This window comes from Nelumbo lutea, chromosome 2 (assembly GCF_056320005.1).
Source record: "Nelumbo lutea isolate HS-2025 chromosome 2, American lotus-T2T, whole genome shotgun sequence".
Taxonomy (NCBI): domain Eukaryota; kingdom Viridiplantae; phylum Streptophyta; class Magnoliopsida; order Proteales; family Nelumbonaceae; genus Nelumbo; species Nelumbo lutea.
The window spans coordinates 2802278-2874366 of NC_142685.1; the positions used below are offsets into that span (position 1 = coordinate 2802278).

Below are 72089 nucleotides of genomic sequence, written 5' to 3' on the forward strand. Positions count from 1 at the left end.
ATTTGGGTAACGAGAAAAAGATTCTTGTGCTTGTCCTTTATTTTCTTTTGCATTTACATGGAAGATAGTCAGTTGTATTAGGTATTCGTGTTGGTTTCTTTTTATTTTTTATTTTTAATAATTCCCACTTCTCCTCGTACTTGTGTGCATTGTCTCTACATCATATATCATATGCTGTATGCTGCTGGGCTACTACTGGTCCCTTCTGAGTTCTCTGTCTCATAATATGGGAAGAAACCCCCCTTGTTATTGATGTTTTGATGATGCTTTCTACCCTCTAGTCTAGATTTCTGGTTCCTAGTCCTAGATGTCAGGTGTCCTTCCAATGGAGAGACTCCACCATACTCATATACACCATTCAAGGGTTGCTCATAAATGTAAGATCTCGCTCCTTAATTTCTTGTCCACCAACTCGATCTTAACCCTCCACCCCACCACTTTTTTCCTGTGTCTAGCGTCTAGCCTACTGGGGTCCGAGAATAAATAGTTTTTCATTTTCTCTCCTCTCTCTAAAGTCTAAAGCCCGTGGAGGGTGACCACCTTGAAATTTTAATATATAAGATCAAGGGACTGAGGGAGGGCAATAGGGTACAGCCCAGCCCGCCTTGCCCCAAGCCCACAATAGAAGAATCTCACCCTTAATAACTCAAGCCCACCACCCACTACAATTAAAAACAAAAGACAACCTAATTCTTATTTTTGTGATCAATGCTGGCTTTGGGAAGAGCATCAGCAGTTCTATTGGTCTGTGTCTTCAACCTTCCGCTAAACCTCTTTCAGATAGTAACAAGTAAACCAAAGGAGGTGCGTAGATATGCCATTCATGATGTCCATCAGAAGACTCTTATATTATCACATTCAATGACCACGTTCGATCTATTCTAGCTATCTCTCTCAACGCATAGATTTCAGCTGCGAAGGAGGTACAGATGCCGTCCGTAGAAATTTGAGAATCTAGCCAATATTCTCAAAACACTTTTAAGCCCCACAGCACAAAACTTAAAATTCCAGCTTTACGAACACAAAACCTGAAGCTTGTCCAAACACAACGTTAGTTCTAGAAGTTGAAATTGAAGTATGAGAAAAAAGCCTTGACTTATAACAACTACCATCATATGGGGCTAGTCCCCAGTAAGGGTGTCATTGGACTGATTTTGGGTTGGATCCATTCAAATCAAAATTAATTTGGACGAATTGAACGAACCAATAAGACATATTGAATCGGACCAGTCCAGACTTAATGACTCGAATTACTTATTTGATTGGATCAGATTTCACCAATATCATGGATAGAAAATAAGACTCCCCAGCGTCTGGTTCATCCAAATACCTACACGTGCACAAGTGGTCGATTTTATACAGAATAACAACTAGGTGGAGGTGATCATTACCAGTAGCCCAGTCCAGCAGGCCCGCAAATCCCGGTATACCCAGGATACCCGGCCCATGCGTAGGCAAACAATTCAGGCCCGGTATGTCGGATGGGCCAGGCCCACGGTTACATTAAGTCTCTTATACCCAGTGTCAGGCCTTGCCCATGATCACATCCATGTTGTCAGCTACTCAGCTTCCAGAGAATAGAATCAATAGTTAAAGAAAGACGATATTAGATTGGAAATCGGAATGATGTGATCGGCGGGGTAATATTCTAAGGATCAGCCCCAATGATGGGATGGGTTGATGGCCTTTTGACCAGCTTACCGACATTGGCTTTCATGTGGATCCTGAAATGGAAAAAAAAAAAATCCACAGATTTCGTAATTTCATCTAAGGGAGGAAGCCCGATCCGCAAGTTGTCAAATTTCGTCAATTTGGTGCCAAAATTGATAACGATCGAGTGAAATATGAAAAATTGGCTGAAGAGGCCTGAAATCCAGACTGATTTTAGAAGCTGTTGTTAAACGGCGTAGATTTTCATGTAGGGCAAAACTTAATTCATTAATTTCTTGCCTGAATTCTGCATTCCAAACACAGCCTTTAAGAATCTGCAGGTAACCCAGACAAGCATTTCGAGGTTTTCTAGTGCGTGGACGTAACCTCTTAGGTGTCTGTGGATTAATTCTGGATTCTATGATCACTCTTCTCATCGTTCAAAGAAAGGGGGGGGGGGGGGGGGGGAGAAAAAGGATATAGAATTCACTCTGTAGTCCGTTCAACCTTGTTGTCGTTAAGTCTGGTCCTGAAACCAACGGATTCAGAAGCGACCTTAGCACTTTAGTCTCCTTGTATGATTGTCCAACTTGACAACTTCTAATTAGTCGTCTAACTATATGGTGAGTTGCGGAGAAAAAAGACAGTTGATACGAAGCAAGACTACCAGACAGTTAGAGAAGATGAGAGAAACGCTCACAAAATATGGGAGATTATACACAAAAGCGAGGAACCATGACTTTCTCAAGGTAGGAAATAATGGAACAAATATAAGAAACAATTAATCTGTGGGAAGTAGCAGGAATTAATGAATAGAAATAGAAAGGAACAAATTCATCAAACAAGGGATCCACTTGTCGTTAACGATGATGGTTCAATTTGGATCGCAGGTGGGGTGGGTGGGTGAATTGTGATGCATCTAGACTCTGACTCCCCCTGGTTTGTCCAGTCGTTCTCATTAAGTGGATGGTCCTACATTCACTTGTCTCTTACGTCTGCCTGTGTGTGTGTGTGTGCGTGATGGGTTGAAGAACTCTCCAAACTTTCTGCTTATGCTTATTTGCTTTTGTTTAATTATACTAATAAAAGTCTTTGTGATTAGGCGCATTCAAATGAAGGAAACTAGGAAAGTTCAACCCAAAATGTTGATTATCTAATTCCTGTGAAAGAGTGTCAAATTGCATCTTTGTCAAGTAAAAGAAAATGACCCTTCCGCTTTGGTCCACCATTAACCTTGTAGATATTTATGAAGACAGTTTTTCTATATGTATAGCAGCAGCAGAAGCAGCGATAAGCATTGCATCACCATTTGATTCACGGGACGGGATACATTGTGCTGGTCTTGCCGTCTTGACTTGACCAATACCTACATCATTAATTGTTAATAGATATTATTGGATGACTCAAAACACTTTGCAGCTTGACATTTCCTTCAACTCATTCTTTCAATAGAATTAGAAGCCGTGATCTTTAGATATTAATTCTTGTTTTGTTGCCAAATTTTCTAATATTCACAGTTGCTGGGAAGTTGAAGCAGTTCAAATCAGCACCCCACGGGATTGTTCCCACAACGTCCCACAGCACATCTTTGCCGTGTATTGGAAACATCTCCTACAGTCCCACTGATCATCGTTTCTGTTATTATCATCTAGGAGATCTTTCTAATACAGGGCAGGGATGTGCTGTGGGACATTGTAGGGGATAATACTGTGGGACTGATTTGATCTCCAATAAGAGCAGAGATGGTTTCCAATTCATTATGACATCACATCTCCACTGTATATTGGGAACATCTCTCGATGATGACATCATCACGACTGGTATTATCTTCAGAAGATGTTCTCAGTGCACAGTGGGAATGTGCTGTGGGGCAGCCCCTTCTGGGGCGGAGATGTGAACTCTCCAATTCCAGAGCTTTGGATTGAGGTATATGCAGGATGGGATTCAATTTCTATATATATGAGCGTGTATATATTCCATTTGTTGAAGTCTATTGCAATCATGGTTTTCGAACTGCCATTGACCCGGATGGTCGGACTGTTTGGCCCAGGAACCATCCAGGCAAGTTGTTCCGTTTTACCCCAAACCTGATTCCTGACAAAAAATCGTTGAATTAATCAATGATCCATTGACTCAGGCAGTCAAATTATCGACTCGCTCAACGGTTTTTGGCCATTTTTTTTTGGTTTTTTATCAGAACAGGCCATTCATTCGTTTGAACCCAAAAACCAGTAACCAGAATGAAGCTTCCATTTCTGGATCATTTTTTAAAACCATAATTGCAACAACCAACTACCAGAGGGAGGCTATTGCTGTTACTGTGACAGGCTGACAGCTACTACTACTACTACAACCAGAGTGTCCAACTGTCCATAGGCAAGACTTTGCCGTCAATATGCAGCTAGCTCTGCCACATTATAATGTAAACTATCTCATTCTCATCGTATGCTCTGGCTGTGTGTCTTCTAGATAGATATATAAGAAACTATTACCAAAGTATATACACTAGAGCTTTGTAACAAACAGCACTTGAGCAACGGAGTTTAGACTTTAGACCCATTAATATCGTTTATTCTGGAATAACAACAGTCCATTGGATCGGAGTATATCGAAGTTTAGATCCAAACCCAAACTCATCCCCGTGAATTAATTGGCAGTGAATTGAAGGTTTGAGAAAGAAACCCACCAAATCCGAAGCCCCATCTTCTCTCAATTCTCAAGCAAATCAATACGGTTGAGTGTTGACAGTGTTTGCACAGGCGACTTTAAGTGTTAAACCGGAAAATGAAAAAGTCTTTACCAGGAAAAAAAGGAAACCCTTGATTGATATACGTGGCAGCAATCTGTGAATCGCCCAAGTCACCATCTGGTCTGGTCGCAACTTTTCAACTCCCCGCAGTAGTTGCAGGCTCCACTGCCCAGCCCAGCCCACCACCACAAACCTTTTCCAAATGGGTCCGTCCATGGCTGTCTCCTCTGCCCCCATCAACTATCATCAACTAATCCAAAATGGACATAAGCTACATCGATCCTGGAATCTTGATTGTACATTTCCAGTCTTCTTGGCTCTACATGGTTTTAAATTACAAATGTACCCTTGTCGTACATAACAATAACATGGCACTATCTCAGCGACCAGTTTGGGGGTTGGGGTTGGGGAACAACTCCTAAAGTCCTAACCCAATTATTAATATCTTTAAATGCCAGCCCCAGGGCCAAGGGCCCAGGCCGGAAGGCCCCAAGTTAGAAAGAAGTTGAGAAGCCCTGCCGCCGTGGCCCATCCCTACCGTATAATTCTTTAGATACAAGAAAACAACAAGCCCCACCAAAAAACGGGACCTACACATTTGTCTTAATTTGGTGAGTTGGCCCTTCTCTCCACTGTTTCTCTTTTTAATCATATCACTTCTTCAAATGTCAGTCCAATATCTACTGCTACCACGTTCAATACTTGACCATATGTGATTGAGAGAGACATTTTCAATCTTTCATCGTCATTAAAACTCAATCAATAAAAGCTTAGGGAAGGGGCGTAAAAGACTTACCCCTCTAGAATTTATATAAGCAAAGCCAGATGAAGTGATTAACTATAAACCTCAATAATAAAATTAAAGAAACTATATCCATTTAAATTTCATTCCCCACGGGACTTAATTTAAAATTCATGATTTTACAAAAATCCTCTCAAGTGACCTTTCAAGGTGACTCCCAACTCGCTCCCAAGTGTATAAAATAAATGGGTTTAGCGTTTAGGTAAGACCATTTTATATACACAGAGAAATTTCTTTTGCTATTATCTCTCTCAATTTAAATTGCTGCTATTTCATAAAAAGTTTTCTTAAAGAATTTTTAACTTCATTGATTATAGTTTCTCACGAAAAGGAAGAAAAAAAAAACTTGTTTTATCTTGAAAACTGATTTACTTATAACCCAACAACAAATTCAATCTATTTCTATTTCTATTGACTGCAAATAAACATTCTTTCAACGATTTTCAACTTTGGTTGAATTTCTTACCCAAAGCTCTACTATATAACCCAACGGCGTACTCAATCTAATGAGTGGGGACAGATGATATTCTAAAGACGGAATCTTTAGATACACCCTCAAATTTCAGAGCTTCAAACTCCCAATCTCTCCATCTCTAACTAATTAAGTTTCAAATAAGGGTGTTCACGGGTCGGGTTGGATCGATTTATTGGGATTTTCCCAACCGATCCGACCTGGTCGGGTTACCTGAGGTGGAACCCGAAACCGACCCACTGATAGGCCAAACTGACCTGGTTGGTTTGAATCAGGTTGGATCGGTTTGGATCGATCTCGGTTTTGCTCCTATTCAATTGCCTAATGGGTTACCTATTTGGTGTAAAAGATTATAGAAAATTAGAAACTAGGATAGGTTGCCTATTCTAATTGTAATTGCCTAATGGACCTTCTAGTTCTAATAGAAGACTAGTTATAATTAAGTAGGAAACTACTCAAACTAAGAATTACCGAACTAGTAGAAGACTAGTTCAGTTTGAGTCGGGTTAGTTTCGGTTTTCACACAAGAAAACCAAAACCAATCTAATATATCGATTTATATATTTGCCCAACTCGAAACTGACAGCTTCTAATGAAAATCCAACCGACTCGAATTGGATCGGTCCAGGTTGATCGGTTTGATCGGATTGGGCATTCTTATGAACAGCCCTAGTTTCAAACATCACACGCCTGTTTCACTTCTATTCAGCAAATTGTTATGCCCTTTTAATAGCACCATTAATGCAATTAGCGTCTCTCGCTTATTGCCACGATCGCCTTACCTAGCTGGCACAGCAGCGGGGGATGACTGTGAGTGTCCCAAACAAGTTCCATGTCTCTTTCTCTTTTTCCCTCACTGAAGCACACACTTTCCACTCCAGGGTTGCTTAGAAGTTCTAATGATGTTCATATTGATTTGATCCTACTCTCGAAAGAAAATTCTTGGGAATTCAGTAGTATACCTTCTCGGGTGGAATGAACCACCAACTTTCGGTTTCTTTGTCTGACTTGGGAACGGAGTCACAGTCACAGACACATGGTGCGTACACTAATTTCTTTTCTTTTCAATGCTTTTATTTCTGAGTCTCTGGTTCTCTCTCTCTCTCTCTCTCTCACTTCATTTAAAAAAAAGCACACTTATTGACTGAGGGATACATAGGCTAGGCTACATGTTACCCCAATTACCTCAACATTCGTATGAGCATTATTCTGCGGGTATACATTGTACAAGAGTATCAGTATTAGAGACTCACGTGCACCTACTTCATCTGCAACAGTCTGTCTCAGAAATCAGGATATATATCCTGACATTATCAATTCTCCATCTCCTTTCCTTTACATGTATAAAAAAAGATGGAATAATTTTAAATTTTGTTTATAAATTTGAGGGAAACATCAGGATTATCCCAAAAATGGAAGTAATTATTTAGAGAAGTAATCACGACACAATTCATAGCTAGCAGCTACACAGGCTTTGCAGCTTTACTCTGTAACTTATTATATTTATATAAAAAAAATGATAATATTACATTACACCCACAGGCCACATCCCCCCTACTCAATAGATGGAGACAACAGAAGATAGGCAAGGCAAACACAAATGGCAAGACTTTCGGAAATAAAATTAAAAAAAAAGTGCGAAAAGCAAAGGAGTTGGCAACTTGGTTATGGTCTAGCAGCCATATGTATGAATCGGGGTGAACTGTTTTTCTTAGAAAACAAGAAGATAATTCTTTTCCTATTCAGGGAATAGACAACCCTCGAAAAGACTACTGCTTCTTCAATCTGAAGGAAACAACAAGGATTACAACATTAAGACCCACTAACCCAGACCTGTAAAAGACCTCTTGCTTTATTTAATTTTCATTCTCCTCCCTTTGCTTTTCCATTACCCAAAATCTACATAGTTAACTGAAATTTTTATATTTTCATATATACCCAAATGGATATTCCTGCACCAATTTGGTCAGTCCATCCATAATAACTGCCAGGAATCAAGGTTTGTCCACCCAATCGTTGCTATCAGCAGCAATCCTCCCTGAACCACGGCCACCCATCTTCCCAAATGAACCCACAGCTGACAAACCCTTGAAGCTGCTGCTGCCTTCACTGAAGTTTGATCTCCTCACCCTCCTCATCTTCGAAGAGTTGATCTCCTTGTCCGACTCGCTCTCCGTCTTGACCTTGGCAACCACCAGCTTGGCAATGCTGCTGCGGCAAAACGGGCAGACTGGGGCAGGCAAGCATGCGGTGGTGGGATTGGGTTTGTTATGGCAACAAAGAGCTAGAGTGCAATGTGCACACATCTGGTGGCCACAGTCTCTGACCTCGATTGTACACACTTGGTCAAAGCAGATACAGCACAATTCCGTGTCGCTGGCCTGCATGAGATTGATTGATTATTATTATTATTATTATTTTTCTGAGTGAATTTGATTGCAATATGCAAGTGCATCTGTTACTTGGGCTTCTATGGTTCAAAAGATGGGATGTTATGCAGAGAATATTTCTCCATGCCCTAAGCTTGAGGCAATTGAATAGCTAACTGGAGGGTACCTGAGGCTAAAGCCTAGATATCATTGACAGTCTAAGTTTCAGGTTGTCTAGACTCCTACTAGGCACTAGCCATGCATGAAGAACAAGTCTTGAAGAAAATTTTCCTGAAAAATAGTAAAATACAAATATGTAGAGTGCAAAACTTGTATTTTGTATGTATTTGCGCACTGTACATATTTGTATTTGTACTTCTCCCAAACTGAGCCTTAAAAAAAAAAAAACAAACAGAAGGAAAACGTAAAAATTACCTCAGACACATTGTCATCAACACTGATATCGGAATGCGAAGGTGATGAAAGAGAGCATGCCATTCCTTTCAAGATGTCTTTCTCCCTCTCCCTGTTTGCTTCCATTAGGGCCCTCTCTAACAGGACCTTTGCCTCTGGATTAAGTTCACTGATGAACTTCAAAGGTGATGGCCACACAAGAGGCTCTGCCGACGATGGGTTTAGCAGGGCAGCACAGGCTCTATGTTTGTGCTTTAGGGCAACCATGTATGGTATTCTTCTGCAGACACATCCAGGATTACAGTTCAGTTAAACTAGAACCCATGATTTCGTTCATCCGATAAGAAAGAGCATAAGTCTACATCATTCAAATAAGATTAAGGGCAGAAGTATTGGGAAATCTAGAAATTCCTGTTGTTTTTGCAGTCTAGTCCATGATTGTCATTTCGTATGCTCCTGCAGATACTTCTTGGACCAAACAGATCTAATTATAGATCACACAGGGGATGAAACGAAACTAATTATTTCACCAATGTTGAGCTAGAACTTAACTACAGTTATCCGGGGAATAATTTCAATTTCTAGATTGAACCTGATCAAACATCACCATTCAAACATTCACCATATCTTTAACATGAGTTACATATATGCTTACCCAGAAGAATCTCTTTGAAGCCGATCCGCTCCCCATGCAAGCAATTCACGGACACAATCCAAAGAGCCCCCACGAGCTGCCAAATGAAGCGGAGTGCTCCCTGGGAAGCTGCAATTAGGACTTGATCAATGCCACAGAAGCAACTATCATGGAAACCATGGAAAAGAGTGTACTTTGCAAGGGTTTATTTACCCATATCCACCCGTCGAAGAACATACAAGAGCTCCGCTGTCTAACAGGATATGGACACAATCAGGCCGTCTCTGTCGGGCTGCAAGGTGCAATGGCGTTGCTCCTTTACCATCTCTAACATTTACAAACCGCGTAAACCCCCTGTCATTCGAACCCAGCCACAAAATAATCAAACAAACGGAATGTAATGAACTTGCGATCATGACCCATCAAGCCTTGAAACAATTCTCTGCAGAAGACGCGAAAACAAAACCGGAAAAAAAATAAAATAAAAATACCCACCAAGAATCTGCAACAGAAGTCGATTGAGCAGCAGCTAGAATGGCTTGCAGGCAGTCGGAATGTCCATGGTACACAGCATAATGCAAGCAGGTTCTTCCGTGAAGAGAATCAAACATTAAAATCTAATAGATTTTAAAGAAAACCATATCAATTTCATCAATACAAGTTCAAGTTTTAACAGGAAAAAAAAAAAAGAGTAAATGGAGAAAAAAGAATGGAATTTTACATACATTCGCCCCTGCTTGAAGTAGCTTTTCCACGCAGGAGATCTTCCCATGCATTGCAGCTAACATAAGCGGAGTCTACACCGATAAGAATAAGAGGAGGTTAAGAAAAAACATAGCAAAAATGGGAAAGAAAAAAGGGGGAAGAAGAAAGAGAAAAGATGAAGCATTTCACGACCAAAAGAGAACAAAATCCCATCTAGCCACAGAATTATGAGAAAAAGGCTTACCTGTTTATGACGATTCAAGATATCTGGGTGAATAGATCGATCCAAAATCGAAGAAAGAACCTGCCCACCATTAACCGCCATCATAAATGGGAAAACAATCAGAAGCGCAGGCGAAGGAAAATGAAAATAACAAAACTCAAAGAAAATAAAGAGGAAAAAGTAAAGCAGAGCTAAAACCAACCTCGATCTGACCACTTGCAGCAGCTACATGGAGTGCAGAAAGCCTATCAAAAACAGTGGTTTGATGCAGGAGACTTGGGTCTCGCTCCAACAGAAGTTGAATTTTATCCAAGTCTCCAGCCTGAACGGCAGTGAAGAGCCCATGCTGTTGAGTAGCAATGCAACTGAGCCCCTGACCCATCCCCTCCCGCTCTGACTTGCTTCGATCACGCGATAGGCGGATTACCTTATCTTGCGCCACCTTCCCCTTACAGGTGGTGGCGTCGACCGACGGATCGTCGAAGGGAAAGGTTTAAGTAGTGGACGGAGGAGGGAGGGGGAGAAGGAGAGAGAGAGAGAGAGAGAGAGAAAGGGGTCTTGGCGTCTTGGAGTTTGGAGCTGCCCGTGAGGCGTTGGGGGCAACTGACCGCGAGAGCTGGGCAGCTGCTAGGACTGACCACTCAGGTCCATTAGTCAGATATTTTTTACGGACCATTAGATTCTTTTATATATATATATATAAGTTAATTGATGAAACTTGAGACTGGTTTTCTCGAGTCTTTTTATCCGAAGTCCGAGTTTCCACATGAACGCGCTTCTGCTGAAGAGTAAGAGGCTTTCATTCTCAAAATTAAATAAATAAAAAAAAGAAGGTCGTTTTTGGATCCATTCGGACTCGGTTCCCTCACCAAAAAAATCCGGTTGATAGATATATTATAAATGACATCTTTGAACAATAATATTTATCTTCTTTTGACTACTTTTTAATACTACTAGTTAAATGCCAATTAACATCCTCCACCTTGATGCCTTGATCCACTTTCCTGGTACACTTATGAGTAGTAACTAAGATGGGTTTTCTTTGTGGTCATGTATTCCAATTTCCAAAGTATAAATATTAATGTTGTTTGTGGCATGGTTTAGTTTATTTTTGGAAGTAGAAAAACGTGACACGGTTAAAAACAATTTACGAACGAGAGATAAAAACGTGTAAAGCCTTTAAGAAAGAATAAATATAAAAATGGAGGAGCTTTAGACCCATTATTTATGTCAAGCACCAGAAATTTGACTCTTTCCCATGCTTTGCCATATTCCATTAATTGTTTTATCCTTAAACTTAAAAAAAAAAATAATTGGTCTCTCCTCCATCTATTATTTTTTGTTTATTTATTTATTGATGGATTGAAGTTGAGGTTCAAATTAAGATCTCGAATCCAATAAGGGTGAGCTAACTTGGAACACGTGGCAAGGACTATTTTACTCTGAAAACTTGCTCCCTCGTGAGAGGAACAGGTAGGGGCCCTTTAGCGTTCCAAACATTGTGCCATTCTGGAGATTCCTGCAACCCCCCATCACCGTTCATCATAATATATGATAAAAGTTTATGTTTATCTCCTTAATTATTTATTTACATGTTTTTTTTTCTAAACATTCATTACTATATTAATAGCTACTTAAAGCTAGCCTTTAACGTGCAAGCCAGTGACCCACATGGATGGATTCCTGAACTCAACTCAATAATTCTATTTTTCCAAACTTTGTACAGTAAATCAGAGTTACTGACCACGAAAGTGATGTAGCATATATAATAAAAAGGGTGGAGTTCAAAGCCTAAGAAAAATTACAAGTAGATGCAAATTTATGAGCTAGGAGAAGAATCAATCAACAGTCAACATATATTAATTATGAATAAAACAAGGCGGTACATTACGTTGTGTATTCTTTTCTTTGTTGAAGGGCAAAAATAAATAACCCCGACTTGAGTCTTGATCGAGAGCTCGTAGATACAGTTGAATCAAGCTTACAGAAACGAATATTACAACATTTCATGTTAGGAGAAAACTGTATATAGATATGCATAGTTTGGTCATATATATTATATTATATAAAGATTAAAGATGTAAACTCATCCTGTTTTGGCAAAGAATAATAGGCAATAAGGGTGAAAGAAGCGCAGGGCAGAATAATTCTCTAGACCCAAACTACTCACTAACTTCACTTTTACCATTCTAGAGGGGAATTAAAGATGCTACGCAAGAATGTCCCCCAATAATCTACAACAAGTAAAGGAAACGTCCTATGATAAGGTTCCTACTTCCTACCCATGCACTTGCACTAACCTTTTCACAATTAAACTACGCACACTTTGCTTTTTCCCAAACACCATTGTTTTAATTTTCAGGTCTGCTTTATTTAATACTATTAATTCAAGCCTTTAATATGAAAATATATCCTCTAATCGAGTATATATGTATGAAATAATAAAAATAAGTTTGATTGATCAAAACGTTGGTTTAACATGCCATACAAATTTTGAAACGTATATATATATATATATATATAATTGGGGAATTAATTCCCTGTTTGCATGTATTGATTAGTTGCCAAGCGCGTTCGATGATAATGAATGAAATTAGACTTAGGGAGGCTTATATATTATTAAAAAAAATTAAGAATAATAAATATATAAAGAGTGAAAATTTAGAGAGAATGCTTTTTAACTTGCCAACAAGGTTCACAGAAAGTGCAGTGCAACATCTACTGCTCTACGGTCTACACACTTTTGCGTGTCTGATTACATAAAATATACTGGAATAAGGTCCATTTCACTTCAGGTTCAGGCGACTGATTAACAAGGTATAATCTGTTTTTATCCCTCTACTCCATCCGTACCCGACATGTGTACGGATAAGCTACTTTTCGTTTTACCCCCTGCATATGCTTTTCTTTTGACTGCCCCCTTTTGTTTTTTTTTTGTTTTACCTTGTACACATATAACCTCTTATTCATCCCGTCTTTATCTATTATCTTCTTTTCCTTCTCTACTTAGAATTAGCAGCATTTTGAAATTATCAGTAGTTATTACATTAGAGTTGGGCATCCTATATTGATTTGATTCGATGATTTGGGTTTTGTCTTAATTAGCTGATAAAACTTGCACTGGGGCCGGCCGGCCGGCCGTATGCACTCCCTTTTATCTTTAGATCAAGAAAATAGTCAAGGAAAGGACGCTTTTTCGCCAATTAGCCAAGTTGGTATTAATACTTTACGAGGAGACAAAGATGTCTGGTATGGTATGTTAATTAATAGGTTATTTATGTGCTACAGCTACTAATTCTGCCATGCTGCATCATCAGCTTTGTATGCACGGATGTGTATGTGATTATCCCCTCCTACCTTTTAAACGCTTTTGTAAGCGGATTCATAGGAATGAGAATCTCAAGTATAAACTTGATGATTTATGATTTAAGTGGACGTCGTCTGGAATATTTTCTTGTGGAAGCAAAAGTCCATCTTATTAATTAATTGTTTATCACCATATCATGGACAGAACTTACCACGTGGTATTAGCTAGGTCAGATAGAGAGCCACCTGGAACATTCAGTGTCCCACAAAACACCATGTCGTCGTTGGTTACCATGTGTAATATAACATTGTGTCTTTGTGTTTGATTTATTTATTAATAAATAAATAAATATATATATATATATATATATATATAAAGGATGCGTAGCGACTAGCGCGTCTCTCTTGTTTGTGTCAAGGGGTGTGAACAGAAAACCTGATCTCATAGCTTTTCTCAATGTTTGTGTCAGTAAGTGGAAAACTTGTCCCCAATTTAAAAATCGTATAGCATGGTAAACTGCTTTTTATCAGGAAAGGAGGGAGGGAGGGAGGTTACATCATGCATCGCTGAGAAATTGTTTGATATTGGAGAGTTGAGAGGACCCCATGACCTCCTCATCTATCTTTTATTAAACTTCATAAATTTAATTTTAGGGAATCTCATCTCACAGTAGTCAGTAGGTCCTGGTGGAGAAATTTGTTTAAACCCAGTGAAAGAGTCAGCTCCCAGACTTGAGAGTGGTGCAAATAAACACAGGATACAATCAATAATAATACCGAAAAACACTGTATACAATTGGGAGGGGAAAGGTGGTTCTCTATTGTCACAGAAGTAATAGTTGGGGCCAAACCAAATCTAACAAAACCGGCATTCCTTGGGTTTTTATGTATTTGTGGCATATGTTGTAGATTAGTTATCGTTTTTACATTTTGTAGTCACAATAGATTAATAAGTGAGTAGGAAATCTGGTTCCACAGTTGTAGTGTCCTGTGGGTAGCAATGTAGGAAGAGTGTATTGCACCAAATAATTTCCTCTTTTATATTTTTGTTTTCTTTGAAGGCCTATTTATCAACACGTTTCTACCATGCATATATATATGGTTTCTTCCCAATTAACGCAATGAATGCTCGATATTAAAAACAAGATAAATTTTATGTTATGTAGCATGCGGCTGAACGCGTTGACGTATCAGGTAATTTCATAACCGATCAACAAAGCATTTAATATTTAACATCTGGCTTCCACGTTTGGATTGCGTATCTGACAAACACCCCAAAACTCAATCAAACACAAAGAGACTGCTGATACATAGATGTTAAATTAATTATGTAGGTGTTGGGTGGATCTCCACTCTCACCATGGATTCCAATCCAACGCAACTTAACAGAAGTTTCATTTAGCAATCAAAAATTAGTTAGGCCGTCACCGGCATAAGTTGTTAACCTTAACATACAAGTAAAGAGGTAAGGAGGCATCTCTCACAAAGTCGCTATCCTCCCCAGTCATAGTGACATAGTCATACTTCCTCATTTTTTGGTTGAAATGGAGCGAGTGTGAGCCTAACACCTGATTTTGCTGGGCCCAGAATCATGTACACTCACCCTACTTAAGCATTTAATTATAATATAAATCGTGATTTCGGAATATTTGGTGCTGGTAGTTGGCTGATTAGCCTAACTCGATAACTACAAATTTAAGTCATCAACTATCATTAACAACAAAAGCCAGGGAAAACCGGATCTAATCCCAACACGGATTCACCACACCTCATCTCAACATGCGTTGTATCTGTACATCGGAAACATCTTGCCAATGTACAGCTGCAAATTAAGGCTGTTGGGACCTCACCCCAACTCCTTTGAGGGTAGAGAATGGAAAGGGAACTGCTCCTCACACGGAGGCGCCTTACATGCACATTCACCGTGCATTACAAACATTTTGCATCAATAATAACTAATAAGTACCAAGATGTTCCTAATGCATGGTACGATCTGCATGTGAGGCACCAATGAGACGCCCTGTGTGAGGAGCAGATCCGGTATTGTAGAGAATGGGATTGTGAAAGTGACATGCATCCCATAAATGGATAAATAACAGATTGGCATTCCAATGTCCTGCCCACAAGTATGGGTGATCATAAAAACCAAAAATTTAAACCAAACTCATAAGATCAAACTGAAAATTCTGATTAAATTGAATCCGTTGCTTTGATATTTTTAAAAAATCAAAAGTATTGATTCCGTTTTGGTTAACCAATATAAAAAATCGGCGATTAATAAATCAACGAGTATATATATATATATATATATATATATATATGCATTATATATAATTATATATTTATATTATTTATTATAATATTTTTTATATATATTTTTTGTATTTTTATTATATATTTATGTTTTTACTTATAATATATATTTTAAATATAAAAAAAACTGAAAAACTGATGAACCGAACTGATCAACTGATTGACCGATTAGTTTGAGTTATTAGTTTTTCAAAAACAATACTACTAATTCGATTTAGAAAATAGACCCACAAATTGGTTAATATAACCATAAGCACCCCTACCGAGGGGTGCCCATGAAAAACCAAAAAATCAAAAAAATGAACCAAATCGGAAAATGCGATTTATCAAGCCAATCGATTCGGTTTCAGTTTGATATTTTTGAAAATACCAAAGGGCTGGTTCGATTTTTGGTTAACCGAAAAATCAAATTGGTCAAAAACCAAAACAGACGAACCGATTGTACCGATTCGATTTCGATTTAAAGAAAAGAAAAACTGATGGTACCAATTAGATTTGAAAAAACTGCCAATGATTCGATTAATCGACCGAACCATGGACACCCCTATCGAAAACTACAAAAACCCTACCCACACCTATTCTTTTGGATGAACTCCCCACAAAGCGCACCCGATAGGCACACCACAGCCCACCCCCGTATTCCCAATACATGGGACAATGGGGTGTGGGGAATGGTCGTTTATCATGGGACACCACAACTGCACGCACAAGAACCCTACCCGCATCTATTCAAATAAAGGAGATGATGTTGCTAATGTCATCTGTGGTGTCTGTGCCTGTGATGGGTACATCAGGAATGTCATATTTTACAAACTATTAATTAATCTAAAAATTTTAGTTTGGATTTTCAAAACCGCTACACACCCGTGTCAGATAGGAGAAAAGGCGATTAAAGCAAATTTACTATAATAACCGGGGTGCTTCACGGTCTCTCCAGCTCGTCGCTGTAGGGTGTCCATAAAAAAGCGAAAAATCAAAAAATCGAACCGAACTGCAAAATGTGATTAATCGGATCGATCGATTTGATTTTGGTTTGGAATTTTTAAAAAATTGAAGGACCGGTTCAGTTTTCAGTTAACCTATAAAAAAATCGATGGTTAATCGAACCGATTGCTATATATATTTTTAATATATGTCACATATTTTCTATGTATTATATATAAGTATATTTTCATTTATATTATATTTATAATGACCTATTTATAATATATTATATATCATTTATTATTTATTATATAATATTATACATATATTTACATAATATATATTATAAATATAAAAAATCAAAGAACCAAACTGGTCAAAAATTGAAACTGGCAGACCGGTTAACCGGTGGTACCAGTTCAGTTTTGGTTTGGAGAATTAGAAAAACTGGTACCATCGGTTCGGTTTACAAAAAAGTGCCATGGTTTGGTTAACCAAACCGTGGACACCCCTAGCTCGCTGGTTTGGCATTTTATTTCCTGGTTTTTCTTTTTTTCAATCTATGGGGATTGATATGCTAATTAAGGGGATGTTTGGAACCATGGCCGTTTTTCAAAAAAAAAAAAATGGTGCCATGTTAGATTCACATAGGCATTTCAACAAATGTCCATATATTTCATTGTTTGGTTCAGGCGTTTATTGAAAAATCGGACATGCCTTGTAAATCGGGACCCCACCGATGCATGAAACACCAAATTTGGTGTTTCATACATGGTGAACCATTTCCCCCAATGGTTGATTGGTTGGTGATTACGTATATCTTATGTGGTGCTTACCTATTGGCACATACATGAAAAACGATGATGAAAATCACCTTACCAAACAACATAGTATTGCTCACTGTCTATGTGAAACACTCCCAAATAAAATTAAAACATTTTTTTTTGTGAAAAATGGGTCTTGAAAGCATGAGCATTTTTTTGAAAATCGATCCCAATAAATGCCCACACTTCCAAACACCATTTAAGGTTCTTTTCCAATAAATTTCATATTTTATTGTTCACCTGTGAAACTCAGAAGAAGTTGAAGTACAAAAACGGTATTGATGTAGCGCAATCCGACTGCTCCCAGCTTGAGGTGATCTGGCTTCTAGTAGACGACGAACTCGGTTAATCTGCAAAAAGCGAATAAGAGAACTCGGGGTTGCTTACCCGGCGAGGTCGCTCCGATGCTTAAGTTAGTACTTCGTTGCGAGCTGATAATAGCTAAGAATGCAAGAGAGCTAGAGAGCATAGATTACGTGTACCTTTCACCCCTAGGGAGTGGAGCCTTCGTGGGTTTCGCAGAGCGGTTTTGGGATCCTCGTCACGATGAGGTCCGTTTTCGCGTTAATTGGGGATAACGCTGCCAACTGATAAGATTCATCACTTCTGCCTGAATTGGACGAGGGAGATAATGTTAGCTGTTATGAGGCGTGATCTCGTGAGGCGCAAAATCTGGTGGCAAGATTTTCGGGGTTGCCATGCCGTGGTCGGTCATTATTACCCAAGCTAGTGCCCTTTGGATCCTACCTGGTACGAATGCCAAAGTGCCTTGGGACAGAGGTGATTCTAATGTGGTCATGCACCGAGGTGAACTCGTCCCGTGGTGGACTTGCCCCAAGGTGGTTTGGTTATTCGAGCTCGATCCGTTGCAGACTTGATGCATCGGACTGAGCTGTCATCCTACTAGTTAGATCGTGTTCGCGTGTGCCCCTATTACTAGATCGGGCCAAATCACCCTACATTAGCTATATATACCGCCATATATAGAGAGATTGGACGAATTTCCAGTGAGGATTGCTTGTCTAAGGTTATCTGGAATTAAAAATGTAATACATCTTTGTTTTTCCCTTGGTAAGCTGAATCTTATTTCATTAAACTATAGAAACAATGTAAAACCCATTTTGTCATTGTGGGTTTTAGCAGGAAATTGGTTTTGGAAGCTATCAAAAAAAGCTTGCAGAATCTAGAAATAGGTTATGGCCTTGGTGAGATCCTTTTTCTATTAATTTTAGTTTGTTTAGCCATTATGTTGGATCCCATTAATATCAGTATCTGCTTTTAGTACTCCACCATTAATAGTGCTTATATTATTGAGATAAAGAGTACTTAGAGTCCTAGACAGACAGCATATCAAAGCAGTTTGATTTTCTAGGTAGCAAATTGGGTGTTTTATAGTTTCCATTTCTCTAAAAACAGGAAAAATAAAAGTAAAGTAATATTTTTCTTGTGCACCTCTGATCATCAACTCAGAGTTGGTTTGTTGTAGCCACTTGATCATAATTTAATAATCTTAATTGATGGAATTGGAAACGATATTAGTTACAACCATCCTCAATATTCTCCCATGTTCTGGAAGACAACACAACCCCAAGGCTTATATACTTGAACTTTTCTTAGAAAACTCTTTGTTAGAATAGATTACCATGCCCAATAACTGGTAAGATATAATCGTTTAACAACAACAATTCTACTACTACTAATAATAATAATAACGAAAGAAATTCCATAGTTACCAAAAAGCCAAATCTTTATAGAAGCAATGGAGTGTGTCACCCAATGATATTAACCTTATACTAAATTAAGTGCCCGAATTTTGCAGTAACTTCTTGTGTAACATGAGCTGAGGAACCTGGAACGCTGTAAAGCCATGTTTGATAAAAGCACATAAATTAAGTTGAAATAAATAGGCTTATAGAAACAGCTAGGTAATTTTTCTGAAGCTACTCAGTCAATACAGCTCAACCAATGCAGAAACCCTCCCAAACAAGGGTGGAGCTATATATATGTGCATGGGGTCAATTAACCCCACTGAAGTTGAAAAAAAAAAAAAGTAAGTATAGGTATTATTTTGAGCCATTTTTCCATATTGACCACATGATGTCCAATATGGAATTCAACGAAAATTTAAAAGGGTAGGGTTGATTAACTTAAATAGTAAAGAATAGGTTAGCCTATCAAGAGTGAAGAAAGATATGCTTTAACTGCTGGATATAAAAAAGATAAAAAGCCTTTGGGTTTTAATTTTAGATAAAAAAACTAAAATAAAAGACAAAGCTTCAAAGGAAAACTACCATTCCAATTGAATAGCACCCTCATGTATTTTATGCATATGAATTTCTAACATAATTTTTTGTATATATATATATATATATATATATATATATTAGATAAAAAAACTAAAATAAAAGACAAAGCTTCAAAGGAAAACTACCATTCCAATTGAATAGCACCCTCATGTATTTTATGCATATGAATTTCTAACATAATTTTTTGTATATATATATATATATATTATGCAAGACTTGTTATGAAATTAAAATCTAGAACTCACTTACCACATTAATTTAATTACAATAATCTCAAGTATAAAGTTGAGAAAGATAAAGTATGGTTTCTTTAATTTTCTTACTTATAGAGTTATAGTTGTGTAGTTCATTTAATATCTCTATATGCTTTCAATTTTTCCTTCTAGATATATATTTTTATATGTTTTTGTTGTATTTGTATCTATATTTTTTGTTTAAGATATACGATTGTTGAGAGGACAATTGTAAAATGACATCTATATATATTTTTTGTTGAAATAGTGTCATTAATGTGTTAATATATGAAAATTATTTTTATTACTTGTAGTCATTAATGTATCTATATTTTTTATTTTAAGATATAAAATCGTATTTTGAATATTTTAGATTATTTTTTATTAATTTTAGTGAAACCATTAATATATGAAAACTATTTTTTATGCAAGTTATTAAATGACCCACTAGAAAAAATTCGTGACTAGTCCACTCCTCCCAAACTGGCTTCAAGGACATTTTAACTTTGGAGTATTTATTTCAGAATTCAAAATGGTCAACATCGTTAAGTAGCTATTCAATATTGGTCGTTTCTGAATTTTGTTGTCCCACCGAGCTCTTTGGGTTGGATGTTTGATATGGTTCACTTGTACATCAAGTTTACTGGTGGAGGTATAATTAGTAAAAGCTTTTGGTTTACTACTTAGCTTACAAAGTGGGAATTTGAAATGTACAAGTTACCATAATACCTACATACATATATATATATATATATATATAAAATTTATGATAAGTTATAACTTTATGGCATCAAAAAGTTATGAACTAGCTTTTGTAGTGGTTGATGAGAGTTTTAGCACAAGCAGAGAGTAGGACAATGGACACGATTAATTAGTGGCCAATTTACACCCAATAATTAATCACAGGGATGATCTTTTCTGCTGGGCCCGCATAACCTGACCCTGCACTAAAAAAAAGCCCTAGGCACAGTCGCCGTGGCCCGGCCTATAGCATTGTATAATATCTTTATATATGGTATAATATTTAATTCTTGTTTGTTTGTTTAAACTTTAAAACATTAAGGCTGTGCTCGTTATCGTTAGGATGCAATATATATGGAAAAAACTTTTCAGACTGAAATACCCCAGCCCGGCTATTGTTTCGCTCATTTTAGGATGATAATTTCATTTTCTTTTTTTTAAATACCCCAGAATATTTTTCAAAAAAGAGGTGCTTTTTTCTTCTTTTTTTCTACATCTAGCTTCATGTTTTTTCCACATGGACGGCTGATGGGAAGAAAAGGAAGACTGTTTTGGTCTAGTGACTAGGAATCTATTTATTTATTTAGTTGTTATTTTTGGCTGACCAGTCGCTAGGAATCTAGGATCAATTGTTTGGTAATTAAACTGCCTTTGATTAGAAGCTATTTAAATTGAATTTGTTTTTAAAAAAAAAAAACAAAAACAAAGAAGAAAATGTTTTACGTCAAAAACAGGAGTGGAAGAAGAAAAGGGAAGCCACCAAAAAAAAAGTGGGCTCCCTTGTTCAAAACTCAATTTTGTCACAATATTAAATTAAGGGTAAATCTGTGATGTGGGAAAAATATGATGCCAGAAAAGTCTAAAAGTTTCCACAAGTCACTAGTCTTCTACCAACAAGGCAACAACACGCCTCCAGGCCCACCCTCCCCCAAAAGAAAAAAGAACAAGTCTTAGACATGGTTGTTGTCTCAAAAGTATGTTACTGTGTCCCAAAATTAATCAATGAGTATGAAACATGTTTGTGAATTCTGATGTGTGGCTATAGACCATGTTGAGAAGCTCTTTTGGTGGTATCTGGTTGGTGGCAGTTCCGGATTCTCAACGTTCATTATATTTTAATAACATGTTATTAGTGGCAAGCAAAAATAAAAAATAGTTAGGTTTAGGAAAATTTGGTTTTTGAATTCAATTTGGATCCGTGTCAAGGTCAACTTTTAGGGTTGTTATTGCACATAAGACATACCTTGTCAAAGTGAATAAATTGTTACTTCCAATCCGGACAATTTTTGCTGACATGGACCCCCTTCAAAGAATAATAAGTTTAAAACGCTTCAGGGGTGTGGTTGTTGGGTTAAGAACTGGTTGAGATGTTCATTGTGACGCATAATTATATCCACCAACTGGGACAAACCGGACAAAATCAGTTTTTTCTTTTCCTTTTCTTTCCATTTTGGTGCAAAATTGCCCTCGAACAGTAATATGACTCCTACATATACATATAGGCATATAGCCCTTGAAATATAAATATACAATAGAAATTTACAAAGGGTTTATAAGTTTATAATAGAGAGAATTGTAAATTTAACACAAAAAGCTAATTTCATGTACACGTCCGCATCCTTCCACATGACCTTGCCTGATTGACTCTATTACCAATTTTCCACAGTAGGCTTCACAAAATTAAATATCTAACTCTGCATTCAATCGTAAGGATGAATCAAATTCACATCGACCATGGTTCCTTCAGCCAAGCCGAACTGGAGCCACCGGTAAAACCACTGATCCACCTTCTAAAATCTCTTCCATATTTTTCTTGTGATGAATTTTAGGCAGCCGAATCTGATTGTTTTGAAACCTCCAAGTTTAAGACAAATCATTGCCAAAAGAACTAAGGCTCCACCAGCTATACGTTTTATCGAGAAAAGCACAGCAGATCGATTAAGGCTTATCACACCAACGCCATAAGCACCAAGGATGTGGAGTACTGTTAAGATGTCAGGAATTCCATGATATTGCCTAATAGACCCTTGTCGTATGGGTTTCTGAACTTTGTTTCAGGAGATGCATGCTCCTGACACTGAACAAGAAGATGGAACTCTGGGTATTTTCTCCAGTTTATCTGAAAAAGAACACATTGTCAAAGGTTACGAGGTATGGTAGTGGCAGAGGGATAACACCAAAAGCCGATATAATTTGAAAAGGCCAAGTTTCCTACAGTGGTCTTAGGACCAAAAGGGCTCCTTTATTTGGATCAAAGTGGTCATTAAAGTTCACGTTTCAATGCTGTGCACCTTGAATAGCTGTAATGCAATGGATAGGACCTAAGGACCACAAAACTTGGATATGATCCTCAACAATTATTTTGAAGCGACTTACCCACTCATCAGTTTTGATGTTGAAACAGATACAATAGATATGCCATAGGAGAAATGGGACCTAACATCCAACAATTTGTTCTCATCAGATGATCAGACAAATTATCATTACCTTTTCATGTTTAGCACTATATAATTTCAATGAAAGCATAAACAAATAATAGAAAATATAAGCTATTCACTAAAACCATAGAGAACTTTAGGCATTCATTATGATCCTAACAAGCAGATTATCGTCATCATCTTAGCCTTGTCCAAAGCATGGTTGAAAGTATCAAGACACGTGATACGCAAAGGGGCGATACTCTTTTTTTCTTTTTTCTTTTTCAGTGCAGTATTTCAAGGATAAACATCTTAGGAGGGGTTCTAATATTTAACATAAAGAAACCCTCTAAATACTTGTAGATTGTGTGCCAGTGGGTTCAAATACCAATAAGTATTGAGGAAACCTGGCTCAGCATGAGGAAGAGAAAATAGCATCTGTTTAGTGTGGTCTATGAACTTGTTTTTAAATCATTCAATGTGGACTTTGGGAGTGCATGCCTCCAGGAGTTATATCTGTCCCAAAATCTTGGGATTTATACTCGGCTAAGGTTGCTTTGCCAATTTGTATGAATATACAGGGACAACATGGCATAGGACTTTATCCCAGAATCTTATACCTAGTTGGGCAATAAATATTAGATATGTTGTATGTTGGACAACAAATATATTTTTTTGGTAGAAACAAATATTTAATTATAATGCAAGCAAGATAAGTTTAATGCTTTAAATGAACTCCACCATTATACTTGTACAAAAAAAAAAAAAAACAAACATTGCTAGAAAAAAAGAATGAATATTCAAGTTTCAACTTCTAATTGCAATACCTTTAACAATATCAGTAAACAATTTGTAATGCAAGCCCAATTTAACAGGTCAAGCACCCAATCCATCAAAACTTAGCTTTGTAAAAATGGATATAGATATGGTGGATCAGAAAATATCACACCTAAAGGCACAGAATAATTTATCATTTCTTGGTTAATAAATAAGGACAAAAGAAACAAGGCCATTAAAAAGCTAACCTGCCACAACATTTGGAGAAGAGTAAATATCATTGTGCTGATAGCAAAGTTGCTAGATAGACTGAACTGCACAAAATAAAATATTGGATTAAATTACAAATACTAAGTCATAATGCTGCAATTGATGGTATAACTGGTTTGTACCATTAAAGATTAACTTCAAATAGTAGAAACATCTTTCCTTACAATTCAATGGTCAAAAGAAAACTCTTCACTTGTTATGTCATGCACAAATTAGAAGGTACAGGGATTTACTATCTCCAATAATTGTGTAACATTAAGATCAAAATGCAACAGCATACCTCCAATCCAGTCTTGTCCATCAGCTGATATCTTGTAGTAACTGTATATCAGATTAAGAAGCTAATATATCAGAAGTTATACCGAGGAAAAAAGTAGAACCTAAAAATCATGAGAATGGAAACCTGAAAACTATTTCTTTACCACTATCCAAATAGGGGACATTAATTTTGCCTACTTTTGAGTGCAAAGATGCTGTTGGCTGCATGATCCTTTGTATTCAATGTTTTTTAAGCAAAAAAAAAAAAAAGAAAAAAAGAAAAAGAAAAAACTGTGTTTTATTTTTTATCCTTTCTTTCTTGTAAATAAGCAACTAGCATCTAAAAGGTAAATGGCAGATAACATCATAAGTTTAAAAGAAAAAAAATTATGTCATCAAAATTCGAAACAACACTTCCAAGATATTTCAAAATTTTCCTGTTTTCAAAGCAATGTATCCTTTTTCTCCAAAAACAATCTGTTTACATGTAGTTCTATTAAAAAGCACAAATAGGAGTGCACAAAATTAACCAGCTGAGGGCTGGCTCATTGGTGGGTTAACTGGTTTGTTCCAGCGTTGACGCGGAATCAAATCCTACAACCAGCACTTTGGGGAAAAAGGGGGTCAAGTGGAAGTTATTAATGGTGCATGGCACCGAATACCCAACAAAAAAAAAGTGCGGAAAATCAACAAAAGAAACTAGCCATCTCATTTTTAATGCAAATTGAAAAATATAAAATATATAGATCATTAAATAAATGACCACTAATAATGATCAGGACTTGTACATCTTGGATGCCAGGCTTCCTCCCCTAGCTAGACTTCAGTACTAGATAAGTAGAGACCACAGAGGCTCTGTCAAAATCTTGCTTGAATAATTCACTTAAGGCTACATCAACTTATGCAAGAAAATGATGCCATTGCACGCATGTCACCTATGTAATGCTGTCACATCAGCACTATATAGGTGATTCAATGTCACCATTCAAAAAATGTATTTGGTAAAGCAGATTAAAATTGAAGTGGGAACACCACATCTAGCGCCAGGTTTTACACATAGGGGTGTTGGAAGAAACATCGTTTTTGACATTTCCTGAATCTGGAGAGTATTCCTACTTCATTTGCCCTATTTGGTGTCGAATGACATCTACACGTTCAAAACAATAAAATATTGTACTTTGTCTTTTGTCATAAAACATCTTTCTCCATTCCAGATACAGGTTGTAACACTATGATTCAAGCTGAATGCTTCGGCTTGAAACACCACATTATCAAACAGTCAAACATCATCTTAATGATTTGATGGTTCTTTCTCCTATTGAGAAATGTGAATGCTGAAGTTTCCCTGGTCATAGGATAATTTCCATCATTTCATAAACTTGTTAGCAAGCCTAAATGTGACCACAAGGTTTTTTACTAACATCATGGTGGTATGTTAGTACAAATGGAAGATGATAGGACCTGCCATCCAAAGGTTCGAACCCTTGTAAAGCAATAATCAACTTGATTGATGATCCTAAATATCCAATAAATGCTTAGATATAGTTTATGACCCATCCCAAAGAATGTCGTGTATTGGATGATGTGAAGCACTAGTTTGACTGGGTTTGATGGTGGGTCCACTCCACATGTAGCAAGGTGTGCTGTTAGTAGACCATACCGAGTATTTCAATAAATTTTATTTCAATAAGAAATGCAATATATACAGGGGGAACTGCAAAACTAATAACTTACATCGAGTGAAGCACACAATATAAGAAGCCTCGGCAAAAATAAATCCGACTAGAAGAACCATAAAGAGGACATGGTTCTTTTTACCTGCAAGTAAGAATGTCAGCTTTGAGATTACAACTTTATGGTTCTTGGTATTGTCTATGTGTATGTGTGTGTGTATGCATGCATGTGTAAAGTGCAGACTGCAGACCAACAAATACCAATACAGTTCCCAAAAGCAGGACAATGGTGATCGAATCCCTTGATGTATGCTTTACAGTTCTTGCAGAATCTCACCCTCCTGATTGAAAAGGAACTATGTCAAAGAAAAACAACACTAAGTAAAGGCATGATAGAATATTGGCTTTTAAAATAACCATATGCTCCATAATATTGCAATCACCAAAGCAATTCATGCCAAAAAAAGTACCAGAAAGAAGACTGATTAAATGGTTGAAATGTTTGGACTAGCCAGATGGTCTGTTTAGGAACAACAGTTAGCTGAAACATAAAAAGTTGAGCAAAAGAGAGAAAATTACCAAGGCCATTTTTCAACTAGTTGCTATATGAACCATAAGGATTGACTGGAACGCAAGAAACTTTGAGAAAAATTTATCTTCACAAGAAATGCTTCTCAGAGGCAGGGTTCGCTCTTGGTAATCCATTATAAAGGTATTAAAGGTCCATCTTCTTCTTCTTTACTTTTTTTATTCTTTGCATATGAATCACATATAGCATGCTTTCTTTTTCTTTCTTTCTTTTTTTTGGTTTTTTTTTTTTTTTGTGGGGGGGGGGGGGGGTGGAGGGAGGAGGACATCATAAGTATACTGAATAATCAGTGTCACATGGAAATTTGAATTTTTAGAATGAGCCTTTGCAATGTTACACCATTTGCAGAAGTGGTTGTCCTTTTCTCCCTTTCTTTCTAAGAATAGGTATCTGTTATGTATTAGTATCTAATACATAAGTATACTATGTTTCGGGAAGGAGATGAGGTCAGATGGGCCAGGAATTTGAAGTTGGTGATTCAATTATTTGGGAAAATGTCAAACCTGAAAGTCAATTTTGATAAGAGCTGTGTGATCAGAATTAATATGAATTAGAGAGAGGTCACAGAAAGGGCATATATTGGGGATGTATGGTCTCTCTTTGGCCATTGAATTATTTGGGACTATCCTTAGGGGATAATCTGAATAAGAGCAGCTTTTGGAGCCTGGTGGTTGACAGATTCATAAAGAGACTAGCTTCATGGAAGAAGAACTATCTATCTTTGGGTGGTAGGATTACATTGATTAAGTCCATTTTAGCAAATTTTCCTATTTATTTCTTGTTAGTGTTTTAAGATACCTAAGGGAGTGAGTAGAAGTTTGGAGCCAAGGGAGGAGAGAAGACCATAGAGTCAACTGGGAGGTGATTACTAGAAGTAAGAATATTGGGGGACTAGGCATAGGCAATATCCAAAAGAAGAATGAAACTCTATTTGGAAAATGGTTATGGAGATTGATAGTGGATGGGGATAAGTTGTGGGCCAAGGTGATTATAAACATTCATGGACAAGCGACTGATGGCTGGAATGCGGGAGTATTGGCTAGGGCCACAAGAGCTTATCCTTGGAAATCTGTTCACGCAATTCTACCCATCCTTCTTGTCTTTTATCAGGTATGGTTTGTGCTCTAGTAACCTTGTGAAATTTTGGGAGCATGTTTGGATAGGGGACTCACCTTTGAAAGAAAAATTTCCTTCCTTGCATTCCCTTTCAAGGTCTAATAATGAGCCTATTTCCACTTTTCTGGTTTGAGTGGGATTTGGGTTTTAAAAGGGGTCAAAGGTTTTGATTTGAACAACATATTAGAATTGATTCAAGTTTTGGAAGAGGTGGTATTAGATCCTTCAAAAGTGGAGAAGCTTTCCTAAAAAAGTGCAACACTTTTGATTTACTACAAAGAAAAAGACCTAATTGGTATTTATCCCCAAATTGGTGCATTCTTTATAAGGCTAATGGTGAGAGTTGCTATCACTTAGTAATCTCCTACCCATTTGTTTCAGTGACTTCGGATTGGTTTCTCTCTTTGTTTGGTTGTAGATGGACCCCTTGCCAAAAGTACAAAGCTTGTTTGCTTCCTTTTCTATCAGGTGGTCAAAGAAGAGGGGTAGAACATAGTGGAGATGGCAAATGATTTTCTCTAAAAAGGAATGAAGTAAAGATGTCATCATTGAAACCATTATTGTTAGGGTGGTTCATTGCCCATTGGGTGAAGCCTTTGGACTTATTTGAGGGTATATCTGTAAATGATTTGTTCAAGAGCTGGAAGGAAGTAACTAATTCAGCGCCCCTCAGAATCATGACTTGTCCACTTTGGTCCCCACAGGGTGTTGGTTTCACTAAATTGAATTTTGATAGAAGTAGTGAAGGTATAGGGGGAGTTTTTAGGATGAGGAAGGGAAAGTTATTGCTCTATTTTCAGGCCCTATTAGTGTAAGTGATTCACTTAGAGATAAAAGGAATTGAATATCAAAAAACTAATTATTGAAGTTGTAGAAGATCAAGACTGTAATCAGTCTTGAATCCTAAAAGGTTTTAGGTTTGTAAAACAGAAGAAAAGAGGAGAGAAAAGGAGAGTATAGAAGAGAAGCAAGAGAACACAAGTTGCTGAAAGGAGGGACAGATTCTAACTCATCTTCCGCCACCACTTCAACTTAATATTTATATGTTATGCTAGTTACAGGAAAGGACACATCTGCCCTTGGTGTTTACATCATAACACTTAACAATATGAAACTGAAAAGTAAATAACAACTAGAATAACAGAAAAACATAACAAATAGACTAGGTACATTCTACCCTACGGACAGAGTGGCCCCACAGCTGTGGGGCCCACATCAGTTTCTCTACACTCCCCCTCAAGTTGGGAGTAAATGTTTATCATTCTCAACTTGGATAGATCCGCTTCTAGCTTCTTTCTTGATACAACATTAGTGAGGATATCTGCTAGTTGCATACTGGAAGTGATGTAAGGGAGGCATACTTCTTGAGATGAGACCCTCTCTCGTACAAAATGCCGGTCAACTTAAATGTGTTTGGTTCTGTCATGCTGCACTGGATTATGTGCTATATTAATAGCTGCTTGATTATCACAATACAACATCAGAGGCTTCTCATACTCAATACCCAACTCCTCAAGTAGAGATCTTAGCCATAGGATTTCAGCCACTCCGTTGGCCATGGACCTGTATTCTGCTTCAGCACTCGACCGGGAGACAACACTCTGCTTCTTACTTCTCCAGGAGACAATGTTTCCTCCCACAAGGGCACAATATCCTGAGGTAGACCGTCTGTCATCAAAACTCCCAGCCCAATCGGCATCCGTATAGACCTCCACCTTCATGTGGTTACTGTTCTTGAACAATATACTTCTACCCGGGCATCTCTTCAAGTATGCTAGTATTCTTTCTGCTGCTAGAAGGTGCGTGGTTCTAGGAGAATGCATGTACCGACTGACAACACTAACTGCATAACTGATATCTGGCCGAGTGAGGCACAGATATAAGAGCTTTCCCACTAACCGCTGGAACATAACTTTGTCTTCAAGCAGCTCTCCACTCTCTGCACTAATCCTGTGGTTCTGTTCAATGGGTGTATCTGCAGGTTTGACACCCAGCTTTCCAGTTTCAGCCAACAGATCTAAAACATATTTCCTCTGTGAAACAAAGATCCCCTGTTTAGATCTAGCAACCTCAATACCCAAAAAATACCGTAGTGGACCCAGATCTTTCACCTCAAACTCTTGATGAAGGAGCTATTTGAGGGACTCAATCTCATGGCTATCATTTCCTGTCACCACAATATCATCAACATATACTGCAAGTAGTGTTAGTGAAGACTCCACCCTTTTGATGAACAATGTATGATCTGACTGGGCCTGTACATAACCGAACTTCCCAAGAGCTAGTCTGAATCTGTCGAACCAAGCTCTAGGTGACTGCTTCAAACCATACAATGCCTTATTGAGTCGGCAGACCTTCTTACCTGTCTCTGTATCATAGTATCCAGGAGGCAACTGCATGTAAACCACTTCCTGCAAGTCCCCATTCAGGAAGGCATTTTTAACATCCATTTGGTACAAGGGCCAAGTGTGGCTTGCTGCAAGAGATAATAAAACCCAAATGGTGGTCATCTTGGCTACCAGGGCAAACGTCTCCAAGTAATCTATACCATAAGTCTGAGTGAACCCTTTTGCAACTAGCCGAGCTTTGTACCTCTCAATGGAACCATCTGCATTGTGCTTTACAGTAAATACCCATCTACATCCAACTGGTTTCTTTCCTTTGGGTAAGTCAACTAGCTCCCAGGTATTATTTTTCAACAAGGCATCCATTTCAATTTGCATTGCACCTCTCCACTCCGGGACTGATAGAGCCTCTTGCACTGTTCTTGGAATAGGGACATTGGAAATGGAACTAAGGTAGGACTTGTAGGTAGGTATAGGCACTCATAGGATAAAAAATGGGAAATACAGTGGGCTGTAGATGTGGTACAATGTCGTTTCCCTTTACGGACTGCAATCGGAAGATCAAGGTCATCTGTAGGAGGTGAAATGACAATAATAGAAGAAGTCTCTGTGGGTCCTGGGACTGTAATGCCTGGACCTGGAGCCGTAGATGAGATTGGAGCTGGCCTGGACTACTGATGATCGAGATCAACCGCCTGTGATAGACCCTCAACTCCTGATCCCTCTGACCACCCTCACCATTGCAGCTCCCATCACCCAATGGAATAGGTAAAGGAACTACCCCACTCTCACTGCTCTCCCCCTGAAGACATGGACCTAAACCCCTACTCTCACTGCTCTCCCCCTGAGGAGAAACCCGAGGATAATAGAGTGTCTCCTCAAAGAAAGTGACATCCATGGAGACGGACCTCCTCCCTGAGACAGGATCATAGCAGCAATATCCCTTTTGAGTTCGTGCATAACCAAGGAAAATGCATTTGGAGGCCTTGGGTTCAAACTTGGAGTGATGTGGGCCGAGAAGCTGAACAAAGCAGGTACAACCGAAAGTCTTAAGGGGAATAGAAAACAACTCCTCATGTGGGTATAGAAGGGAAAAGGGGGACCGCAAATCAAGAACCCGGGAAGGAATCCGATTAATAAGATAGACCGCCGTGAGGATAGCATCACCCCAAAAGCGAATAGGGACATTGGAGGTAAACATAAGACTTCTAGCCACCTCCAAGATGTGCCTATTCTTCCTTTCTGCAACCCCATTCTGCTGAGGTGTATGAGGGCAAGAGCTCTGATGGATAAGCCCATAAGTAAGAAGGTAAGATGCCAATGACTTAGCAAAGTACTCCTTTGCATTATCAGATCTAAGGACTTTAATCTTAGCATCAAACTGGGTTAGGATCATTTGGTGAAAGTTTTGGGTCAGGGCGGGAACCTCATCTCGTGAACGCATAAGATAAACCCAAGAAAACCGGGTATGGTCATCAACAAATAACAAAAAATATCTGTACCCACCCATAGAAGGAATGTGATATGGCCCCCAAACATCCGTATGCATGAGATCAAAATGACGATTACTCCTTTTATTACTCAATGAATAAGAGTTTCTACAATGTTTAGCAAACTTACAGCTTTCACATTGCAACTGGAACAACTCAACATACTCAAACAAAGTAGGAAACAAACTCTTTAAGGATCAAAAAGGCATATGACCCAATCGGTTATGCCAAAGCATAACCGAACTCACACTCTGGGAAACAAGTGACCTCTTACCCACTGACTCTTCCCGACGAGAACTCTCCCCGAGCAGATAGATCCCATTCGTCTCACAGCCAGTCCCAATCACCTTTTTCGTCTCCAGGTCCTGAAAAACACACCGGTCAGGGAAGAAAGTTACTGAGTAGTTCATGTGTTTGGTAATACTACTGACTGAAAGGAGGTTAGTATCAAGCTTAGGAACATGTAAGACAGAAGACAAGGAGATCGTATCTGGTAACTTAATGTCCCCCTTCCCAGAAATAGGAACCAGGGAACCATCAGCAATAAATACTTTATCCCTACCAGATGACAAATGGTAAGAGGTAAACAATGAAGGCAAGCTAGTCATGTGGTCGGATGCACCTGAATCTATTACCCAACAAGGTTTCGTAGTACCTGGAGCTGAGGCATGTAGAGTACCTGAATTTACGGTTGTAAGCTGACAACCCATCTCAGAAACACTACCATAACCGATGCTCCCAAAGCTGCCTTCTGCCTGATTTTTAAACTCCATCTCGGTCAAGTCTTAAAACAACATTTGGACTACCAATCACAACCAAAAACAGTATAGGCCTGATTTATATTCACAGTGTATGTGCACAACTGGGATAACTCTGATATGAAACCAACAAACAAACACAACAGTGGCTGTCCGTAGAGCTCTAACCCCTTTAAGAGAGTTCGAAAACCCCCAAAAAACTCTGAAAAAGAACTTAGAAGGTCTGATTTGCCTTTGCAGAATTAGGGTTTTAATCAGTCCTTAAAGTGATCAATTCAGTTGCATAATCTAATCAGTATTGTATAGATAGACTTGCAGTAGGGTTAATGTGAAACCCTAGAATCTGATCAATGCCAACAATAGACCTGAGGACAGCTCTAGGTAGATCACAAGGTTCAATCCAGCACTAGGGCTTGCCGCAAGATCACTTCAACCTATCTTTTCTTAGAAAAGTAAATGACTTACAAGAAAAGAATTGATCTGAAAGCTGAAAGCTGAAAGCTGATCCGAAACTGATCTGATCTGAAAAGACAGTTACTTTTCAAACAGAGTCAAGGAAGTAAGTCTGAAAGCTGATCCGAAACTGATCTAATCTGAAATTGATCTGATCCGATCAGAAATACCAACACAAAACCGATGTGATCTGAAACTGGTCTGATCCGATTAGGAATACCAACACAAAACTGATCTGAAATCAATCGCCTATCAATCTGAGATGCTGTTCTCTGAAATCACTACTGTGGGGCCCACTACTGTGAGAGCAAAAATAGGGTTTCAACTGTAGGTTTGAGGATCTGAAATCACTAAAGTGCTCAGCTGCACTCTCCAAGCAGTCCGCACTAGTGGGACTTGTCGTAGGGCACTGTGAAACCCTAAAAACTAATCCCCTTTGAAGAGGAGAGTTCGGCCCAACAATCAAACCCTAGACACAAACTTAATCACGGTTCAGCAAGCCAAACCCTAGAGCAAACTTGAACACAGTTCGGCCCCTCTTTCTAGATAGGTCCAACCTATCTCGGCTGATTGCAATCTCTAAAAATCAGTAAAGAAACAAACTTACTTACTGATTACCTGCCTTCGGTGTACTGTCTTCTAGGGTTACTTGAACCCTAACCTTCGCTGCCTCTTCCTGATTACCAACTCTCTGCAGGCTGCGGCAAGTCTTCAACTGCTGCGAACCTCTCCTGGTAATCTCCAAGATTCAGCCGCCGAAAAACTTCTTCAAGACTTCCAGCCCTACCTAGTTCTCATGTGGTCGGCTGGACTAGATACACATGAGAAGCCCTAGATACGCTCTGATACCATGTAGAAGATCAAGACTGTAATCAGTCTTGAATCCTAAAAGGTTTTAGGTTTGTAAAACAGAAGAGAAGATGAGAGAAAATGAGAGAATAGAAAAGAAGCAAGAGAACACAAGTGGCTGAAAGGAGGGACAGATTCTAACTCATCTTCCGCCGCCACTTCAACTTAATATTTATATGTTATGCTAGTTACAGGAAATGACACATTTGCCCTTGGTGTTTACATCATAACACTTAACAATATGAAACTGAAAAGTAAATAACAACTAGAATAACAGAAAAACATAACAAATAGACTAGGTACATTCTACCCTACGGACAGAGTGGCCCCACAGCTGTGGGGCCCACATCAGTTTCTCTACAGAAGTTGACTCAAAGCTGGTCATAGCTTGGCTACAAAAAGAAGAGAATGGAATTTGGAAATTTTTTTTACTCCATCTAGTTGCATTGGTTTACTATACTCCATCTGATTGCATTCGCCAAATGTCCTTCTCTAGCCAGGGAGGAGAGACTAAATAGTTTGGCTGAACTCACATCCATGAGAAGGGCAAAACCCCCAGCATTGGTTGATTCTGCATCTTTCTTTCTCACTCTTGCACTCTCATGATCAAAGCGCATGCCATGTGGCTAGTTTTGCGTGTAAATATCATGCATTGGGCTCCGGCAATGCACTTTTATGGATCTTTCTAGCACAATGAAAAGTCTTTGAAAGCAAATTCATGACAGTAATAAAGTTATGGTAGATAAAATGTAAAAATCAACTAAAAAAAATTTAACATAAATCAGTAAATGACAAAGCAAATGGTGCTTGGCATTACCTAGAAGAGTTTTCTAGAAATGGAATTACTTCCTCTGTCTCTATAGTTGGGTTTTCATCATCTAGAACACTTCCCGAAGGTTTTTCCTGAACAAATGAATAAAAGAGGTAAATATTCATATTACCGATTATAATGAATGAAAATTCTATCCTAACTTCTACAACCTTTGAGTGGGGTTTGGCATCAGTAACTGCACTTCCAGAAAATTTCTCCAAGCATGAATAACCATGTATTACCAAACCAGGATCACTAGAGATGATGCTGACAACAGGACCATGTTTGTCATCATATTTGTTGAAAATGTTTAGCTTGCCAAATATTATTAGAGAGAGAAAGAGAAAGAGATAGATAGATAGAGAGATAGAGAGATAGATAGATAGATAGATAGATAGATAGAGAGAGAGAGAGAGACCTATAAAGACCAATCATGAGCAGGGCAAGCTCTACATTGAATACAATATCGGTTAAATATGAAATTGCTGCAAGGCAAAGAAACTCAGAATTGAGAGATAGAAGATAAACTTCCAAATAAGTCATTTGTGATTACTAAAAGAATCTGTTTGTAAAGATAGGAAGATTAATTTATTCGTAGTCAACACTATGGTTTTGGTTGTTTGCATGAAAAGAAGCAGAGATGGATAGCAGAACATAAGACATATAAACCTTTTCTCCCCAGAGAGCAAGAATTGTTTCCCAAAAAGCATTTATTCCTTAAACTTTTCATTTGTAAATGCAAGGCCCTGGAATATTGTCTACATTCCAGTCTTCTGGAAGTCATTTCCACTCTTTTATGAGCAAATGCAGCCTACAAGTTCATATACTATAGGCATAATCATCATGTCTTGCTTGGTGGCAGATGCAAGTTTGGGATGCCAGAGAGAGGCCTGATTCGTCAAAAGTTGGGTACTTTTGGTTGATAGTATTAGAAGCTATAAGATAAGAATTAATTAGCTGAAATGAAAGCATCTGTAGCATCCTTAGATAGACAAGAACGCACTGAAATGATATCATTGCATAGAAATTAGAGAGGAATCCTAGCAATATGACTGTCAACCTTTAAAAAGGCTGATCTGGTCCAATTTTTTCTAATACATGGGATTGAGGGGTGTTTGCTAAGAAAAGTCACCATATTGTTTGCTTTCTAAAGGTCATCTGCTGTGTGGCTTCTGACAACCTCTTGTAATAGAAATATGAAGATGAATTTGCAACACTAAATTAAGATTTTCAATGGAAATGATGTGGATGATTCTGAGGTTGATGACCAAAACAATACTATCTTGACTGACACAGCAAGTTTGATAAAGTTTAATGCCTTTGATCCATAATCTAGTCTTTGTTGCATGGTTGGAAAATAGGGAGAGGAAAACTTCCATATATGCATGCTAGGTTGGGCCGTTGGGGAGAAGGCATGAAGCAGATAAACAAAGGAGCTTCATTTGCAACCAACCTCTATACAATTTTTAGTTTTGAGTCTCTTTTTAAGTCCTCCATGCATCAAGGGTAAGTTAAGACAACCTGCATCCTGTTTCCGGCTCCCAGCCTGACATTAGCATAATCCACTCGGTGACTTCTCTTGATGATAGGATACATGTAACACATTAACAGAGATAAACATGCAAAGACAGTGAAATTGATATAGATATTAAAGATATAGAGTAGGATGACACAGAGAATGAGTACAACTATCGTTGTGGCCTAGAAAATTAATACAATGAGGCACGGGTGAGACCGCCAAGATGTCAGACACCCACGTAAAACAAGATAAAAGCTTAAAGTTGCTAAAATTCTACGGCGTACACCGTGATTGTAAATGGAATTAACTGAAGGGATGCTATCATGTTCCATGATAATGCACAAGCTGTATGGTAGTAATTAATCAGAGTAACAGGAGCCTCACAGTCTCCATCTTTATTTGCCAAATTCAATGTTTTTGGCCTACAGTTATACTCATAGAAGTGTGAAAGTACCGTCTCGAATAAACAAAATTGAGAAAGATAATGAATTCTACAAGGAATTTTCTTTTCTTCTTGATTTTACTGGAAAATAGATGCACCTTGTCGGACAACCACAACATAAACTCCCCAAATAAACAAGGTATTGAAGAGGACAAAAGCCGGGGCAGAAGCATAAACACCAACAAGTCGCCTGAAAAATCTGCCAAAACCTGCAATCACCAGGAGAAGAAGAGCTGCAAAAGAAAATTATGTTAAATCCCTAAGTAGAGAGAGAGAGAGAGAGAGAGAGAGAGAGAGAGAGAGAGACCTGAAAGTGCGAGTTTGGCGATAAGAGAGTAGGAAGCAAAGTAACGAGGAATCATAGCTAGGGCGAATTGAGAGAGGAAGACGAAGACACAAGAGATAAGAGAAGGAATTATGAACTTGGGTGAAACAGTCATGTGCTTCTCAAGCCCTAAGGTTGCCATCTTAGGCACCAAAGTCAAAGTCGAAGAAATCAGGAGGAGGGGATCAATAATCAATACTACCGTCCCGAAGACTACTGCATCTACATTCTACAGTTGGATTGGAATCCCTAGTCTGGAGGATTTGTTTGATTTTTAATTAAGACGAACAGGAAGAATGAATTATCGCAGTCGCAGGTGGACTGGTGGAGGAGACTTGAGACGTTAAGAGCCGATAAACTCCCTGAGAAAACCACCGGAATACCAGATGGAGTAACGACTCTTCAGTCTTGGGTGGGTAACGTGGACAATGTAAACAACTTTTGCTCCTTGTATTGGCTACAGCCCACAAGAGATACATAACGTCTAAAATGGACCGGGCCACCGGACCTAAACTTGAGTCCAAAGATTGAAAATCTATATGAGCCCACCATGACATGAACTGGGCCTGGCCAAAAGCCCAAACTTAGTTTTCAAAAATCATAAAAGGGCAGGGAAACAAAAACCTAGGTAGATGTTTTGCTCCCTTCCAATAAAATGTTTAAACGAAATTATATACCCTTCTCCAGTTCTCCTTCTCTCTTCCAGTCTGTACATTGGCCAAGGCCCAAGGTAGAAAGGTAGCAGAAACAAGAACCGCATTTAAACGATGGATCACTTATTCAAGGTCTTGAACTCCAAGACTATATATACTGTTTCCATTGTAGTTGTCAAAGAAGAAGGGTGGGCTGGTGCCTGGTGGTGGTGGGAAGAAGAATTGGATGAACTCTCGTATGGTATGAGAGTTTCATCGATAGTATCAAAGACTGCCAATGTGCTGCCATCTCCGGGTCCAGGGTAGAGAGAAAAAGAAAAGTCTTGTCTGTAATTTATGCGAACCGCTCTCCTTTTCCCCTTAAAATAAGGGGAGCTGAGAAATAAATTAATAATAATAATAATAATAATAATAATAATAATAATACTTGTAAATGTAATTTAAAATTTTTATGTGCAATGTGCATGTATATTTACAAAAAAACATTTATATTTATTTTTAATCAAATTATTACTTTTATTTTTCTATCTTAATTATGATATATCTAAAATTCAAATAATTAATATAAAGAAAATTTTCTTACGTGCATTTACTTAATTACCAGGTAGGCATGTGGACTTTCACATTAAGGGATGTATTAGAGAATAAAAACCTAAGGTAAAGTCTAATAGTTGAAGTGATTATCAGGGTAAAACTGTTGGGTAAACCTACGGTGAAGTCTAATAGGACCTGCACAATTAGGGAGATTTCACTCGTTTATAATTGACAATGCCTGAACATGACAATATTTTCTTTACTTAGGGGAACTTCTTTTTTGGCTCTTTTTAGGAAGTAAGTACTTCTGCTTTTACAGAGTGGATGTTAAAACCCATTCATCAATATTAAAAATTTTAAAAGACACAAGGAAGCGTGACAATTTGCCTCAATATTGTTTTTGACCGACAATATTGCCCTTTTTTGGAGGAGGTTGCGATTTTTTCGCCTGTAGCTGAAGGGAATGTTCTTGGGTCATGGATTGGTCATGGCAATTCCATCCATTTGCTTCTCTTCTTCTATGCCTTTTTGGTCAAAAAGTATATTGAGTGTAATTACTCTTTAATCCCACCCATGGCAGTGTATCACGTTCAAGAACCTTCCTAACCGCCAAAGTTTTTTTGGTTTATCTTTCAACCCATTCGAGGGAAGGGCGTACTTTTCCTTCCGAGAGTGATTGTGATTTAATTAATTTGTTAATACGTAAATTGCCTAGAAAAAATTCCAGCCTTCTAATGTACATACATGTCCATCAAACATTCAAACTCTGTGCATGGTGACGAACCTTCGCCTGCTGATTTGTCGTATCCTCACCTTGAAATTTCAATGTACGCGCGTTTCAGCAGTCTTGCTTTAATTATCAAGCTCGAGGATCATCTAGCAAGAGAAGAGAGAAACATATCATTTAAATAAATATTTTGACAGTATTAATCCTTTTAAGCTGGAATATTCTAAGGAACAGATGTCAAAAAATTTCTCTTTGTTCACTTACACGTTGTACCTATCCGAACTGACATGAAATACCATTCATTTTCTTGAGCTTAAAGAAAGTTTTATAGGAGTAGCAGGAAGGAGGAGAAAGAAAAGCGAAATTACCTAAAATTCATTAATTAATACACATCATGACCATTCACAATTTCACACGGCGGGAGAGAAATATGCCAATTCAAACCTTGTTTTTCCATCCAATCCTCTCACGACAAGTAAGTAACAACTACAATGCCACGATACTACCCGCCATAGATAGAAATCAACTCAAAGAAACTACCCATGAAATTTTCTCTAAGAAACTATACTTTTTCTTTTTCCCTCTTTCTATTAAACTCAAAGCAACTACCGTGCAGGTTACTAGCTAGCTAGCTCTGTCTATAAATAATATGATATGATAGCTTGCTGTCTTAAGTTCCTCTCTAGCTATACACAACTGATTGAACACAAGTTTACATTCCCTGGTTTGGCTCGCTGTCGTTTGCTTTTACTATTTTTGAGCTTTAACTTTCTTATGTTTTTAATTTGTTTATATTCTGCAACTGAAATAGTGGAGTACTGCCGTGACAATATATATACAGGAAATTAATCTGTGATGGATATGAACGCACCTCAGCAGGGAAGTCCGCCGGTGGCTTTAAGCTCATCAGTTCAAAGCTGTTGAAGCGTTGCACCAAAGTTGAAAGAGATCTAGCTAGCTAATTGATAGCGGAGTAATCAAGTGGCAGTAGTAGAGAAAGAGAAATAATAATCGCAAGACCATGCTGTATACCATCAGAAAGCATAAAGGGCACTCACACGAGCTCAGGCTTGGCTGCACCAGAGAACCTTACTCGTGTGATGGGTGCAATGAACTCGGGTTCGGGGAGTGTTTCCAATGTGAGGACTGCAATTTTCATCTACACAAAGATTGCGCCATGGCCTCTCCAACCATCTCCCACCCACTCTACCCAAAGTGCAATTTCAAATTCCATGAGACCCCACGAAAAGGAGGAGGAGAACTATTTTGCGACGCATGCGGGAGAGACATTATCGGCTTCTCCTACCACTGCGACGGGTGATGACCTGCACCCTTGCTGCGCCAGTCTCCAACCACGAGTTGTTGTCCATGGTAACGATGGGGAACCCATGGAATTACTCCTGCGCAAGGAGGTGTCGTCCAAGTGCTCCCACTGTGGGAGAAGGGAAGTCTGGGGAGAGGTGAGGGGATGGTCGTACGTGTCAAAGTGTGGAGACTACCATATTCACGTCTCTTCTGTGAAGGACATGATCGTCAAGAAATGGGAGGAGATTGAGAAGAAGCGCTGTTACGCTTACAAAGGCCGCTGTGGAGAGTAAGGCTGCTGCTGCCGGTGGTCTCCAAGGTGCCGTCGTTGGCAGCAACAGAGCAACAAGTTCAAGGAGTAGCAAGTACTGGAGGATAGCAAGACTTGTTCTGAAGCTCATTATCTCCATTATCCTTGGAGATCCAACGGCTGCTGTTGCTTCTATCTTTCAATCTCTTCTGGCATGATATATGGATTAATCGATATATTGTTTCCGCCTTTAATTTGCTGTTGTGTGTTGTGTGTTTGCTTCGGTTCCACATGTTTAGTCATTTTAATTTTTATGCCAGGATTAATCGATGGAATATATTGCTCCTCGTTCTCTTCCATCATCTTGTTTATTTTGGGATGATGTCGTGCTTTCTTAGAGGCGTTTTTGCGTTTTCGGTTTTTTCAGGTTTTTTTATTTAGTATCATTACTGATTTAACCGTTTCTGGCCACGTACCAATGTTTTGTGAGGTAAAATTTTTTTGGCTAAGTACCTCGTTATTTGACCCGGTGGTGATGTGCCTTGGTAATGAGCTACTTGGTGGCGAACTGCCTAGTGGAGAACTGCCTGGAGGCGAACTGCCTGGTGGCGAATTGTCTGGTGTCGAACTGTCTGGTGGCGAGCTCCCTAGTGGCAAGCTTCCTAGTGGCGATCTGCCTGGTGGCGAGCTCCTTGGTGGCGAACTGCTTGGTGGAGAGCTACCTAGTGGCGAACTCCCTTCTAGGCAGCCTGTGACTTAGAGAATTGTGGAGCTCCCTGGTGCAGCGCAACCCGACTGCCCTCTGCATGAGGTGGTCTTCTTTCCTTTGTAGGTAGTGGGAGCTGAGGGACCTGCGAGAATTCCATCTTTTCCTCCTCTTTGTAAGTGGCAGGAGCTGAGGGACCTACGAGAACTGAATCAGAGGACCCAGGGGGTATTTTCCCGGCGGGGGCTCTCCGACACTTAAGTTAGTACTCTGATTGTAGAGAGCTTTGAAGATGATATTGGAGAAACGAGAGAGCTAAAGAGCGGGGATTACCTCCATTTTTTCCCCTTCCTCTCCCCTTTGGGGGGTGAGGTCTTTATATATTGGAGTCCTCACAGGTTAGGTGGGTGAAAAGCCTCCAAACGGTAAGACTCGTCACATCCCGTCAGAACCGGGGTACAGTGGTGAACTCCTCGAGGTCATCAGGCTGGCGTTTGTATCAGGCGGCCAGGTCGACGCCTGGGCCAGGTTGTCAGGGTGGCACCTGCATTAGTCAGCGGGTCGGTGTCTGGGCCAGGTTGTCAGGTTGGTGCCAGTGTCAATCAGCGGGTCAGTGTTTGGGCCAGGTCGTCAGGTCAGCGCCCCTGTCAGTCGGCGGGTCAATGTCTAGGCCAGGTTGTCAGGAAGGAGATCTTCCTACGATACGTTGAACTACTCCTGTACCGAGCTACCCTACAAGTGGCAAGCTGCTTAGTGGCAAGCTGCCTATGCAATGCCGAGTTGTCTAAGTTGCCAGGCTATGAAGGTGAGCTGCTTGTGGTGAGCTGCCTGTGGCAAGCTGCTTATGGCGAGCTGCCTATGGGGAGCTGCCTGTGCCGAGCTACCTATGGGGAGCTACCTGTGGTGAGCTGCCCGTGGCGAGCTGCCTATGGCGAGCTGCCTGTGGCAAGCTGCTTATGGCAAGCTGCTTGTGGCAAGTTGCTTATGGCGAGTTGCCTATGGCGAGCTGCCTATGGTGAGCTGCCTGTGGCGAGCTGCTAATGGCGAGCTGCCTGTGGCGAGCTGCTTATGGCGAGCTACCTGTGGCGAGCTGCCTGTGGCGAGCTGCTAATGGTGAGCTGCTTATGGCGAGCTGTCAAGAGGCCACAGTTAGTTGGCATGAGGTGCCATGTGTCACAATTCCATTGGAGGGCCAAATCTGCCCTCATCAATTGCCCCCCACTCCCGAGCTAAGAGTAACTCAGCGAAGGGAGTATATTTCTTTTGGCCCATAAGTCGACGAGCTAGTAAGTGCTGATCCAATTCCTAGTGTGGCCCATAGGCTTTGGGAGTGACTCGTAGTCTACTCTTCTTTGACTTTTGCCCGTGCCGGAGAGGCGACTCGGTTTTAAGTAGTAATGTGACCCGTAGGCTTTGAGAGTGACTCGTAGTCTACTCTTTTTTTGGCTTTGCCCCTGTCGGAGAGGCGACTGGGTCTTAAGCAGTAATGTGGCCCAAAGGCTTTGGGAGTGACTCGTAGTCTACTCTTTTTTTACTTTGCCCGTGCGGGAGAGGCGACCGGGTCTTAAGTAGTAATGTGGCCCGTAGGCTTTGCCTGTGAGGTGTCGAGCTATGATTGTGCTGCATCAGCTTCGTAATGCCGGTCACCCACTCCTACAAGAAGCTACTAGGAGCTCGACCTTCGGGGGAAGCACTGCCAACTTTAGGTCACCAGCTCACATGGAAGCCTTGGAAGGCTTGACCAGTAAGGACGCCTATGTAGTCGATTGGCCGCCAACTCCCACGGAAGCCACGAAGAGCTCATCTTTGTAGGGTGGACCTTGTAGAGAGGACTGATGAGGCATTATCTGAATTGAAAGTAAGGTTGGTAGAGCTACTTAGTTTGTTAGCTCCTTGCATAGTCTTTGAGTTCATAAAAGATGTAAACTATAAAGCGATAGCTTCGATTTCTAAAAAAGTGAGGATTTAACTTTCTGGGAGAAGAGGACTTAGCTTTTGTAAGATAAGAACTTAGCTTTTTGTAGCATGTTCCCACACCACCCGGTGATGACGTGCCTTGGAGAAGAGCTACTTGGTGGCGAACTACTTGGTGGCGAGCTCCCTGGTGGCAAGCTCCCTGGTGGTGAACTGCCTGGTGGCGAGCTCCTTGGTGGTGAACTGCCTGGTGGAGAGCTACCTGGTGGCGAACTCCCTACTAGGCGGCTTGTGACTTAGAGAATGATGGAGCTCCCTAGTGCAGCGCAACCCGACTGCCCTCCGCACGAGGTGGTCTTCTTTCCTTTGTAGGCAGTGGGAGTTGAGGGACCTGCGAAAACTCCATCTTTTCCTCCTCTTTGTAGGCGGCGGGAGCTAAGGGACCTGCGAGAACTCCATCTTTTCCTCCTCTTTGTAGGCGACGAGAGATGAGGGACATGCGAGAACTGAATCAGAGGACCCGGGGGTATTTTCCCGGCAGGGGCTCTCCAACGCTTAAGTTAGCATTCTAATTGTAGAGAGCTTTGAAGATGATATTGGAGAAACGAAAGAGCTAGAGAGCAGGGACTACCTCCATTTTTTCCCCTTCCTCTCCCCCTTGGGGGGTGAGGTCTTTATATACCGGAGTCCTCGTGGGTTAGGTGGGTGAAAAGCCTCCAAACGGTTAGACTCGTCACATCCCGTCAGAACCGGGGTACAGTGGTGAACTCCTTGAGGTCGTCAGACTGGCGTTTGTATCAGGCGGCCAGGTCGGCGCTTGGGCTAGGTTCTCAGGGCGGTGCTTGCGTCAGTTGACGGGTCGGTGTCTAGGCCAGGTTGTCAGGTCGGTGCCTGTGTCAGTCGGTGGGTCAGTGTCTAGGCCAGGTTGTCAGGTCAGCGCTCATGTCAGTCAACGGGTCGGTATCTAGGCCAGGTCTTCAGGCAGGAGATCTTCATGCGATACGTCGAACTACTCTTGTACCGAGCTACCCTACAAGTGGCGAGCTGCCTAGTGGCGAACTACCTATGCAATGCCGAGTTGTCTAAGTTGCCAGGCTATGAGGGTGAGCTGCCTGTGGCGAGTTGCCTATGCAATGCCGAGTTGTCTAAGTTTCCAGGCTATGAGGGTGAGCTGCCTGTGGCGAGCTACCTGTTTCAAGCTGCTTATGGCGAGCTGTCTGTGGCAAGCTACTTATGGCGAGCTGCCTATGGGGAGCTGCCCGTGGCGAGCTGCATATGGCGAGCTGCCTGTGGCGAGCTGCCTATGGCGAGCTGCTTGTGGCAAGTTGCTTATGGCAAGCTGCCTATGGCGAGCTGCCTGTGGCGAGCTGCTTGTGGCAAGTTGCTTATGACGAGTTGCCTATGGCGAGCTGCCTTTGGCGAGCTGCTTATGGTGAGTTGCCTGTGGCGAGCTGCCTATAGTGAGCTACCTGTGGTGAGCTGTCTTTGGCGAGCTGCCTGTGGCGAGCTGCCTGTGGCGAGCTATCAAGAGGCCACACTTAATTGGCATGAGGTGCCATGTGTCACAATTCCACTGGAGGGCCAATTCTATCCTCATCAATTATTGTTGCTGTCACATAGGAATTTTTCAATGCCACATTAGCACACCATATATTAAAAAATGGAAAAATAGAACCCATATTTACTGCAGTCGTTTTGGTATAGGAGGTGTGCACTTCCAATCAAATTCAACCACGCCATACTTTAATTACATGCCTTCCCATCTCACATGTATGGGTTAAGTTAAACGGCAAGTTTGAGGTGGCATGCCTTCAAAATTTATTTTTTGAAATTAAAATAAAAAGAAAAAAGTCAAAAAGAAAAAGATAATATTTCACTATCGATTAAACAAAACAAACAAGAAACTCAAGCGAGGGGAATGCTTTGCAAACCCTAGCTAGATGAACAGATGCCATAGTTAAACTAAAGAAATAACAGAAAATAGAGAGAGAGAGAGAGAGAGAGAGAGAGAGAGAGAGATGAGGGAATAGACTTCAGTGAATTGGAACACTGAAGCTAATGGTATTTATAGACTGTAGTGAAGAGTTTGGATCATACAATGATATGTACAAGATAACAATAAAAAGCTAGTTAGAGTATATGATGGATTTTCTTGATCTTGATTTACAGTCTTTATCCTTATCTTTCTTAGAGTCTAGATCGGATTTGGATTGGTTAGAGGTTCTGGATCTGATAGGATAACCTCCAGGAGGATTATCTCCTAAGTTGGTTCGGTTATGAGGGTTATCTCCAATAGCCATTAACAAGCGATTTACAGCAACAAATCATTCTTCTTTTTTCTTCATATCAGCAAAAGGCAAAATCCATTTATAAGAAATCATTTGATTTCATCAGTGTTTCTTCTTGTTCTTCTTCTTTATCTTCTTCTTCTCACCTGAGAACCTTACTTTTTCCAAGTGAAGCAGTAAGAGGAGTATTCTGCAACATCGAGCTATAGAAAAGTGCTCTTTGCATTAAGCTAAGCAACGTGACTAAGATAGGTACAAAGGAAACCACATCTAAACCCCATGTGGCTTAAGTGAATTAGATTCAATAATGATTCCAACGAAGTTAGATTTATAAAAATTCTTTTTGTTTCCATACTATAAACATTTGAATGCCAAGAAATTTGGTGAACAGATAATTAAAAACTTTCTAAAGCATGTAGCATTAAATTAGAGAGTAATCGGCGTTTGTTCTTGGTGCCCTTTAATCTCAACTTCAATATTATGGGTTGTTGCATCAATTTAGGAATTTTCCTTTTAGTTTGTTCTTGGTGCTTTTCTGTTATTACGGATAAAATGCTAGAGAACAATGAGTTTGTTTATCTCCATTTGAGGTTATTATAACTTTCAAAAGAAGGGGGCTTTTATGGGAAGAAACCATAAGCTATCTTTGCAAAACGATTTCCATCCCTTGAATAGTTGAATCTATTTGCAAAACAATTTTCTACAAATTTCTTATTAATGGCGCCTAAAGAATAAGAAAACAAAACAGTCAGTGGAGGAGAAATCCTACTTCCTACAAAATGGTTTCTGCCTCTTGACCGAAGAATGATCTGTTACTGTAAACCACTTGTTAATGGCGTCTCTTTTGAGGTGTATTATTTAGCCTCTATTCTCTATCGGTAAATGGTTAATTTTCCTTTTTTTTTTTTACTTTAAATTTCATAAATGAATTTTAAAGGCTAATACCCCAAATTTGCCATTTAACTTAATCCATACATGTGAGATGGGAAGATATACACTTAACGTAATTGAATCTATTTGGAAGTAGACCACGTGTCCACGTCCCACACCAAAACGAGTAAACGAGTGCATGCCATCCATCGGAAAGACGAGCAAAAGAAATACACCTTTTCCGAGTTGAAAGGTGTATTTGCATTAATAACTAAAAAAGAGATACAATCTGGTGGGTTTTCCTTCGGTACAAATTAAAGCAACTTAATACAAGTTAAAAAATCTTTGTTTTCTGGAAGAAGATACCGAGAAGTATAACCATATTACTAGTTCGAGGAGGAATAAATTTGTCGAAGCTTCACTGAAATTCATAGTTTCCTACACACACCAAGTTCAAGGAAAAGGCATGATGATATATAGGAAAAGAAGTTCCGACATTCACTTTGTTCATTGGTTAGTTATTGATTATTGGATGCCGACATGCCGTCAATTTCTCGATTTGGTTTTTCTGTTACCGTCAATTTCTTGGTCGTAATGGTTTGTCAGAGCTAAATTATTATACAGGAAAGGTAAATTTTTTAATAAAATAAAATAATAAATAAAAATCACGACCATTATAAATAGAATGAAAGAGGGAGAGATGACTTTTGTTATTGTATTTTTGTTTTATACAGTGGAATAATTGTAAATAGTTAAATAATAATTAATTTAATAAATAAATAAATGAGATAAATAGATCATAAGTGAGAGAGTAAATATATATATAAATATATATATGATTCTATGTCTTACATTGCTAGTAATAATGATTTGTTAGATTATTAAATTATTAACTAATTAAATAATTTAGTAAAATAAGTAAATAAATAAATAAAACTTTATGTATTATTAACACAAGATTGGTAAAGGCTATCTCAAATTAATTAATTTAACGTTGTTGATGGGTCGGGATGAACTACTAGGCTATCAAGCCTATAAACAGGCTTAGCTAGGTTTGGGCCCAACCTAGCTTAAGACTTGGCCCGCGGACCAGCCTAGCCCATGGCACGACACAGGTCCGTGCGGGCTCGAGCTAAAATAAAATTTTTAAGATCTATTTTATTTTTTGTCTATTTTTTAATTTATGTTAAAATTTTCATTATTTTTTTCCAAATTTTTAAAAAACATGGCTTGTTTGGTTCATAGCTCGACCTGGCCTTAGACTTGGCCCACAAACCAACCTGGCCCGTGGCACAGCATAGGCCTACACGGGCTCAGGCCGTATATTATATACAATAATCATATAATATGTTAATATATATAATTTTATTTCATTTTATTATTACATATAATAACAATTGTACACATCAAAATTCATATAAAATAAAATTTTAAGATCTTTTTAAAATTTTTGTCTATTTATTTTAATTTATGTTAAAATTTCATTATTTTTTTTCAAAATTAAAAAAAAAATGGCTTAGCCCGATTTGTGGCCTGGCCTAGCCTAAGACTTGGCCCACGAACTAGCCCAGCCTGTGGCACGACACAGGCCATATATAATTATATAATATATTAATATATATAATTTTATTTTCAATTTTATTATATTATTTCATATAATAACAATTGTACACATCAAAATTCATATAAAATAAAATTTTAAGATCTTGTTTTTTTTTTATCTATTTTTTAATTTATAAAAACATGGATTAGCTTGGTTCGTGCCTGGCCTAGCCTAAGACTTGGCCTTTGAACTAGTCTGGCCCTCGACACGACACAGGCCTGTGCGGGCTTGGGCCAAGGGTTGTGCTAGGCCAACCCCTTAAAGCATCCTAGGGGAGGGAAGAACTATACAACACAACCCAATTGTAAACAAAATGAGAGATAAAGACAGTTTTTAACAAATTATTATATTATTTCATTTTATTATTGCATATATAAACAATTGTATACATCAAAATTCATATAAACTAAAGTTTTAAATTTTTTTAATTATTTATTTATTTTTTAATTTATGTCAACTTTTCATTATTTTTTCAAAATTTTTAAAAAGCATAGGTTAGCTCAAATATGAAGGTCGACCCCCTAAAGTATCCCAAGGGAGGGAAACGCGATCCACATGGCACTGCCCAACATGGCCCGATTGTAAATAAAATGAGAGATAAAGACAAATTTTAACAAATATGAAAAAAGTAAAAGTTTAGTGGCATCATTATAAATGGTTAGTAGTGGCACCATTGTGAATAATTATATGTTTAGTATTAAATATGAAAAAGGAAAAAGAAAAAAAGGACAAATTATGATTGTTTTTTTATTTTATTTAATGGCATTATTTTAATTAATTAAATTTATAATGGTAATGGTTAAAAGCATGAAAAGAGAAAGATTGTAAAATTATAAGATTTCATTCATATTATATAAAAAATATTCCATTCTTACAATCAGCGGTACAACTTTTTGCTTTTAAGTTATATATATAAATATATAGATTCGATTATATTCATTCGTTAATAATATTAAAGAAAATGTTCAGAAATTTCATCGCTAAGTCCTTAAAATACGAAATGACAAATGCAACCTAATCTGGGTCCGACTGGAACCTACCTTGTTACTAGGCTCAAGTTGGCTTACTCATGCTATGCTTCGGGCTGGGCCAAATGGGCCCTCATAGGCACATCCACCATGCATTGGGAAGATTCCCATGAATATTCACTAATAAGTACGGGAGATGTTCCCAGTGCATGGTAGGATGTGCATGTGAGGCGCCAATGAGGTGACAGGTGTGAGGAGCAGATCCAATCTCCACAGGTGACGGGATTTGCTCCCTGCAAATGGACGCCTCACAAGCACATCCACCGTGCATTGGGAACATTTCCCATGAATATTCAATAGGGAGATGTTCCCAATGCATGGTAGGATGTGCGTGTGAGGCGCCAGTGAGGTGCCAAGTGTGAGGAGTAGATCCAGTCTCCACAAGTGACGGGATCTGCTCCTCACAAATGGGCGCCTCACAAGCACATCCACCGTGCATTGGGAACATTTCCCATGATTATTCACTAATAATTATGGGAGATGTTCCCAATGCATGCTAGGATGTGCGTGTGAGGCGCCAATGAGGCACTAGGTGTGAGGAGTAGACCCGGTCTCCCTCCACAACGCCCATACTCATAAGTCCATAACCCTCCCTACAACCCTCCCCCAACCCGAGTTTCTAGAGAACTTTACCATCTACAGTTTAGAGTTCATGGGCTCACCCAGAAACTGGAAATCGAAAATTTGTGGGGGAGTGATTTGGACATTTCATATACTTGCTGATTTATGAATTTAATTAAGGGTAAATTACAAACCCCCCCCCCCCCCCCGGTACAATGGGGTCTGTGACAAAGACCATATGCACTTCGTTTTGCGACAAAGACCCCCCTTTTACTATGACCGTGAGATAAATAACTCATTTGGTTAGCTTTCCATTGAAATCCACCGTTGCAATAATTTTTAATCCCCATACTACCTTGTAATAATTATTCAGACAATTGGAAGAAAAATACTGCTCATCTTCCCGGATTTCATGATACATGAATAGAGTGGCAGTAATCCCTTCTACCTCAAATTCCTTCACATTTCTCTCTATCCCCCCGATCTATCTTCTTCCCCTTCCCCTTTCTTCCTCCCGCTTTTGTCTCTTTACCATTTCTCTTGGCCATAGGAGAAATTGCAATTCTTCCCCTTTTTTCTTCTTTTTATTTTTTAAAATATTTAATTTTACTCTGTCTTTAGTTTGGAGAGAGAGACTTGCAGAGCTGAAATCCCCGAGAGCCGAGATGAATGGATTTTGAGGATCTGACGGAGATTATCCCCTATCTTTTCCAGGGAAAGCCTCCTGGACCTATTTTCTTAATTTTCTTTTTATTATTTTTAGCTATGCGTGTGCAGAGGTGGGCATTCATCTTGTTGTTGTCGTTATCATCAACAAACAAGTGAACAACGATTCAACCTCACTTATTGTTTCAATATATTATTATGGGTTGACTCAAAGTCACAGACAATATGATATAAAGAACCAAATTCATTTTCAAGGAGACTCCCCAGTCTCCAAGCCCCAACTAATTAAAACAAAACCGACCTCATGGTCTTTGGGCAATACCTTTATTAATTTGAATTTCTTTCTTTCTTCTTCTTCCTTGTCATTTCTTTCTTTCTAAGAGTCATATAGATTTTACCAATTTTGTAAATTTCATTTTCTATATCTCACTTGTTTTCTAATCATGCATAATCACCTATCAACAGAGGGTTGAAGGCGGCATGCAAATGAATTAAAACAAAAAATATCTAGACGTACCAAAACTCTAATTTTGGCCGGTTACGTTGGAGCAAAACAAAAAGTAAGCGGAAGCCGAAGAACAACTCCCTCCCATATCCCAAATTTTCTAAACGCGATTCCTTCCCAGTTCCCACCTCTCCTTTTAGTCCTCCTATGCCCGCTTTTAATTGGTGGTCCTTCATCCTTGAGGCGCCGGTGCCAAAACAAAACGTTGGCTCAACTAAAGTATGTCACTCGCTTCTCCTCCTTACTTGGATGTGTACGTATATACAGGAATAACTACCAGGAACCCTCACAATAACATCAATACATATACTTAAATAATTTGCGCCATATATGTATGAAATGGCCATCTAGCAGTTACCAATAACCAAAATTCAAACCAGAAGCCCCATTCCTTTTCTTTTTCTTTTTCTTTTCTTTTTTTTTAGTTACTTTCCTTTTCGTGTATGCAGGCAAGAGGACGTCCATTCGTAACCTCTTCCAAGAAACTGTGAAGAAACAACCGAAAGAAATAAAAGAAAAGGAAAAGAACTTTGAGAATCTAAAGTCGCAGCTAATAAGAAGCTTGTCAAATTTATCCCTACGATAATATTGGTTTTTGATTTTTATGCATATGCGTTGCGTGTGCATATATACAATTAATCATGTAGCTAGAGCAGAAATTACAGAGAAACTAGCAGAAAATATATTCCAGAAAGTCAGTCATATGCGAAATTTAACGGAAGAAAGAAATAACAAGAAAAATGTGTACCAGTAGAGGACGCCGAGTCTCTATAAATATATGTTTATCAACAACCCTTCCATTCCATATATACCAACCAATTAATCAATACACCCGAATCCCATCATCGATATAGAAGCAGAAAGAATTTTATATATATATATATTCCTAGCTCGACTCTCTATAACATCATCGACCAATATAACTATCAAGCAGAGGAGGGAGCTCATCTGTCACAATGATTTACACCGATCAACCTCATTTCAGTCACCCTCAACACAATCTACAATTGGAGAAGAGCGAAACGCCATACACTTGCGATGGCTGCAAGGAAATAGGGTTTGGAATAAGGTATCGATGCGATGCCTGTAACTATGATCTCCACGAGGATTGCATGTTCCCCGACTTCTCATCCATCAGCCACCCATTCTACAAAGGCTATAGCTTCGAGTTTATGGAAGGAGCCCCAGGAGAGCGCCAGCGATACTGCGATGCCTGCGGTAGAGACATAAAAGGCTTCGTCTATCACTGCCCAGAAGGAGGGTATGATTTGCACCCTTGTTGTCGCAGACTTCCCAATGTAATTCGAGGCGAAAGGGTGACGCTAAAGCTTCGAGACAAGGTGAAGTCCAGGTGCCACAACTGTGGAAGGAGGGAGCTGTGGGATGGGGTTACGGGATGGTCCTACGTCTCTACCTGCACCAAATATCATTTTCATGTTTCATGCGTCAAGGATGTGCTTCTTGAGACGTGGAAGAGAGGCTATTTATCTCATCTGTCGTCTCGGCAGGGAACATGTCATGATGATCAGGTTTTGGAGAAGGATGAAGGAGTTTTGGTGGTGTGTAGTAGGAACCAGCTGGAGCAGCAGCTCGCCATTCCTGCTAATTCAACTACAAACGATGCCGCAATTTACAGGTATTGGAGAATTGCCAAAGTAGTCTTCAAAATCATTCTGACCTCCATTCTTGGAGATCCAACTGCTGCCATTCTTGGTCTCATCGAATATATGGCGTCCTAATCACGGCTGCTGGAATTAATATATCGTACGTTGTTATTGCAGCGAAACCTTATCATCATCATGAGTCCGGCCAGATTGACTCGAATGATGTAAATATGTGTTCAGTATTATCTTGTTTGTATATATCTTCTTATCTTTTCCTTAAATCGGTCGTTGTGTGTAAATACTTGAATTTTCAATGAATAAAACACTGAAAAACAATTAATCAGAAAAGCTTTGGTTTTACATTTTATCAAGCCAATCTTTCATCCCACGCTGCTGCCACGTAATCAATATAATTATCAAATGGAAGCGGGTTCCACAAACCCCACTTTCGACAGCAATCAAGCCTCCTTGGTCTAGGTTTCGTTGTTGCCATATACTCTCATGACCAAACGATTCATCCAGGTCATCAGCGACCCACGTTTTGATCCAGGTCATCAGCGATCCACGTTTTGGATCTCTGACCCGATGCAAACCTCTTCAACCTTGCCACTACCGGAGGTGGTGGCTCTGTCTCTGACGCTGTTGCACTCGCTAGAGACTTGAATGGGATCGACGAGACACTGTGCCGGTGAGAATATTGGTTGCTCATCGATTTTAACGGCTTGTTGTGCTTTGCAACCCGACCGGAATATCACCTTCAAGCTCACCCAAATCCTTGTTTTCTCCCGTTTTGATTTTGGTATTACAGGAGTTGTTGTTGCGGGCTTCTCGGCCTTCTTCGTAGAGCGTTAGCGGTTTCTCCCGCGATGACGTCTCCTGTCCTTCTTTGACCTGACCCTCCCTATACATGAGACTCTCGGCGACGACGGTGTTTGCCGCCAGCAAAGGACAAACTTTCAGTTCGGCACTCCGTTTTCTGTAGAGTTCGATCTTTGCCTTCGTCCTACTAAGGCTGCAACCGGCGGTTCCATTCTGAGTTGCATTTTTCGCAGAGTTATTCGGTCTTCTTCTCCTTCTACAGAAGTTCCGTTTGGCCGAAACTGTTGATCGGACAACCTTCCTATAAGGGCTCAAGTCTCCGGCAAGTCAACGTTCTGCGGTAGGTTTTAGGGAGATCCTGAGATCGGTTCTTTGTCTCTTGTGGTACCGATCGTGGGCTTTCAGACACAATAGTCGGCATGACTGAAAACAGAGAAAAGGGAGCAGGGGTAGGAGGAAAATGTCGTGGCTGCCAAGTCAAGGCGAATACAACCAAAGCCTCTATGCAAGGCAATGCGTCTCAAGGAGAATCAATTGATGCAGCCAAGACTGAGTTAAATGGACTGAGTAGTGAGCAGTGAAACATATTACTCAACCTTTTGAACACAAAAAGAGGGGAGTCAACGACTAAGTGGTAAGCAAAAATTGTCAAAATGGATAATAAACACAGGGGCCTCTCATCATATGACAGGAAGCCTTGAGTCGATGGGAGACATAAAGAATGTCATTCCGTGCTCTGTTGGGCAGCAATAGCAAAGAAAGAAGGCACAGTTGCATTGGACGATCATCTGAAACTGACTAGTGTTTTATATATGCCTAGTTTGAATTGCAACTTACTTTCTGTATCGCAATTGATTGAGGAATCGAATTGTATTGTCCAGTTCACCAATAAGTTCTATGTGATACAGGACCGCACTACGAGATGCTGATTGGAGCGGGTGAGCAGCGAGAGGGACTCTATTATTTCCGGAGCATTGCATCAACAAGAGCAATGAAGACTACAGAGAGTAGGACATGTGATATTTGGCATCAAAGGTTAGGGCATCCTTCTTATAGAATTGTTAAGTTGCTGCCTTTTATTAGTACTAAGAATAATAATGATGACAGTATTAAGGGTTGTGATGCATGCTTCCGAGCTAAACAATGTCGAGAAGAGTTTGTTTCTAGTAATAATAAAGCATCCGATATTTTTTAGTTAATTCATTGTGATTTGTGGGGTCCTTATAAAACTGCAACTTCTTGTGGTGCTTATTATTTCTTGGCCATAGTAGACGATTTTTCTAGAGGCGTTTGGATTTATCTTCTGGTTGATAAGACGGAAGTGGGACGAGTTCTTCGAAATTTTTTTACTATGGTTCAAAGGCAATTTAACAAACCTATAAAGGTGATCCGTACTGATAATGGGACTGAGTTTGTATGCTTGGCTAGTTATTTTGCTAAAAGTGGTATTATTCATCAAACCACTTGTGTCGGGACCTCTCAACAAAACGGGAGGGTTGAACGCAAGCATCGCCACATACTCAATGTTGCCCGAGCTCTGCGCTTTCAAGCCAGATTGCCTATTGATTTTTTGGGGGAATGCGTCATGACCACATGCTATTTGATCAATCGGACATCGTCCATTCTGTTGAAGGGAAAGACTCCCTATGAAATGTTATTTGGGCGACCTCCTTCTTATGATAATGTGCGAGTTTTTGGTTGCTTAGCATATGCACTCAATCATGGACATGGAGGGGATAAATTTGTCTGTCGAAGCAAATGGTGTGTTTTTGTTGGATATCCTTTTGGAAAGAAATGTTGGAGCTTGTATGATTTAGAGTCCGATATGTTCTTTGCATCAAGAGATGTTACTTTTTTAGAGCATGAATTCCCGTATGCACACAAGGAAGATGCACAACCGAACAAAGCACAAGGCCAATTTAATTGTGGAATAGGTGGGACAAATGAGGTGTTGGCACCATCTACTTATTTACCTGGACTAGCAAATGAGGAGATGGAGGGTAACCAGCGAGGTGAACCCGCTAAAGAAGGAGTCCATATAGAATAAGGAACCCGCGTAGACCTAAATGAAAATGCTGGTGAACCCATGCATTCTTGTGACGCCACCACAGAAAATGCAAGCGAAGATGGTCCTAATGTCAGGGGGGTGGCGATATTGAGCAACAGCAACACTCTGAATTTCAACAGCAACACTATAAATTTCATTTGGGGTGTGGGCATCGATAGAAATAGCAGTCCACAAGGTTGAGAGATTATGTGCTTCACACCACAATGCTTGAGTCCCTCTTCGCGTCCCTTTGCAAGCTCACTTTGCCAATCACATTCTGCATGTAGTCCTTATCCCATAGATAACTATGTGAACTGTAACAATTTTTCTTGTTGACATCGTGCTTTCTTGGCAGCTATTACTGCAGGAGTTGAACCTACTTTTTTTGCTAAGGCCATAAAGGATGAAAAATTGAGGGATGCAATGTAGAAAGAAATACACGCACTTGAAAATAATCAGACATGGATTGTGGAGCCTTTGCCATCCAGAAAACAAGCCATAGGATGCAAAAGGGTGTATCAAATCAAGTATGAGGCTGATGGGACAGTGGAAAGATACAAAACCTGTCTTGTGATTTTTGGGAACAAGCAGGTTGAGGGAATTGATTATAATGAAACTTTTGCCCCAATTGCAAAAATGGTTAATGTCCGTACCTTCTTTGTAGTCGCAACAACTAGAAATTGGGAGGTTCATCAAATGGGCGTACATAACGCATTCTTGCATGGTGACCTTCATGAGGAGTCTACATGCGAATGCCTCCTGGTTTCAGTTGGATAAACCAAGTATGGTGTGTTGGTTGCAAAAATCTCTGTATGGCTTGAAACAAGCGTAGAGATGTTGGTTTACTAAATTAACCACAACCTTGAAGACATATGGGTTTCAGCAATCATGTTCAAATTACTCCCTCTTCACCTTTCGTCGAGACAGGGTGCATGTGCTTGTTCTCGTGTATGTGGACGACATTATCGTATCAGGTAATGATCGTATAGAAATTCAAGTCTTTAAGAAATATTTGAGTGATTGCTTCCATATGAAAGACTTGGGACCATTGAAATATTTTTCGGGCATTGAAGTTGCTCGAAACTCAACAGGAACTTTTCTGTCTCAACGTAAGTATACTTTGGATATTATCTCTGAAGTTGGATTACTTAGTGCAAAACCTACTCCTTTTCCTCTGGAGCATAATCACAATCTCACCTTGATAGATGGGCCTCTCTTATCTGATCCTGAGCAACACAGGCGCTTGGTGGGTAGACTTATTTATCTCTCAACAACTCGTCCAGAGTTGTCTTATTGTGTGCATGTTTTGTTCCAATTTATGCAGCAATCGCAAGAAAGACATTGGGAGGCTGCATTGCAAGTGGTGCGCTACTTGAAATGAAATCCTGGTCAAGGAATTCTCTTGCGTTCAGATTGTGACTTACAGTTATATGCATGGTGTGATTCAGACTGGGCAAGTTGTCCTTTTTCCTGACGTTCTCTGTCTAGATGGTTTATTTTGCTTGGAAAATCGCCTATTTCCTGAAAAACTAAGAAGCAACACACTGTGGCTCATTCTTCAGCGGAAGCAGAGTATCGTTCTATGGCCATGGCCACGTGTGAATTAAAATGGCTGAAAAGATTGTTATTGGCTCTTGAAGTTATGCATTCAAACCCAACGCGATTATATTGTGATAGTCAGGCAGCCTTGCATATTGCAGCAAAGCTAGTGTTTTATGAGCGTACGAAACATATTGAAGTTGATTGTCATTTTATACGTGATGAGATTCAAAATGGTTGCATTCGTCTTGCTTATGTGTCAATTACCGTTCAACTGGCTGATATTTTTATGAAGGCACTAGGTCATAGAGAATTTGAGTACTTTCTCCGCAAGTTGGGCATTCACAATCTGCATGCTCCAACTTGAGGGGGTGTTAGGATTAGGAGTCCATTCAGTATTATCTTGTTTGTATATATCTTCCCTTATCATGAATAGTTTAGATAGGATAGGAAAAATATGTTTGAATCCCTGTAAACTTAGGAGTTCTAGTTGCCATAAACTTAGAAGGTTCGGTGGTTGTGTATAAATACTTGAATTCTCAATGAATAAAACACAGAAAAAGAATAACCCAGAAAAACTCTGGTTTTACAATATGAACAAGTTACTAACGAGTTCAAGCCAGCCTTATGTTTTCTCTTTATGTATCATATACATCATTTTATTTTTAGGGGTGCAGATGTGATCTTCTGTTAAAGATCTTACTTAATTAGATCTTCTCTCAAAAAGGTTGATTCTAATTATCTTCACTAGAAAGAAAAAAAAAAAAAAAAGAAAAACAAAAGCTCATTTCAAATGATGTATGATACATAAAGTGGTTAATATTTAAAAATAAAATTTCATTTAATCTCTGTGAGGCGCAGATGTGAACTCCTCTAGCAGGGAATTGAAAAGTTCATCAGTTCAGTGGTTCATCCAGTTTGGGGGCTTAGTAAAAGTAATGCATAAAAGGGTAGTCTTTTGTATGGCTGCAAAATGATTGAATTGGATTGAATAGGATACTACTTAAAGCCCTACTATTTTGAACAAGTGGCAGAGTATCTTGACAAATCATATAAAAAGTTGATAGAACAATAATAAAACTACTCCCTTTTGAGATTCAATTCGAACTATTAAAGATTCTTTAATGCAAATAAGTGTGGGTGCAAATATGTAGAGTGTAAAATAGTTCATATAAATTGTAAATTTAGGTTAGTTTTGTACTGACAAATTTACCTTCTTACCAAATAGACTTTTAGTTGTAATTGATACAAATATAAATTCCAGTAAAACATGTTTTTTTTTTTTTTATCAAAAGCCCACTTGAATGCAAATTTACTTCTTTTTTTATTTATGTATTTTTACATCTTGTTATCAATGTAAATATACATTGGTCTATCATTTGTCAATACATAAATGTAATGTTGACAAAAGTGAACCAGAATGCAAATTTACCATGAACTGGGATTTACACTCCATTTGCATTGTTTCCAAACGCAGCCTAAATGACCTATGGACTACCTAATTAATAGAAAACAAACTCATTTTAAACAATAAAATTGCATTTATCAATCGAGATCTCACTAAATAGTACATTAGCCAATGGAAATTCATCAAAATTCATGAGAGCTGTTTTGATTGATGAAACTCCAATACTAAGTTCAGAAAGAGTACAAATACAAAACAAATATGTACAATACAAATACATACAAAAATCAAAGGATTTTTCGCTCTACTTATATTTATATTTGTACTCGGTCTAAATTGAGCCTAAAATACTAGATCAGGTTTCCTACATCATGCATTCATACCCACCCACTCACACGTTGGAGAGTTTCATCGATCTAAATAACCACCGTGAATTTTGATGAATTCTCATTCTTAGGTGATGCTTGGTACCATATAGCAGGAGAGCAGGTGATACTGCACAAACTCGCAGGCATTATTGTTAATTTGTGTTTATTTTATTTCGCACCAGGCCGGACAACACCTTTGGGAGCAATAAGCGTGAAAAGGTTGTTTTTGACCATAAGAGTTTCACAAAAACCGAGTTAAAATAATTAGAACCACTTTTTACTTGAATTAGTTAATCAAATAAAAAATTGCTTAAAATACTTTATAGCGCTGACATGGTAATGTTTCCTGAAAAATGACCAGGTACCTAACACTGTACAGGCAAGCTTTGAGTTTTATGTAAGTGTTGGGCTTGAGTTCAAGATCCAGGCCCACTTGGTCCAGGGGCAGACTTATGCTGAACATTTTCCATTGATAAGAGGCAAAGCCCGGATCAAACTGGCCCAGCCTGGCACGTGAATACGTCTATTTCTAATATTTGTTTATGAAAATTATGAAACACCCAGCCTGACCCTAAACTTGATCAATTTCGCTGCAATGCTGCAAATGGCCGATCTAGTTCACCCATGGCTATTTACAGATGGTAGATTCCATTTATATTTCTAATATATTCCTTGCTCAAAAAAATGAAAAAGAAAAGAAAAGAAAAGGAATCTTGCTCTGGTGGTAGCGGAGGCTTGGAATCCAATCCCTCTTGCACCAGCATTGGGGATGGGCTAGGTCTGTGTAGCCCCAAGGATTAAAAATAGAAGACAGAAAAAAGAAACACTTAGAAAGAATTGAAGAGAAATTTAAGGTCTGTTTGGTTCAGCTATTTTGAAGTACTTTAGAAGTTTGGATAAGTTATTCAAAGAGGCCGAAGCCCATAGTCCTTCAAATGATTGACTGACAATTGATTTGGGCCCTCTACGCTTTTCCCCAAGCAAGATGTTTGCGTGAGGCCCACCTTAGAAATCTAGAAGCCACTACTCTTCACTTCTTCAGCCCTCCAGGCTCCAAAATGACTGGATCCATATATACAAAACACTAGCAAATTAATTCACTCATGATTGATTATGTAGCTTGTTATGCTCAGATGTGCAAGCAGCACATCCCTGACTTGTCCAATTAGACACTAAATATGATCAAGAATTAAAATACCGATATGATACCTGGTCCTCTAATGATTATAAAATAAAAAAAGTCTAAAAAAAAAAAAGCTTGCATTTTGTAAATTTGTTTTTTTACATGATTTAAGTTGTTTTATAAAAATACATGTATACACCATTTTGTTTAAAATATATATATGATAAAATGCTTATAAATTTTTGTTTTTCTTTGATTTTAATACTGATTACAAGGGATTTTTTTTAACGTTATAGGCTATGGCCAATTGGCCATGCATGATAAAATGTAAAATACTAAAACGCACTGATTCGTCAATGATAAAAAAAATTAATTAATCCTGCAAACACTGATATCTCAAGCATTTTCTTCACACTGCAGGTTGTTTGCTGTTGTGAATCAGCTCTTCCCGTCGGCTGTGGTGTTCTGATTGGAAGTTGGAAGCTAGCTTTTGAATGTGTGTTTCTTTCTTTTTGTATTGAACATGTGAATTGAGAGTTTGTGGTTGTAAGATAATTTTATTAACGGGAAAGCGACCCCCTTCGATTTGGAGCACTCAAATTATCAGATAGTTAATTTAAAACCATATATACATCGTACGTATAGTGTGATCATATGACAATGAGATTTTTATATCCCATTTGTTAAAACTTAAAACGAGTCATTTATTTATAAAATTAAAAAGAAGGAACGGGAAATTTTAACAAGATTTTAAGAAGAAAATACCAAGTGGAGAAGTATAAAATTATGTTGATTCAGGCAGGGCCTAAGGAGTAAGGAAGGATGCAAATGAATACTCTCTGACTGTGAGCCATAGGATGAGAGAAACCTTTTTTTTTTATGTGTGGAGGAGAATAGAAGAAAGTGGGTCGTTGGTGTTAATTATCATTGTGTGGATCGTAGAAGAAAATGGAACAACTACAAAATTACAATGAGCCGTGTGACTCATGAGGCAGCAGCACCCACCCGGACGCGGTTTGTGGACCCATTCCACCTGCATTTATCTATTAAAAATTTAAAACAAAGATAGCGGCTTCTAACAACCTATTAACCAAACTAAACAGATGATGTTGGATCCTGCTGGCAAAAGTCGTCCTACAACAGTCCTTAAAATACAACTCCAAGCAGGGTGCATGATATGTGATTATATGGCGAGTAAGTGGATCGAATTTAAATGGTTAGAAAATTCAATATTTGAATTCGATTCAATATCTGAAAGATATTTAAATTCAAATTTGATTGAATGTTCAAATATTTTATTTAATTCAAATTAGACAAATTATTTATTTTAAGTAATTAATAAATATATATTTTATTTATATGAAGTATATAAATATATAATTTAATTATTATATATACTATATTTGAATATTTATCGAATCGAATTAGGTCATATCCAAATTTAACTCGACTACTTAAACAATATGAATAGGATATCCAAATTCGACCAATTATAATATTTGAATTATCCGAGCTTGACTTGATTATGTAGAATATCGAATTTAAAACCGAATTTTTGAAAACCATTGACACCCATATCAGTGACAAGGACCATAGATTGCTTTTGCTGGATAGGCCCAGATTCCAAGCCTGAAACATAGGCACGGGTTGGGCCAGGCCTGATTTCGGTTCTATGCTTCTTATATATAAAATATTTTATATTATATCTTGTATAATATAAAACCTAGGCAAAAGCTCCAAATTTGTGAGGTGGACTAAAATGATAACCTCTATTCTCTAAAGATGGAGTCTTGTGCAAGTAGTCTTTATCCATAGGGGTGGATTCAAGCTGAGTCGAGCCAAATAGCTAGCTATTCGAGCTCGAACTCAGTTTGAGCTAAAGCTCGAGTTCAACTCGAGTCAAAACCTCATAAGCTCGAGCTCAATTGTGAGTCAAATGTTTTATACAAGTAAAAAATTATATATATATATAATTAATTTTGTATTTGATATTTAAAAAATTAATAATTATAATAATTAGTTGTTGTTATTATTATTATTACTATTATTATATAAAAATTAAACTATTATATATAAATATTATATATATATATATATATATATATATATATATATATATATATATATGTATATGTATATGTATGTATATATGTATGAATGTATGTAGAAGCTCGATTAGGCTCGTGAGCCTTAAGAGTCGAGTTTTATTAGGTTCGACCTCGCCTTGAAGCTTGGTTTAAATCGAGCTGAACCGAGCTTTTCACGAGCTGAGCTCGAATAGCTCGTGAAAGCTTGGCTCGTTGCCACTCCTATTTATCCAAGCATAAGATTAGGAGTACACAAACGTTAAAAGTAGGTCATTTACTAAAACACCCCCTATAATTTCATGGATTTACTAAAACCTATTCTGTGTTACTAAAACACTCACTATAGTTTGCAATTCATTTATTTAATCCTTTTTCCATTAGATGACAATGAAAGACTATAATTTTGACTCTAATGTCCATTTGAATAAATTTAACTAAGAAAAAATAAAAATAAAAATACCATTTTTATCATTGGTAAAACATTCTATTTAACTCTATTAGGTTAATTTTTGTTTTTTGTATGAAGTATTAGAGGTAATTTTGAAACAAATAATCATGGGCACATGCCCTTAAACATTTTCCAATAAGTTTAGGTAATTATATTAATATTTTCTGATGGCAAAACAAATATCTATTTTTTAATGAAAGATTAATTAAGCAAATAAGTTAAAAACTGTAGTGAGTGTTTGAATAAAAATAAAAATTGATAGATTTGAATAAATCCATAAAATTATACTATAAGGGGTAAATGACTAAAACTAACCTTATCTTCCAATGTCATTGGAGGTCATTGTCCATCCAACGGCTGACAATGTCTTGGACTGTAACATCTCTCGTCGCATTGTGACATGTAGTACTCTTTTATGTACCATGCCGTATAACGTAACACTTATTGGATAATATAAATATTTAAATATATAAACTTAAGTGTAAACTTTTATCCAATTTTGTACTCGTCCAGGATATGTTACTGGGTTCCACCGCCTTAAGTTAAAACGATTTCATTCTAAACTTTTAAGCTGTTAGGTTAGATCTTTGAACAATTCTCGAACATCTCATTTAAAGAAGGTTAGCATACTAAGAAAAAACAGTTTGCTTTCATTTTATGTGAAATTAATTATGACCACACGTCTTGACAAAAAACCATATATAAAATTTCTTAGTCTAATTGAGAATGTGATAGACTGATAGCTACCTTTTGCTTTAATTTAACTTAACCAAACCTATGCACGGAACGGATCTCCACTAATATTTAAAATAAATAATTTAAAAAAGTAATATTTTAAATATTTGTGGTGATAGACAGCAGTAACATCAATTTATGTATGGCTATCTTGAATGGGTTTACAAAGTACTTTTTTTATGAAGTTAATTTATCCACTAATATACTTTTTTTATGAAGTTAATTTATCCACTAATATACTTTTTTTACGAGGTGTAATTTGGTCCTCCGAATTACATCACGACAAGTGACCTTCAAGCAACACCTTAGTGTTAAATAAGCAAACCAGCTTGACAAGTCGGCCTACAACACTTCACCTAGGCTGACCTTTACTACTTCAGTCGAGACGGACTAACAGGTCTCCCAGTATATGGTGACCTACCTCAAAGGCCGGCTAAGCTATAAGAACTTGTGGCGACCCACAAGGTGAGTCAACCGACTTGTCTCATAGATACGTTATCAGCACCAGATTTCCAGAGTACTAATGAATCGGCTGTTAGGCCGACTAACTACATCGGACGCATCAGAGTTAACCGGACGGACCGTAATCCCATGCAGATTATGTAACTGACATAATTACTCTCCTGAGTGAGCGGAAACGGCTCGACGAGAACATGAGACCCATTGTGAGAAGACTCGGGTCACTCACATCTATATAAAGTCCTTATTCTTACTAGTGAAGGTACACCCAATTAAGCTCTCAAGTACTTTTATCTCCTAAAGAACTCTTGAACAACTCTCTAACTTAAGCATCGGAGTGTCCACACCAGGTAAAGACAACCCAAACACTCTAATTCTACTTCTCTTGCAGAACAGCTCAGCCATCTACAACTCAACCCCTAACAAAACAAGCTTCTGAATCATTAGATATGCAAGAGTAGCCAGATCACACTATACCATTTCTTTCTTCACATCCTCGTAATTCTTGTTGAATTACACATGGTTTTACCAATGGTATGTCTTTGAATTCCTCAAAATAAAGTTATTGCCGATGGGGAAATACATGCATGCTAATATAATTATCGGTTCATGTATAATAAATAAATAAGGAGAAGTGCAGACAGGCCCAATACAGATTTCTCATCCAGTGAACAATCATGGAGAAACAAAGTACGCAAGAAATCAGGGACTGTAGACCAGGTACAGAATGATGATAGATTAAGGGCTTTCCTAGCCAAGGTATGTGCCACTTGGTTTCTTGAATGCTTGGTGAAATGTGGGGAATGCTATTTAAGAGTACTGTGTAGTTAGCAATGTGTTGTTTGATGTGCCACGGGGTGTCTTTTGAGACCTCCAATAGAGAGTTAATCACCAATAAAGCATCACCTTCGATCTCCACAGATGAACAGAGAGGGAAGATGATGGAACGAGCCATGATGAAAGAACCACAATGATCTCTAGCTATTAGATCAACCCCGACTTGAGGAGAAGATAATCCACCATATGTATTAAGGTTCCGTTCGCTTTTTGGTAAGTTATCTATCCAGGTAAATGTGATTACCTGGGTAAGTTTTTCCTGGGAAACACTTATTCAGGCAAGTGCATTTACCCATGTTCTTTTATTTCTCAGGTAAATAAGGTAATGACCATTTTAATCATAAAAATCCATTATTAAAATGGGTAATTTTGTCTCATTCAAGTGTTAGCAACTTTCTTCCTAGGTGGAAAAGTTATTTACCCACTTAGGAGATGCGTACCTAGGAAAATAAAGACTCAATCCGCTTTCAGGATCTAAAATAATGAGTGAAGATTGTTTGCAATGGCTAATGGATTGAAGGATTTTTTTGTTGAAGATCAAATCACATATTTCTTTCCAGATTTGCCAAAAGATTAGAGAGCATTTGGAAAAAATTGAAATAGATCCTTTCTTATAGGGATCATCCATTTCATTCCAAATTGTTAGCGAGTCGATCATAGTCCAGTTTGAATGGTATTCCACTTTTAGATTTAATGGAGAAAGAAACCAGATTATTTGCACCTCTGGACATTGAAAGAACAAATGATCAATGGATTTCACTTGCAAGTGACAATATTGCTTGTACAATCACGATTAATTCTCCTCTTGGCAATCTCAGTTTTGACATGAATAGGGAGATTGATGCATTTCCAAATAAGCAAGTGTACTCGAGGTTGGAGGTATCTAAGTTTCCAAAACTGATTCCAAGTCCAATTCCGAAAGGCAATATTGGGTTGAGATGAGCTGGGAGATTGCTGATGAAGGATCTAGAGAGCTGATGCTACTATAAAGAGCTCATTAGAGGAAGACATCCAGATCAAAATATCTTCCATGGAGGTGTCATGAGAGGGAAGTGGTGTGCATAAGATGACTTCAACTAAGGGTTAAGGGAACAAGGTCATTATCAAACGCTATCCTTCTTTGTTAGGAAGGCATCCAGATCAAAATGTCTTCCATGAAGGTGTCATGAGAGGGAAGTGACGTGCAAAGGATGGCTTCAGCTAAGGGTCGAGGGAACAAGGTCATTATCAAAGGCTATCCTTCTCTATTAGGAAGGCATTCAGATCAAAATATCTTCCATGGACGTGTCATGAGAGGGAAGTGGGGTGCAAAGGATGTCTTTTAACCGACCAAAATGAGACATCATGTTTAAGATATTTTATTGATAATACCCGCACCCAAAGGCTATCCTTCTCTATTAGGAATCTCTAGGTGAGTTTCATTATCGAAACTATATTTATATCATGAATATCATGAAAACCTACTCCACCAATATCCTTGTGTCGCATGATGGAATCCCAACTCTTCAAGTATAAATGTTTAGCTTTGTCTAAAGAACCCCACCAAAAGTCACAACAAAGAGAGTTAATCATGGAAGAGAGTTCCTTAGACATGAAAGAGGAGGAGAGATAATAGTTGGGAAATGTTCGCAAGACATTTTTAATTACAACTCCCCTACCTACTTGTGACAATAATCACACCTTCCAGTTTTGCACTCTGCAGTTTATTTGTAAATTTTTCCACAATGAGCTTCCAATTCAGTTTAGAGTGACATTTTTCGTTTGAAAAAGCTCCTAGGTATTTGTGGAGGTTGTACATGAGCTGAACTCCCATGATAGAAGCTAGAATTCTCCTATTTCGCCTGTGAACATTGGGACTAAAGAGAATTGACATTTTTTTTTATGTTTATGCTTACAATTTGGCTTGACCAACTGCTGAACAAATCTAAGCAGTCCTTTGTCTCAGTGAGTTCTTTTAGGTTATGTTTGCTTTGAAGGAAAAAGGTAGGGAAAAGAAGGAAAAAACAGGAAAACCAATCCAAGGTTTGTAAAGATTTTCCTACTTTTATGCTTACAATTTGGAAGAGAGTTCCTCATGGCATTATTAAGAGTAAAATGTCTGGATATGGTGCTCTAACAGTGCCACAAATGAGTATTATTCACCACAAATTTCCCTTGCTGCTGTCAAGTACCACTTTTCAAATCATGTCAACTTTTATGGATGTTTGGCAACCCTAAACCCTACCCAAACTTGATCTTGATGTTATAACTGTCTTGGAGTATTGTTATTGTCTGTTCACTCAAGTACATTAACTTAGGAATGTCAACTGGTCAGGTTTTGGTCAGGATTTGCCTCAATTACGGGTGCAATTAGGGCCAAATTGGGTTGGGGTTTTATAATGGATAAATGGGTCCAGCCCAAAGACCTAAACCCAAATCATTATAAAATGCTATCTCAAACCAACCTGAATTGCTCCCTGCCTCAACCTAAACTCAATTTGACCTAACTAAATAAATAGAAGATATCAAATTTATTCCAACTCATTCTATTATAATATTTTTATATTGAACCAAGTTTATATTTGCAAATATTTCAATATCCTGACCTGATAGGATCGGACCAATGTGGGTTAATCACTTAACTCGACCAACTGATATCCCGAAACCTATGAATTAAATAAAAAGTAAATCAACAAAAGATTAGTTGATTTAAGGGGTAATCTGAGTTTAGTCCACCCCATAATTCATAATGTGATTGTACAGTTCAGTGTCAAGGGGAAGATTTTCAATTTATGGGGATGTTGTTTATAGGGGGTGGGGATAAATACATTTAGGTTTTGTTTGGTTTGAAGCCCATAGAAGATTTATAAAGGTTTCCCTACCTTTCCTTTCCATTTCTTACTTTTTTTTTTCAAACCAAACACAACCTTAGGGAATTAATAAAGAAATCCTCAGGTGGATTGAACTCTAAAAAGGCCTTTGATGGAGCGCAATCCGGTCAGTCCTAGCTGTCAACGATCTTGCCTCTGGCCGGAGCAGAAGGTGCCTGAAATGGGAAAGAAAGCGAGTATCTCCGGGGAGGGACCCGGTGAGAATGCTCCGAAGCTCAAGTTAGTATCCTTAAAGGCAAGGTTATAAACCATATGGTGCAAAGTTCACATACCTCATTCTTGCGGGGTAGAACGCCTTTTATAACCACTTTGGGCACTCACTCCTAAGCTTCTGTCAGGTCTGGTATGATTACCTGTTCTTCTGCCGATTCGGGTATGATTACCTGCGCTTCTACCAGTTCGGGTGTCCTTACCTCTGCTGGGGCAAAACCGCCACTACTCTCTTTGTCGGAGCCGTCTCTGTAATTGGAGGTGGCGGTGGCAGGTGGCCATTGAAGTGCGGCTGTCAAGCATCAGGTCCCAAGTTAGTCAGGTGTGCCACCTCTAGATACGGACTCTTTTGGTGTCAAGTACGGTGTGGTTGTTTAGTTCGGCGTCCTAGAGGCAAAGTGCTGGAGTGGTGTGCGAGGTGAAGTCTTGAGTTCGGATAGAGACGTGGCCCAAACTGTCCTGGGGCGGGCCAATTCGGGTTGTTGCCTTTTGTAAGGCTCGGGGTCAAGGGGGAGCTCGTGCTCCTTGTGGGGGGTTTAGGCCGCGGGTTCCTCTTTTCACAGTTCGCGCCTTGGGCATACTGTTGTGTCGAACTGTTGCCTTTCCACGTGTTGAGTGGTTACGTTGTCGGGCCAAATCTTCCTTCATCAATTGCCTCCCTCTCCTTGCGCTAAGGGACTTGCCCTGGCATGGGGAGTCTACGAGGTGGCGGGTGGATTTGTCCCGTACTCTGAACTGGTTGACTGTAAGCGTGAAGTGCGCATTCATCAGGATTTTTTCGGGTTTCTCGATCGCCGAAAAGATGGAAAATATGCTGATCTATCTACAAATGCTGACAGATGTGACAATGCGTGTTTATTTCAAAAATTCAAAAAGCGCGCCGCTGGACATGACGGCGGGCATCTTTTCAAATTCAAAAAATGCGTCATTGTTGCCTTTAATGCGAGGAGACGTGCATTGGCGCCCTTTTCAGTTCGAATGACGTGTAGCCAGTCACGTCTCGCTCTGAGGAGACGTGCGGTCAGCACGACTGCGGGCCATTGGATTGGCTTTGATCAGAGCCGTTGATTCTCGGCTACTGTGGGTATAAATAGTCGGGGACCCCAGTCACTATCGTTATCCCACACTTTTCTTCTTGAGCTCGCGTCCCAGTTTCAGCTCGCGTTCACGTTCCCGTAGTCCGTTAGCTTTTTTTCGGGTGAGTACTTTCCTGGGATCCTTCTCCTTCCGATGTCTAGCTCGGATAGCTCAGACAGTTCTTTGAGGGGGTCAGATGAAGCCCTGACAGTCCTAGTGAACCAGAGGTAGAACTCGAGAAAGGGTTCGAACCAATAGGCCAAGTCGCCTCGGGTGGTTTGGCGTCCTCCTCCTGCTGAGGTCGGATGTTGGACAAGTTTGGGCCCTCGACCATGATGCCTAAGGGGCTTTATTCCCTTATTACCCAGTTCAACTTGCTTGGGGAGTATACCTATTTTATACCTTCAGGCAGTTTCCCTTGGGAACACAGTCCTGATGAGATCGTGATATTCCAGGAGCAGCTCGCTGCTGGTTTTTGCCTGCCTTTCCACCCCCTTATAGTCAAGGTCATAAACCACTTCGGTGTTACTGTCGGTCAGCTTCACCCAAATTCTATTCGTAACTTGGTGGGGACAATCCCCCTATTTTGCGAACAGATATTGCCCTTAGACTTAGAGATTTTTTCTTCCATTCTGATGCTTAAGAAGCAAGCGGGTCCCTTTCCCGGGCGTAGGCGGGCATATTACCTATCTCCTCGCCCGGGTTTTAAGCTTTTACACGATCTTTCCAACAAGGTCCTGGCGTGAAAACGGGACTACTTTAGGGTGCGAAGTGCATTGGGGTGGCCGTTCCAAACCGGGTGGGGGGTGGCAGCCCCTGATGCTGGTGTTACGCTTGACAAGGAGATGGAGAAGGGCCTCTGGCAATGGGCATGGCTTGGGCTAAAATTCCATCAGTATCTGACGGAAGCCAAGCTCATCGCGGTCGGTCTGAGTTCGGGTAGGTTTTTTACTTAGAGGCTATCTTTTATTTTATTGTCCTTTTGTTTTCCTTGATGTCGAGCTCTTTTGTAGGTGTGATGGACTTATAGAAGACTCGCGGTGGGAACTCGGGAACCCAAGGCAAGTTCAGGGGCATGTTGTCACCAAACCACACTCTTCAAAAGAGTAGAGAGGCCATTTATCCTGAGGAGGTCGCGGCATGGACCGAGCTTCCTTTGAACCGAGTAGCTTGTCGCGCTGCTATTCACGCCATGGTGGTAAGTCAGCGATTTTTTGTTGAGCTCTTTGCTTTTCTTTCTTGCTATCATTCTTCTGATCATTTGTTATTTTTCCTTTTGGTAGGTGAATTCTTCTATCCATGCCTTGGTGGCCCAAGTGGAAAGGAGCTCAAGGCAGTCACGAGCTGCCGAAGAGGCTTCCCGCGCTGCCAAGGCGGCTACCCGAGCTTCTGAGGCGGCTTCTCGTGTTGCTAAGGTGGTTTCTTGCGCTGCACAGGCCACGCTGGCAAGGTCTTAGAGAGATATCGAGGCCATGGGAGTTGTGGTGAAGCACAAGGCAGACCTGAGGCTGGACTTGCAGCATCAGGTTGAATACCTTCAAGAGGACATTAGGGAGAGGATGGAGATCTTTTCTTAGGGCGTCGAGGATGCCAAGAAGAAGGCCGTCGATGAATATATCGCTTTGCGGCGCTTTGATGACCTGATGGTGGGCTCGCCGGGGCTTTAAATTGAGCTAGTGGATGATCCGGAATACATACCCCGAGCTCGATATTATCGCCATAACCACTTTGCGTATTACTCAGAACACCGCTGACGATGAGCCGGATTCTGAGGATGAGTACCTCCGGGCCTGTGAGCTTGCCCCTTTTTTTTTGGGGGGGGGGGGGATGTAAACAAAGTATCTTGCAACAGAATGTTCTTTCGGTTAAGTGTTGTTGTTGCACTTTCTTCCTAACTGACCATGTTGCCGAACTAGCCATATGTCGATGCCCCTATTGGTTCGTTGGCACTTCGCTTGGTGCCCATGCAAAGGTCCTTGTTAGCCTGGCATCCTAGCCCTTAGGCTCTGGTATCGACTTGGTCCACTTCGCTTGGTGATCTATAGGTAGTATCGTCTCAACTTAACGACATTCCAAGCTCGTGGTACTTATTTGCCCTCTATGGTTTCGAGCTCGTATGCCCCCCCCCCCCGAGCGCGCTCTTTACTCGGTAGGACCCTTTTCAGTTTGGTCCAAGTTTTCTCACGCCGGGCTCGGGTGCCATGATCTTACAGAGGACCAGGTCGCCGACACAGAAGTTTCGCTTTTTTACTTTGGCATTGTAGTACCGAGCTACTCTTTGCTGGTAAGCTGCGGTCCGGATGTATGCGAGGTTTCTTACCTTGTTCAGTAGATCGATGTTGGTACGCAACTCATCTCTGTTTGACTGATCGTCGTATGCTTCTAGTCGTAGTGTAGGTATTTCAATCTCTGCTGGGATTACCGCTTCGGTGTCGTAGGTAAGGTTAAAGGGGGTTTCTCCCATTGCGGTTTTTTCTGTAGTTCGGTGAGCCCATAGAACACTTGGTAGTTTATCCGTCCACAACCCTTTAGCTCGATCTAGTCACGCTTTTAGTCCGCAGAGGATAGTTCTGTTCATTACTTCCATTTAAACGTTTGTTTGTTGCGGGTGCACAACCGATGTGAAGTTCTGTCGAATCCCCATATCTTGGCACCATTCCTGAAACTTGATATCTTCGAACTGCTTTCCATTGTCAGATATCAGTACCCGAGGTAACCCGAAGCAACATACTATGTTCTTTCAAAAGAAGTTCTATACGTTTTGGGCTATAACTGTTGCCAAAGGTTCGGCTTCTATCCACTTTGTGAAGTAATCTACCGCCAACACTAGGGACTTCCTCCCACCTGTTGCTGGCGGGAATGGCCCTAGGAGGTCGATGCCCCATTGCGCAAAGGGCCATGGACTGGTGAGGTACTTGAGGTTGGCGGCAGGCTGATGGTGGATATTGGCATGCTTCTGACACTTGTCGCATTTTCTGACGAACTCGACGACCTCTGCCTTCATCGTTGGCCAGTAGTACCCTTGTCGAAGTGCCTTTTAGGCGAGGGCCCTGCCTCCCAAGTGTCTACCGCACAGACCTTCATGAGTGTCATAGAGTACAAGCTCGGCTTCGACAGGTCGCAAGCAACGCAGGTAAGGGAGCATGTAGGACCGTCGGTATAGTCGTTCGTCTATTATGACGTATTTGGTTGCTTGGCGTTGCACCCTCCTGGCTGCATTGCGGTCCGGGGGGAGGGTTCCATCTAGCAAGAAGCTCGCGAGTGGGTCGATCCAGCTTGGCTCTGCTTCAAGGACGGGAACGACCTCCTTTGCCCCACCAAGAATGTTAGGCCGAGGTAAGTCCTCTATGTACATGGTTCTCATGGTGTTGTGACTCGTCCTGGCTAACCGAGACAGGGCATCAGCCTCAGTGTTCTCTAATCTCGGGACTTGCCTGATGAAGTGTGACTGGAAGTTGAGTAGAGCCTCCTTTACTTTTGCCAAGTAGGCGATCATAGACAGCTCGCGTGCTTCATATTCGCTCGTGACCTGGTTGACCACAAGCTGGGAACCGCTGCAGATAACTATGTGTTTTGCTCTTACCTTTTGTGCTACGTTTAGCCCGGCTATCAATGCCTCATACTTCGCCTCGTTGTTGGATGTTGCGAACTCAAAGCATAGTGTGTATTCCAATTTTGTATCACCCGGGCCGCACAGCACTATTCCAGCCATGCTGCCTTGCTGGTTCGAGGAACCATCTACGTGAAGGATCCATGGCTTCTCATCCCAGTTCGTGTTTGTCCTAATCAGGAGAGATGCCACACTGGCTGCTACTCCACGGGGTTCAGACTCTATTGGCTTGGGTGCTCCGAGCTCACTCGAACTAGGGATCTCGGGCTCAACCAGCCTAGGGACTTCGAGGCTGAACGTGCACTCAGCGATAAAATCTACTAAGGCTTGGGCCTTAATAGAAGTTCATGGCTTATACTGGAGGTCGTACTCGCTGAGCTCGATGGCCCACTTCGTCAGTCGACTGGAAACTTCAGGCATGAGTAAAACTTGCCTCAGAGGTTTGTCAGTCAAGACGATGACAGTGTGAGCCTGGAAATATGAG

The 72089-nt window shown here is 39.5% G+C and overlaps 4 protein-coding genes across 9 annotated transcripts in view; 2 read left to right on the plus strand and 2 right to left on the minus strand.

Moving 5' to 3' along the window:
- LOC148868092 (uncharacterized) overlaps positions 1–40 on the plus strand; it is a 2887-nt gene extending 2847 nt beyond the window's left edge. For all 3 annotated transcript variants that reach the window (XM_088969494.1, XM_088969495.1, XM_088969496.1), the window contains one exon: positions 1–40. This exon is cut by the window's left edge and continues 862 nt beyond it. The gene's annotated coding sequence lies outside the window, so the exon portion shown is untranslated.
- A 7106-nt stretch (positions 41–7146) lies between these two features.
- On the minus strand, positions 7147–10788 carry LOC148868093 (putative E3 ubiquitin-protein ligase XBAT31). Its single transcript, XM_088969497.1, has 8 exons — positions 10221–10788; positions 10040–10099; positions 9816–9887; positions 9586–9707; positions 9304–9444; positions 9112–9219; positions 8478–8736; positions 7147–8054 (listed from the first exon to the last, which is right to left on the minus strand). The coding sequence occupies exons 1-8, from the start codon at positions 10398–10400 to the stop codon at positions 7668–7670; spliced, it is 1329 nt and encodes a 442-aa protein (XP_088825623.1). The 5' UTR covers positions 10401–10788; the 3' UTR covers positions 7147–7667.
- Positions 10789–22078: 11290 nt separating this feature from the next.
- On the minus strand, positions 22079–37205 carry LOC148868094 (putative protein S-acyltransferase 4). 4 transcript variants are annotated; one of them, XM_088973730.1, is made up of 11 exons: positions 36740–37205; positions 36531–36665; positions 34890–34956; positions 34642–34738; positions 34478–34563; positions 26322–26401; positions 26122–26205; positions 24410–24450; positions 24108–24173; positions 23042–23101; positions 22079–22784 (listed from the first exon to the last, which is right to left on the minus strand). In XM_088973730.1, exons 1-11 carry the CDS (start codon positions 36897–36899, stop codon positions 22653–22655), a joined length of 1008 nt encoding a protein of 335 aa, XP_088829856.1. In that variant the 5' UTR covers positions 36900–37205; the 3' UTR covers positions 22079–22652. The 4 variants fall into 4 exon arrangements, with proteins under 4 accessions (XP_088829856.1, XP_088829855.1, XP_088829858.1 ...); XM_088973729.1 differs by having other exon boundaries at positions 26322–26416; XM_088973732.1 differs by lacking the exon at positions 23042–23101.
- Positions 37206–51323: 14118 nt separating this feature from the next.
- Positions 51324–52106, plus strand: LOC148868095 (uncharacterized). Its single transcript, XM_088968305.1, has one exon. The coding sequence runs from the start codon at positions 51324–51326 to the stop codon at positions 52104–52106; it is 783 nt and encodes a 260-aa protein (XP_088824431.1).
- Positions 52107–72089: the final 19983 nt, after the last annotated feature.

Excerpts from the sequence above, each read along its gene's own strand:
- LOC148868095 (XM_088968305.1), top strand. The coding sequence starts at position 51,324 with ATGATTTACACCGATCAACCTCATTTCAGTCACCCTCAACACAATCTA.
- LOC148868093 (XM_088969497.1), bottom strand. The coding sequence starts at position 10,400 with ATGGGTCAGGGGCTCAGTTGCATTGCTACTCAACAGCATGGGCTCTTC. Across the intron at positions 10,100-10,220 it reads CTGCAAGTGGTCAGATCGAG|GTTCTTTCTTCGATTTTGGA; the intron begins GTTGGTTTTAGC and ends AATGGTGGGCAG. Across the intron at positions 9,445-9,585 it reads ACTTCTGTTGCAGATTCTTG|GGGGTTTACGCGGTTTGTAA; the intron begins GTGGGTATTTTT and ends TTCGAATGACAG.
- LOC148868094 (XM_088973729.1), bottom strand. The coding sequence starts at position 36,899 with ATGGCAACCTTAGGGCTTGAGAAGCACATGACTGTTTCACCCAAGTTC. Across the intron at positions 34,739-34,889 it reads CTCATGATTGGTCTTTATAG|CATCATCTCTAGTGATCCTG; the intron begins GTCTCTCTCTCT and ends TCCTGTTGTCAG. Across the intron at positions 24,451-26,121 it reads TATTGTGTGCTTCACTCGAT|TTACTACAAGATATCAGCTG; the intron begins GTAAGTTATTAG and ends TCTGATATACAG.